Source organism: Camelus dromedarius, chromosome 2, assembly GCF_036321535.1.
Source record: "Camelus dromedarius isolate mCamDro1 chromosome 2, mCamDro1.pat, whole genome shotgun sequence".
Taxonomy (NCBI): Eukaryota; Metazoa; Chordata; class Mammalia; order Artiodactyla; family Camelidae; genus Camelus; species Camelus dromedarius.
Window position 1 is genome coordinate 35,150,877 of NC_087437.1, and position 72,089 is coordinate 35,222,965.

The 72,089-nt window shown below is 38.9% G+C and overlaps 1 protein-coding gene and 1 pseudogene across 2 annotated transcripts; both read right to left on the bottom strand.

Annotated features, from left to right (window-relative positions):
- Positions 1-9,505: 9,505 nt before the first annotated feature.
- SPTSSB (serine palmitoyltransferase small subunit B) lies at positions 9,506-37,085 on the bottom strand. Of its 2 annotated transcripts, none has more exons than XM_010976345.2 (3): positions 36,567-37,085; positions 27,576-27,668; positions 9,506-11,068 (listed from the first exon to the last, which is right to left on the bottom strand). In XM_010976345.2, exon 3 carries the CDS (start codon positions 11,034-11,036, stop codon positions 10,806-10,808), a length of 231 nt encoding a protein of 76 aa, XP_010974647.1. In that variant the 5' UTR covers positions 11,037-11,068; positions 27,576-27,668; positions 36,567-37,085; the 3' UTR covers positions 9,506-10,805. The 2 variants fall into 2 exon arrangements, with proteins under 2 accessions (XP_010974647.1, XP_010974646.1); XM_010976344.3 differs by having other exon boundaries at positions 27,572-27,668; positions 36,567-37,081.
- LOC105086019 (uncharacterized) lies at positions 37,055-37,798 on the bottom strand (annotated as a pseudogene).
- Between the last annotated feature and the right edge of the window lie 34,291 nt (positions 37,799-72,089).

Sequence of the window (72,089 nt, forward strand, 5' to 3'; positions counted from 1 at the left end):
CACAGACACTGAAGAGAGCGTTTCAAGGAAGAGAGATTTGACAATTGTTTGGATTTTGAAACAGCTTTGAGGGGATCATTTCAGTGAAGTAGAAAGGGCAGAAGTTGGAGAGTAACTAGAGAGGAAATAAAAGCATTGAGCACTCATTTGAAAAGTAGGTAATTAAAGAAAGCTACCAAATAGGAAGGTAACCAGAACGGGCACCAAGAGTGAGTGCAATAAAATCTTCTCCACTCATTCACTCCACTCAAAAATGTTGATTGGGGGTTGGGTACAGCTCAGTGGTAGAGCACATGCTTAGGATGCACAAGGTTCTTGGTTCAGTCCCCAGTACCTCCATTAAAATAACAAACAAACAAACAAACAAATCTAATTACCTCCATCCCCCCAAGAAATAATTTTTTAAAAAAGAAAAAAAATGTTTAATGTTGATTCATTTGCCAGGCACTGGGATGGGTACTTCATATACATTTTCTCTTTCAGTCCTCACAGTTTTTTGAGTGGGTATTATCTCTTCAGCAAACATTTACTGAGGTCTGCTTGGTGCCAGGTGGTATTCCAGGTGATGAGGATACCATAGTGGACAAAAATAGACACGGTTCCTTGCCCTCTTGGACCTTATTTTCCAAAGGGAGAATTGACATTACATAAATTATGTCACATTATGGAAAATTACAACAAAGAAAGTGTATTACGGGACTAGTGATCATTCAGATAGGGCTGTGCCCAGATTCACCTTTGTCCTGTGAACAAAAGTTTTGCTAAACAAATTAACGGGGGAAAGGCCATGACATCTTTATGAGAAATAGTCCATTTTGCAGAGAAGTGTGCAAACGGGTACACTGGGTTTGCTGTGACTTTTAGGGCCACTATGATTGTGGGTACTGATGTTAGATGACTTCGAGTGGAGACTTGTTCTGTTGCCCTCCTGAATTTTTTAATTCAGCAAAAGTACCTTTTCAAAGTCAAGAATGGTTCCCTAAGAGTGTGCTCCAAAAGGGATGCAGCTGGTGTTTAGCAGTGAACCTGGGAAGCTGGATCAGGCTGACCAAATGTCCCTTCCATCCCAACCTCTCAGGGGCAGCCTGGAATTTAGAACTTTCAGACCCTCCTTACTGCGGTGGGGACCATGGAGTTTCCAGGCAGCATTCCCACTCCAGCCTCTGGAGTTTCTCACTTGGTTTTGACCGCTTCTTTCTATTCTCCTAGCTCCTGATTATTTTCCTTTTTGTCCAGATCCTGATCTCAGGTTTTTTTTTTTTTTCAGGTTTAGCCAATTCCTTTTTTTCATTTTTTATTGAAGTGTAGTTAGTTTGCAATATTGTGTCAATTTCTGATGTACAGCATGTTTCAGTCATACATATACAAACATATATTTGTTTTCATATTCTTTTTCATTACAGGTTACTACAAAATATTGAATATAGTTCTCTGTGCTATACAGAAGGAACTTGCTATTTATCTATTTTATATATAGTATCAATATCTGCAAATCTAGACCTCCCAATTTATCTCTTCCCACCCTCTTTCCTCCCTGGTAACCCTAAGTTTGTTTCCTATGTCTGTGAGTCTGTTTCTGTTTTGTAAATAAGTTCATCTGTGTCTTTTCTTTTTTTTCTTAGATTCTACATATGAGTCATATCATACAGTATTTTTCTTTCTCTTTCTGGCTTACTTCACTTAGAATGGTGCTGACCTCAATTTTTAACTCCTGCTCCGTAAACTGAAATCACCTCTGACTGGTTTCTTGTTTCTGAGTTGGTTTCCGTCTCTGGAAGAGTCAGGCTCCCACCCTCCTGATAGGTCTCATCATTTTTTCATCATCTGGGGGGCAGGCAACTTCAAGTTTCCAGGATATCAGATCGACCTTTGAGCTTGGTTTGAGTGTCCTACTTTGGTAATTAACTCAGAGGCATTCTGGTGTGGCTTTGAAGAAATGAGAGCAATTGTGTCCTCCTTGCATTTCTTGTCTGAGCTTCTCAGTGCTTGCAGCTCTAATGAGTGAATGTGTCTTACAAGGCTTGTGTCTTTGTGTGTCTGTGGAAAAAAGTCACCACTAAGGTCACGTTGAAAATTATTCCTTATTACAGTAAATTTGAAAAATGTGACTGTTAAATAAAAGTCATGGTCAGCAAACCAGAAATACAAATAGGGTTCCAAAGTGGTCCCTTTTTATTCTCTCTCTGACCAACATGCTTTTCTGTTAGCCCAATCATCCCTAAACGAAGTCTCAGAGTATATAAGTGGAACCAATTTTTATTTGTCTGGAACTCACCAAAATGTAGCATCTTTTCCCTCACATCCTCATAGAGTTACTGGCTCATTGCCTTTGATTTATTGGAGAGTCTTAAGCTCTTGACTGTAAGAGGAAACTACTTCCCTCACTCTCTTGCCCTGAAATACTTTCTCCTTTCCTAGTCATATGAGTTTTATTAAATCTTTCTCTCCCTTTCTAACAACCCAAGGTATCACCTAGAAGTAACATTTTAAGCCTTTCATACATAAAGCAAGTTACCATAATTATGACAGGACTGATTTTTTTTTTTTTTTGAGTTTCAGGAAAATTTAATCTGAATCCATTCACTTTATATTTAAGTTCATGAGTCACACCCACATTATGTCCCTGGTAAAAATTCTGAGCTGCCACAGCAAAAAGCAGAAAGAGGCCACCTCCATAGGATTGTCTGTCTATGGGCCTAGGCTTGCTTTCCAACCCCAAACAGAAAGGCCTGACTCAGCACCCTCTGGGAAAGTCAGCCTTTGATTCAAAAAGATGTTGTTCAGTGACGGTTATTACATTCCCCAGCCATACCACCAGCCCCCCAGGAAATCTGAGGAAGGGACACCAGAAGGGTAAGACATTCCTTTCACCAGGAAGATGACTAGCTCCAAGCAAGAGATGGGTCATTTGGTGCCACAGGGGGAAAGATAATTTAGCCGTTGTGTTCATGGAAGACTTTCAGTGTCACTAGGGCCTGGAGCCAAATGTAATCCCCCCAGGCTGTGGGTGGGATGCAGGGTCAGCCCACAGGACAGGGTCACAGTCAGTCTGTGGCCTTGGCTAGGCACTCTGTAGTTGAGCTTGGGTCCAAACCAGTCTCCACAGTCACGATGGCCCTGTGCTGTGAGGGTAGTGTCCATGGGTGGAGGAGCCTGCAGCTCTCTCAAGGCCATGAACGTGACTTCGAAGAGGCAGTGCAAAGAAGCTGCTGTGCTCAGGCTCGGCCTGTGCTGTTGGGGGCCAAGCGGGACAAGTCGAGCTTGTCGAACTGAGACAGGCCAGGACCTGGGGCTCTTTACTGCAGAGCTTGCACCTGCACCTCAGCAAGAGTCTCCTCCAGCCACAGAAAGAAAGAAACTGTAAGAGACTAAAAGTAGCTACACCCATGCCCAGTTGGGGCAGTTTTAAACCGTAAGACACTAAAAGGCCACAAGCCCACTGCCATTCCTGAGATGCTGAGAGCAAAGGTGGGGGTACTGCATATGATCCCTGCACACAGCACCACCAAAGGGCAGGCAGACCACCTAAGCTATGGCTCCTGCCCAACCCACCCATCCACCCTTACCCTTGCCCCATTTAAGGATCCAGCCTGCCCTCCTCGGAAAGCGAACAACGGCACCTGTTCCTCGTGTTTGCTTCCTCGTGCTGCAGCCAGCATGAGTCCCAGTAAAGGCTTGCCTGAATTTCTTGTCTGGTCTCTTAACAATTTCTGTTGATTAAAGAGTCCAAGGACCGGAGTCTGTCACAGATCTCCTTGGGACTTAGGGCATTGCCCCCAAGGAGGATCAGCCCTTGTGGTACTAGTGTCCAGGCAAAGAGACCTTCTAGTGGCTGAGGACACTTTCCAGTTCCACCAGGGGTGATTCGCATTTCCTGCTGCTTCCCTCAGCAGTGGCCCAAGGTTTCTTCTCCTCCACTCCCTCTGCCAGGCACTGCGGCCGGGGACTGCACTTTCCGCTCCAGGGCTGCCATCATAACCCGAGTACTGAACTTTATTCTTGCAGGCAATTTAATGTTTTCTTTGAGTTTTAGGGAGGGATAGTCAATTCCGTTTGTAAAAGGATGTATTTTGGGGTCCAAGCAAATATAACCAATTGGTAAGGGAGAATGTTTGTATTAGAGAACAGACTGCTCTTAATTGCTGATTTTAATGTGGTTAATTGGTATTTATCCTTTAATAATTCAGTAACTCAGGCATCACTTCATGTAGGAAGCCTTCTCTGAGTTTCCCCACCCCCATCCAAATAGACTGAGTGAGCAAACCAGGATGCATGCTCATCCTGTATAAAGTTATTTCTAAATCTCAACATGTTTACCACATTGATCTCCTGTAATCACACAATCAGTATATGATATAATGAAAAAAAAATATGGTGTAGAGGATAGCTGATATGGATATTCAGAAGAAGGTATCTTTTTATCCACTGGTTAAATACATTTCCTCTGGAGCAGACTGCCTTGGTTCAAATTCCACTTCTCTCACTGACTGTAACCTTGAGCAAGTCACTTAAACAATCTGTGCCTCAGCTTTCTGCATCTGTAGAATGGGGATATTAATAGTATCTACCTAACAGGGTTGCTGTGAGGATTAAATGAGTTACATATGCAGAATGCTTACAACAGTGCCTGACACATAGTATATGCTACCTAAATATTACCAATTATTATTATGGCATGTGGTTGGTCAAGTAGAAGAAGGGGAATTTGAAATAGAGCTAAAGGGTAAGTGTGCTGGGTAAAGACAGCCATATGCCAGTATGTGGGTACACTCTTTTTTAAGGCTGTAGAGGTTAGCAGTTAAGGTGGTGTAAATAGTTGTTCTCATTTTACTTCTACTGGTCTCCATTCACTACATTGGCTTTGGAAAGTAATTCTCTGGTGTTTGGCCCAGTGGAATTTAAACTCCATTTTCCTTCTCCTGCTCTCATGACGGACACTGATATGTTGATAATGGTATTCATTCCAGTGAGCAGATGCAGCCTCAGAATGCTTCGTGACTTGCCCAAGGTGCCATATAGCTAGCCAGAGCAAGAAATAAAACTTGGGTTTTTCTATTCTCTGGTTTGTATTTGTCTTTCCATCATATATGACTGGTATTTATTTTCCTAACATATCACTTGGTTAGCTTAGTTTTTAATTACATTGGTGTAGGTTTTAGATGGTTCAATATATATATATATATATGTATATGTATATAAATATATGTGTGTGTGTGTGTATACGTATGTGGGTATATATTGTCTAAAGTTCATATATAACAGAAGTAAAACCAATGAATCATTGAAGTAGTAATCAGTAAAAGTTCATTGTGCACACACTTCAGAGACAGTTTACGAACCAAAAGCACTCAAACCAAACATGGAATGAGGCTCAGGGTACATTGTTATACAGCAATTTTTATAGTAGGAAGGCAGTGACTATTATTCATCAAGATTGGCTATGGTATTAGAATTTTCTTAAATAATAGGAAATTGGTTAGTGGCTACCCACATCAGTTTTGGGAAAAGTTTTTTAAGTTTTGCTAATGATTTTCAGAGGCATAAGTAAGAAATAACCCAGGTAAATTAGTGTTGCAAAATAAGCTAAATTAATCTTTGCTTGTATGATTAAACTGGTTCTGTCTGCTCAGGAAGTTTTCAAGGTTGGTCTCCATTTGTTTTTGATTTTAACAATATTGTGTCATATATATGTATGTGTGTATATATATAATGTTATATGTGTGTGTATGTGTGTGTACATTAAAGACCTATAGCTGCAAGTAATAAAAAACAAAAGGAAACAAGTACAATCATTCATCCAGGTGATGCCCTACAACATTATAGTGAAATTCACCAGCCTTGCTTGCTCTGCAGCAGGCTGATGGCACTATCTATCTGGCTTAACCAAATTACTGTGACATGATCTTGTACTCAAGTTGCAAATGAAAAAGCTCCACTAGGCTCATCAGCAGCAGATTGAGTATACTTAAAGCTTCATGCCTATAAGCAAAAATTGTGATATTTTGCTGCTTTTAAATGATGCATGATGAAATGATTGAGGACATCATTACGTGAAACGATATCCAGCAGGGAGTGTGATGTTCTTAACGATTTAGCACTTCGAGCTCTTCTGGGAGTGTTAAGTACCTTTACTGAAGAACTGCAGGGAAGTGGTGTTTGTTACGATTGAACTGTATCTAGAAAAGCAGTGGAGCCTTGACCATATCAATGACATGTTCAGGGAACCTGGCAAATGGGAGAGAGCAAGTGTCCAGCCGTAAGCTGGATCTGAGTGACTTAATTAACATTGCTGAAGCCCTAGTAAAGTGGTTCTCAGTCTTGCCTGAATATTAGAATCAGTCACCTGGGGAGCTTTTAAACTACCATGACTGGGGCCCCCTCCAGGGACTGTGATTTAATTTTTCTGGGTGAGGTCGGACATTGGTGGTTTTTAAAGCTCCCAGATGATTCTGATGTCTAGCCACAGATGCTCTGTTAGTTTCTGGTGTACAGCAAAGTTCTTCATACACACACACACACACACACACACACACACACACACACACACACACACACATATTCTTTTCTGTATTCTTTTTTTACTATGGTTTATTACAGGATACTGAATATAGTTCCCTGTGCTATATAGTAAGACCTTGTTGTTTATCTGTTTTATATATAGTAGTGTATGTCTGCTAATCCTGAACTCCTAATCTGTCCCTCCCCCACCCCCTTTCCCCTTTGGTAACCGTAAATTTGTTTTCTATGTCTGTGAGTCTGTTTCTGTTTCGTAAATAAGCTCATTTGTGTCATATTTTAGATTGTGATATCCTATGGTATTTGTCTTTCTCTTTCTGACTTACTTCACTTAGTACCATCAAAGCCTTTTCAAGCTCTAGAATTAGTGTTGGGCTATCTTAATCCCTAGGAACAGCCCTACTACTGATGTTTTGGTTAGTCAGCTTTGATGATGCAAAGTACCTAGAGAATAACATTCTGTTTCTTGGTGGAAAATTAGAGTCCTTTCTTCCCATCAGAAGTATAAAGACTCTTGATGAGATATAGTGAAGCTTTAAAAGCTGGAGAAAACAGTAAAAATATATAAAGTTTGTTTCCATCAACCTCTCAAAAAGAGGGCAGCCAATCAGCTCTGGAAACAACTTTCCCAAAATGAGGAGAAAATTTCCTTTAGGTGAGTTAGATGTGTTTTAAAAAAAGACTTCATGTATTTTTATATATTTAATGGAATTACCCCTTTGATCCAACCCATAAGCAAGATGTGTTGACTTTCTAGCTCCAAATATATGTCACATCAGACTGCATATCTCTGTCTCTGTTGCTGCCACCTTAGTCCAGCTCTTATCTGCATTGGGTCCCCCTACTCAGACTCATGCCCCCATCCTATCCCTTCTCACACAACAGCCAGTGTCCTCATCTTACAGTGTAAATGACATCACCCCCCTGCTTAAAGACTTGCAATGGGAGAAGTTTGAATTTTCCCCTAATGCAGTCCCCATGTTTCCTACCATCCCCAACCCTCTGTTACATTCTCTCCAGCACTCTTTTATTTCTTCCATAAGACCTTAGCACTATTTGTAAATAGTTCATTTGCTTATTTTTTTCTTGTGTCATCTTGCCTACCAGATTGTATGATTCATAGATGCAGGGATGTTTCCGTTTCTGTCTCGTTCATCTTTGTTTCCTAGTGGCAAGCTCAGTCGCTAGCACATGGTGAACTTTTTCCCCAGCATTTTTTTAAATAAAAAATTTCAAACATACAGTAAATTTAAGAGAGTTTTACAACAAATACCTGAAAACCTACACCCTAGTTTTAACTGTACTTTATTACATATCTGCACGTCTCTATTTCTCTCTCTACTCATTGACACATGGTTGGCTTTTAACAAATTTGTTGAGTGAATGGGTAAATGAAAATGTTATTTTGGTCATTACCCAGAAGTTGTTCATCCTGAGATTGGCCCAATACTGAGCTTCCTTGATACTGAGCTTCCTTGTTTCCATGTGGACACAGGGTATGGGGAACTATGCCATGTTCCCTAGGATGTGTATCTATCTCCTCAGCTCTGTTTCAGGCACTGGGCCATTTACTGGGGATTCAGAAATAAGAACAAATTTCATGCCTTCCAGGGGCACGTGCTCTACAAGTTGGAGGACCCAAGTATATTAATGATAGAAGAAGAAGGAAGTAGAAATGTGGACTAGTGATTTTTTTTTTCACACAAAACATATGAATAAAAACTGACTAGTGTTCTCTTGATGTTAAAACTGTCTGATTTCTTGGCATTTTGTATTTTTTTGTTGCACAAGTAGATAAAAGCAGTTATTGACTTGGCAAATACCAGTGAAAGAACATTTTATGATTTCTAGTTTAGGGAGAGACATATTCAAACACATTTGAACCATGAAAATCTTAGCTTTTCTTGTCTTTCGTTCTTTTTTTTTTTTTGAATGTTCTGTACCTACCATTGAAATATACAAATAATAGAAGCAAAAGAAAAGCATGTAAAAAATGTTCCTAATCTAGGCCAACTATGGTCAAGGTAGAGAGCATCTCTGCCTGGTCTAGAAATTGACAGAGCTGGCAGGACAGGTAGAGTTTATTCCCTTCTGCATGCAGATAGGTTTTTTCCAAACTATGTTTGATTATGTTTTTGGAGCCTATATTTATTATTTTGATTTCTCAGAGGAAATGCTTCCCTTTGAAGTGACATCCCGGGGCAGTGCTTTGCAATATCCTTTATTAAGTTTTACTGTGTCTATTCACATTTATCTTAATTCTTATTTTTAGAAGGAGGATTATAAGAAGGTCAATGCAGTATCTTTGTGATTGAATTCCAAGAGTACTTAGTAGGGGTCTGTGTATATAAGGGTGTTGAATCATTGTGAACTGGGAATGCATCCAAGTTCATGCTTAACTGAGACTTCTCTGTTAAATATTTAAAAGTGAAAGCAATCTTTCAAAACAGGCATATGGGCCTGGACAGCATAGAAATGGGTAAACACAGCACTATATAAACAGCAAAGGCAGTTGTTGGGACCTGGTCTTGTTCCTCCGACCTTGGCTATATCCTCAGCTCCTCACCTCTTTTACTGATGGGGTCCTGCTTCCTTACGTGTTGATGACCCCCATCCCATTAACTTTCATTTGCTCATGATGTCCTCCCATGGGCTTCAATGCGGCAAGTGTTTCAGGGCCCAGTGTGTTCCTGACCTGGATTTGTTTCCTGGCTTTGTCACTAATGGTTAAAGGATCTTGAATGAGAAATGTACCTTTTCCAAGTTCTAGGTTCCTTACCTGTAACTAAGAGACCTTAATACCAAATTCAACTTGTAAAATGTGTCCACCTTGGAGAAGACCCTTGATAATTGTTAAGGTTTACCCTACCATTTTAAGATCAGTTGCCCCATTGGATCAATAAGAAATGATAAATTAGGGGAGAAATATGGAGGTAAGCACCTGGATATTTAGTACAGTATGAGGAAAAAGCAAATATGGAGATGGATATTTTATTTATAAAATTAAACCTAATTTTATTTTGCTAAAATCAACAAATACACATTCAGATCTGGTTTATCTTCAAAACGTGTGTTCGTTTTCCAACAAACATGCAAGTTAGTTTGGCATGCCAAACATCTTTCTCTCTAGATCTCCTTGGAAATTTTTTTTTTCATCACATAAACAAAGGTGCAAATGTTGTCAAAAACTATTTACATTTTTATCCTCCAGAATTACTAACATTAATATTTATTGAGAGAAAAGAAAAACTGCAAGGCTTGGTTTTTGACATTCAAATTTGATTCAGCAGTATAATTAAAATTTTGTATTTGTTTTTAAGATAAACACTTTGAAGGAAATTTAATAAGTCTTGTTTTTGCTCTGCAAAGGAGCCACTATATCAAAGCATTTAACTGGAGCTGTAGAGTTCCTGCTGGTAGAATATTACTTCCAGCCTATTTATTAGCTTTTCTTCCTGTAGCCCAATACATGATTTTTCCCCCTATTCCGCTGAGTGAAAGCACAGAAAGGAAGCAATTTCTTGTCTCTTTCCCCCCTAGCATCATGCAAGGCAAGGCAGCATCACAAGTCACAATATCTGTGTTTACTTTGATTATATTTTGTTTCATACACTTTAAATTATTTCATATTAGAATACTTACTGGGTTATCTACAGTCAACATTGTTGATGTTAAACTGTTATAAAGCCAGACTTTTAGAGACATTTGAAGCAATTCATGAACCATGTCTGTGAGGAGATAATTGCCTTCAACCTAGACTTTTGCACTTGGGAGCAAAAAAATTCTAGGTATCAGCAGGTTATGAGAAAATAAGACTTTCGGGGGTCTATATAATTTATTCTGACATTTTTGTGTATTGTAAACAAGGATAGGATACTTTTGACAGTAGCCTATAAACAAATTTAAAAAAAATATATCCTTCACTGTAGAATCAGTATCAAGGGAGCATTTTAAATGATTCTGGTAGGTCTCTTATAAGCCTACTTTCCAGGAAAAGTTTATATGAAATTTCCTGATTAAAAACAAAATCAGAAGTCATAGATTTAAGTTGAGAGAATATGGTATGTGAGGTAAGGTCACTGTGTTATCTATGGTCTGATGCACAATGTAGCATGTACCAAAGAACCTAAAGAGACATCTGTCTCAAGTTTCAGGCAGGATATAAGAGTGCATAGAGAAGAGAGAGATTTTCAGGTCAGGCAGCAAAAGAAGCCATAGCATTCACCTAAATCAATATGTTGTAAGCAACACACACATATGCAGTGCCAGTTCACAGAATGCAAACAAGATCAATTAGAAATTGTACTGTGATAGCCACATATTTTGGAGAAAAATTCCCAAGCCAGGCGAATGTGGATTGGGATAAAAACATAGGCAGTATACACCACCATAGCAAAAATAGTTAGTAAGATGGTATTGAACATGGATTGTTCCCAGGGCTCCAAGACAGCACAGCAGCTAATGATTTGATATTGATAGTAGAGCCAGGAGAAATAGTCCTTCACACGCTTGAAATCCATGGTTGGCTCCTTCAAGCTGCAGAAAGTCTGTCCTGTTAAAAAAAAGTACCAGATTAGAAGAAACATAAAATAAGGTACCAAACACAGAATCTCCTTAGATTTTCACAACCTCAGCCTGTTAAAATTTTTCAAAGACTGTTAATGATCATTGAGTGAATTATGAATAGAAATATTGTATGGAAATAATACACAACACATTAATCATAGAAATAAAAATATTGCCACTGTTACTATACAATAATTACTACTAGAATTAATAGCAATATTATTAATAACAGTAATATGTATCTAAAGATATAGTTGCTAGTAATAACTCTAGTGAGAATAATATCTACCAATTGAGACCAAGCACATTTTATGTAGCCCTGTATATCTAGGGAGATAAATGTGAATTTTCCATTTCCTACAACATATATTCTGGAAAAAGAGTAAAGACTGGTGTGCAGAAAAGAGTCACTATAGCAAGCCAGAGGCTGCTATCTTTAGAAGGGCCCTTGGCTGGCATCTGGGAACTTGGCTTTTGGAATGTTCTCTCCATTCCCTAATGGATAAGGATGATTCACTATGCCTAGGCTGTGCAAACACTGTAATTTATGGCAAACACCTGCTTTATTTTGGGAGTCCAGAATTTTTGTAATTGCTAGGCAAAGAGTGTCCATGTGACCAGCCCCAATTAAAAACTTTGGTGCTGAGTCTGTAATGGGCTTCCCTGGGCAGAAACATTACACATGTATCACTGCACTTTCTGTTGATAAAGGATAAGCACACTTGTTGTGTCCATTCATGGGAGGGAGAGAGCATTGTTAGCCTGTAAGTGGATTTCTTCAGACTCCACCTGTGTCTTTCTTCCTTGCTGATCCTGTTGTATATCTTTCTGCTGTTAGAAACCTTAGCTTTGAGCACGAATATATGCTGAGTCCTGTGAATCTTTCTAGTGAGGCACTGGACATGTGGGTGGACTTGGGGACCTCCAAAACAAAGGGGAAGCCCAAAGTGCACCTTTGGGTAGTCATTTGGCTTTCAAGGAAAGAACTTACGAAAAACCGTATAAAAATGTTTTATTGGCCTTCGGATAGGACCACAGTTAAAACCACATGTAAAACTTCCTAGGAAGAAGGGCATCTATCATTTCTTTAAAAGATTCTTGGCATGCTTTTGCAGACTTTCATAAACATGGTGGGTGTCCTTGGATCTACAAGCTGACTTGTGCCTGTTCTGCTTACTCCTAAAAATACAACAGTGCCACATCACTGAGCCCACTTTGATGACTTTTAATATTCAAATCAAAGTTAAATTTTTTTGAAGATCATTTCTATATTCTTATTTGAAAATCTCTCTTTTCTTTTATTCTCTTTTGAGGAAAAGCAAGATGTCTTTGCTCCATAAGACCATGGACTCCTCGGCTATGGGGAGACTCTCATGATCCTAATGCCTGGCACAAAGACAGTCATCAGCAAATACTTGCTGAACAAATGAGTAAATGAATGAATGACAAGTAACCAACTTAACAAAATAATTATAGATGACTCAGTTCCCGTATAAGTGGGATAAGGTTGGCTGTTGCTGACTTTTAACAGCTTGACTTTGATAATGAGTAACTCTTTCTGATAAGGATAATTTCCACAAAAACTTAAAATGGGTTACCAGGTTGTGATTATTTGTAACAATGGCCAGGATGATCCAGATAAGTAGATAATATATACTGGAGTCGCTTTACTTTCCTATGAAAAGAAAAGTGAGCCTCCCATCTTTCCTAGAAGCCAAAATGGGGACTAAGTAATTGGATATAAATGTCTTGTCCTAGCAGGTGGACTTTGGTGAGAAATTACCTCAGTGTTCTTTTTCATTCCTAGTTGCAGAGAAAGAGTGAAGGTGAATAGGGTTAGGTCTTAGAGAAAATGAGTGGCAGAAGGAGTGGTAATTTCAGTGAATAATATTATCCAAGCAACCAAGACTTTCCACTGATAGGCCAAAGAGAGATTGGGAGGTATCACTATTTGAGCTTTTAGGCTGTCCCATTAGGCAACTGTATATTTCAAACTAAATTTAATTTTTAAAAATGTCATTCATGGATACCCACACTTGGTTCCTTTTCATTACCTAGACAGAATTTAGGGTGGCACTAGGTAACTGATCAGGAATGTGAGAGTCTATTCATCAGGCAGAAACTTCCAGACTGTGCTGGGTGAAGATGGGAGGGTGATGGCTCCGATAGATACAGACCCTCCCCCTAGGAAGCTTGGTCCAGATGGGAAGACAGGTAGCCATCGAATAATACATACAAATAAATAATTGTCAACCACCTTACTCCATAAGGGATAAGAGCAACGTAAAGGGAGCTGTAGGAAACCTAATCCAGTCTGAATATGTCTCCAAGGAAGAGATATTTCGAGATAAAATCCAAGAGATGACTGTGAGTCAAACAAATAAATTGGGTAGTCAGGTGAGGAGAAGAGCCAATACAGAGGGGTTCCCCTGTGTTTGTGCAGAGTTCAGCGGTGCGAAGGAGCCTGATAAGCGGTGGGGAATGGAGCCCAGTGACCTGGGGAGGGAGGCTGGGAGTATGAGAAGCCTGAAGAGGAGGGGATGACCAGAGTGAGGCCAAGCACTCTAGGGCCTAGTGTTTTGTCTTTATTCTACAAGGGCAGGGATCTAGGGGTTTTAACAGGGGAATGCTATCGTGGGCTTGAGAGCCTGAGCCTTTAAAGCTTGTATGGACATGCTGCCTTCTCTGCATTCTAAAGCCAAGTTGAAATGATTTAATTTTAGTTTTAAAAAAATTTACTTGTTGAAGTATAGTTGATTTACAGTATTGTGTTAGTTTCTGGTGTAGAGCATAGTGATTCAGATATAATATATATATGTATATGTACACACACACACACACACATATATATATTCTTTTTTGTCATAGGTTATTACAAGTTATTGAATATAGTTCCCTGTGCTATACAGTAGGATCTTGTTGTTGATCTATTTTATATATAGTAGTGTGTACCTGCTATGAAATAATTTTGAATACATTGTTTCAGTAAATCTGTGCCTCTGCTCTCCCATTGGCATTCCTCATTCAAAATCAACCAGGTACTGAAAAGCTGTTTAAAATATTATTAATACTCTTCACTTTTATAAATGAGATAAATGACTTATTTAGAAATATCACTGACTTTTTCTCTGTACATTTTAGCTTTTAAAAATGTCCTAATTAGAAGGAAGGGTGTAGCTCAAGTGGTAGAGAGCATGCTTAGCATACACAGGGTCCTGGGTTCAATCCCCAGTACCTCCTCTAAAAATAAATAAGTAAACTTAATTACCTACAACCCCCCCCCCCAAATTTTAAAAAATATCCTAATTAATTGCCTGGCCATTACTTTCATTTCAAAAGTTAAATTTCTTCCTTGAGCAGCCCTAGTGTTCGTTGTTTTAAGCTGTAAAAGTCAATCAATCAAGGAAGGGACAGATCTAAAGCATACCAACATATCTTACACCAAAGCTGGATACCTGGTAAGACTGTGGTCACATATTGCTAACAATTTACAGAATTAAGATTAAAAACATTTTTTTTTTCCTTGCCAGTTTCTACCGTGCCCTGGATCACTTCCCAGCCCTCTCAGTAGCCAGCTCTGATGTGTAAAAAGGCTTTTATTATCACTTCTCACTTCAGTCTCATGAAATCTGAGTGATAAAAAGCATCGATCTCCCCCTTTTCTTTGATTCTTTTCTTCCTAATTAATGAAAAGCAATCTAAAAGATTAGTTATTTATTGTTTCTTATGAAAAGGTGAGAAGAGAGTTGGTTATTATTGGCAAACCATCTGCTGCAAACTATTGTTAGAATATGTGCTATATTTAGGTTCTAGATTGGCTTAGGTAATATAATCTTACTTCCTTTTGAGTTCATTTTTAAATCTCCTATGGGACAACATGCAAGATTTAAGAAAACCACTTAAGATAATTTAAGATGAGTCATGTGGGAAGGAGAATTCATTCAATCATTAGACAAATGCATTTTGAGTACTACTATATGGTCTCTTCTGAGTAGGAATGGCTTCAGAAGCAGTCTGCTCCAAAGTGGCACTGCAGACGGGGGGAAGCTCTTCTAGGCAGCAGCAAACTGGATCATGTAACAAACATGCAGTGACAAGGGGCCAGGAATGAGCACTGAATGGGAAGAAAGGGCCTGGGAAAATGCTAAGAAGGAAGCTAGGAAAAGAGGCTGAATTTGGGAAATAGGATGACAGAAACACCATGAAATGAATTACTCACAAGGAACCTGGAACTAGATGACAACAAAATCTCAGTGTCTCAATTTTTCACAATGAAATGTGGAATTAATACGCCCTTAGAGAGCTGATGGCATATTTCAGGAAAGCTAAACAAAGAACTTAAAATGGTTACTTCATTCAAGTACACCATGAATCTCCTTGTCTTTAATTGTGTGTTTTCAGAAGATGATTTCCCTATACCAAAAGGAGGAAGGAAGTATGTTTGTTTCTTCTCTTCCTTCTTCTTTTAATTTTCCCTTTAAACTTGATGACTTTTAAAACCCTCTTAAATCTTTAATGAAGTTGTGCATTCAAAGGCAGCACTGCCTACCTGCACTGTGGGATGTCTTCAGTGGTACAGGGGCCTAGATGGGTATGACTCTAACAGCTGAGGCTGTGTGGTGACACCCCTCAGGTGAGTGGGGAGGGCAGGGAGCCCCTGTGGAACACAAAGCAGGTGAAGCTCTCTATAAGAAGTAGGGGTGGGGCACAGGCCAGCACTGGTACCTGGAGGAATGGGTTATGAGCCTGAAGAAAGGCTTTCTTTGGTCCATTGTTTTGAAAACAGGATAATGTCTTCCTCTCCAGGAGGATCTGTGCAGTATCATATTCTCAGATACCTAATGGATTTGATTTATCAGAGTTTCTCTAGTAATAATAACAAAACAAATTATATTTTCATAGGATTATCTGTAGTTTAGAGAAGGCTTTTACTGCATTTGCATAATGGGTTTGGGAATAAGGATAGGCACTGGTTCAAGTTCTGACTTCTCCACTTACTGGCTGTGTGACCTTGGCCCACTTAACTTAATTGTTCTGGGTGGGCCTCAGGTTCGTCACCTGTAAATGGAAATAATAATCCCCTCTTCTTAAGGTTGCTGTGAGGATTAGCAGAAATGCAAGCAAAGCATCAATTTAAGGGATTTGTACATGGAGGAAGTCCATAGGTAGGAAGATGGAATCTCACTGGAGAAAAACCTTTCCTCCCTCGTTTTCTTTTATTTATTGAAAATAATTATTAACCTGCTGGCAATTGCACTAAGAACTGGAGATTCCATGGTGATTGAGACAGTCATGGCTATTGCCCCCAGGATTATAATCCAGCTGAGTATATTCTACAAATACACATTTTAGACAATATTTACCACGTGTATTAGGTAGCTACAGTGGAGTCCTAGAATGTTAGTGGCTGTGTAGACTGTAGAATCCCCTATACCCAATCACTCGTTTTAAAGAAAAGGACCAAGACTATGGGACTAAAATTAAACTGACATTAAATTTGTTTGTCAAACTGAATTAAAGTGACTGGACAATTCCAGGTGGTGAATACCCTGTGTTTTGTGAATTGACACTGGATGGAAGAAACAGAAATTCCAGTGGAGGTTTTCCGTGGTCTTCAAAGACTCAGAGTTGAGCAGGACATTGGAATCAATGTGTGGGTGTCTGAAAGACCTCAGTGCCACCCTCCCTCAGGTTCTTCAGACTCTTCTCTTCTCTCACTCAAGCTTCTTCCCTGAAATCCCACAGTTCAGACTATCTTCTAGGCAAATGAACGTCTGAATGCCTATTGACTGTAAATATTACCAGGAACTGGCAAAAGCCAAGGTTCTTGTGCGTGATGTACAACAGCGTGGGTAAATGACCCAAAGCAGAGTTTTGCCAGGTTGAGGGGAGAAAGAGGGAGAAGGAAGAGATTATTAGAGAAAGATTATGAGAGTCTTGGGAACCAGAGAGAGAATGATTTCTAAAGGGAACCTAATGATTAAATGGGGACCTAATGACAGGAGAAAACAGGAAGGACTTGGAATTCCTCTAGGAAGTGATCTCATAATTGATTGGAGAGTAAGCCGCAATTTTTTACTTCTGAATTTTGGCACCAAGTTTTTTTTTTTTTTTTTTTTTCTCTCACTAGATTTGTATACAGTGGGGAAAGATAAAGTTTCATCTCCTCTCCCAGAATAAGAGAGAGAAGTCCTGGAATTGTGATCCACATTACTCAGGGGCAAGGCTTTGTTCTGGCCTGAACAGAGAGGAAAGTTTGAATAAACAGCAAAAAACAAACAAACAAACAAAAAACCCCACGTGTTTGCGTGAACCCGTGTGTAGGAGTCACGAGAGGAGAGCACTGTAGGGGGAATGTGCAGGGCAGTGACAACATTAGAGGCTGAGCTTGCTCAGGAGGCCCTTTGTTTTTGGTTTCTGTTCATGGGAACAGGAATGGTAAAAAGTCAGGCAAGTGCAACGAAAGATAGGTAGTGGGTGATTTGATACCTTGGGAATCCTGCAAAGGACCCGATTCTGCAGCCCTCCTCTGCCTAAAGAAAGTCCTCCAAATTACTGGATTTTCTAAGTAAGGGATTTCTCTTTCTAAACATTAGCTAAAAATGAATCTTCCCTTCTGAGGCGGGAAAAAAAACCCTAACACATTTTGGTCTAAATTTCCTTCTAAAATGTCAGAAGCTGGGGCTAAAGAGAAAAGTCAGCAGGACCTCCAATCGATTTGAGGTTAACTCCTTCCCAACTTGTTTTGGAATTCTACCTCAATTACTCAGCTTTTGTTGTGTTTCATCTTTGAAACCTAAAAATCTGAGAAATGGAAAAAGTGTCCTGCCTGCTGCTGCAGAGAGAGGCTGTATCTAAAAAGAGAATGTGTCTGTGCTCAGAAGTAGCTTTCTTTGGAAAGAGCTCAATATGACTTACTCAAATTCAAGCCTTCCTTTAATGAAGTAATTCATTTAAAGAAGGAGCAGAGTGATTTCCTTCCAAAGAGTGCAGTGTGGAAAAGGGTGATAAAAACGAGTAAATTCACAGAGGAGGAAACTGATAGGCGCTTCCTCAGCCCGCTCATCAAAGCCAGCATCAGCAATGATGTTGACAGTATGTTTCCAGGATATCATGTTATGAAAATGGCACTTTGCTTCTGTGGTCTTCCTCCCCCAAGCCCACAGCTTCAGTCTAATCATGAGAAAAAAACATCAGACAAATTTCAACAGAGAAGCCTCTTAGAAAATACCTGGCCTTAAAATTCGCTTAGTACTGCTTGAAACTCTCAAGGTCATCAGAAACAAGCAAAGTGTGAAAAACACTCACAGCCCAAAGGAGCCGCCTAAGGAAACAAGACAACTAAATGTAATGTGTTAGGCTGGATGGAATCCTGCAGCTGATGAAGGATTTTAGGTAAAAACTAAGTAAATCTGAGTAATGTATTGGCTTTAATGATAGTGTATCAATATTGGCTCATTAATTGTAACACATGGCATACTAATGTAAGCTGTTAATAGCAGAAACTGGGCACAGGCTACGTGGTAATTCTCTTTATTCGTGCCTCAGTTTTCTGTAAGTCTAAAAATGTTCTAAGCAATAAAGTCTGTTAGTTTTTTTTGAAGGTAAAAAAATAATTAGAAAAGTCTTGAAAAGTCCAGAGTTATCCCCATTCCAAGCTCCAGTGAACTTTGCTTATGCTGTTCTTCCCTTCTGGAAGATACTTCCTAATAACTCTGAATGTAGTTAAATAATAGCCTTCCGTAAAGGACTGGATTTCAAACATCTTCAAACCCAGCAGAGAGGAAAAGTACATTTTACCTTGTGATCCAGGGTACGCACACATACACATAGCTATGTAACTGAGATAGACATCTCTCAAAATAATATGCTGCAGTTCACGCTGATGTTTTATTTCCATTCTGTTCTATTCCATTTGATTTGATTCTATTCTGCTGTGTTCTATGTTATTCTCATCATTCATTACAAAATACCCCAATTATGAGCTACCGCATTGATTTCTTAACATGCCAATTGCAACCTGCAGTTGGAAAAACCCTCCTTTAATGCTTAACTCAAATGCTAACTTCTTCAAGAAGTCTCTGCATGGTCCAGGTTGGTAGACACTAGCCACATGTGGCAATTAAAATTTTTAGTGCTCAAGAGCCACATGTGGCTTATGGCTACCATATTGGACAGCACAAACAGAATATTTCCATCTGCAGAAAATGTTATTGGGCAGTGCTTTTGGGTCTCTCCATCTCTTGCTTGGACTAATGAAATGGCCTACAGCTTGTCTCCTTTTCACCTTATAATCTTCCATGCCTCTGCTGGAATTAACTTTCTAAAATTATGGATTTATTTTTCTGCTTGAAGCCCTTCAGTGGTGCTCCATGTCCTATGAAATGAATCATTCATTTGAGGCCCTTCACAGCTGGATTCCTCCACCTCTCCTACATCATCTCTGAACTCTCCTGCTAAATGCCATTCACTTTTTTTTTCATTTTAAAATTTATTTGTGTATTTAGTTTACAATATCATATATTAAAATGGAATTATAGTTAATATATAATATTATATGTTATAGGTATACAATATAGTAATTCATAATTTTTAAAGGTTATACTCCATTTATAGTTATTATAAAATATTGGCTCTATTCCTCATGGTACAATATATCCTTGTTGCTTATTTTATACCTGATAGTTTGTACTTCATAATCCTCTACCTCCATCTTGCTCCTCCCCCTTTCCTCTCCCCACTGGTAACCACTAGTTCCTTCTCTACATCTGTGAGTCTGTTTCTTTTCTGTTATACTCACTAGTTTGTTGTATTTTTTTAGACTCCACGTGTAAGTGATATCTTACAGTATTTGTCTTTGTCTGACTTATTTCTCTTAGCACAATGCCCTCCAAGTCCACCCATGCTGTATGCCTGCTACTCACTCTTAATCTTCCATGTTTTAGTTCATCCTCTTTTCTTTTCTAGAAATATTTTTGTTTCTCTTTTCTTTTTAAAAAAAAATATTTTATTTATTTTGTTTGTGGGGTTTTTTTTTTTTTTTTTTTGGTTTGGTTTTGAAGGGGGAGGTAAGTAGGTTTATTTATTTAGTTATTTTAGTAAAGGTACTGGGGATTGAAACCAGGACCTTGTGCATGCTAGGCATGTACTCTGCTACAATACCCTCCCTTGCCCTTTTCTGTTAGATAAAAATCCTATTTACTTTCAAGGCATAACTCCTATCTTCTCTCTTCTATGAAATATTCTCAGGAGACCACTCTTCCTAAGGAAAGTGTATTATTTTCTTTTATGGGTTACTATTGTAGCATTTATACTGTATTATAATTAGCCACGTACAGTGTTTCCCCACTAGACTATGAGAGGTTTAAATACTGGGAAGATGCCATCATCATCTCTTTGTCCCCAGTGCCTGGAATGGGATACTTATGCACCGATGAACTGGTTGGCTGGCTGACTGATTGAATTGTAAGGATGTTGAAGGCAGGGAGCAGACTTGTACTTAAATAATATCTCCATAGCACAATGTGGGGCACATTGAAGGTACTTATGAATTCTCATGGTCTATTTTCAAGCGATGAGTTTTATACAGATTGTTTTCTGAAATTTCAGTGCAATCTGCCTTTTGTAGGATACAAGGGAGTTGTACTAATTTTTTTATTATAACAAATACTTTTTCATTTTCTCATAGTATTAAAAGTTCATGAACTCTGGGGGGGGGGCATGAAAAACACTTGTGAAGTGGTTTTAAATCCCATTAAAATGGCTTTTACAGGGGTTTACTCCAGGTGAGTTGGAATTTAAGACTGGTAGGTAGAAAAGTGGTTCTAATGAAGAAGAAGAAGAAAAAAAAAAATCCCAGGATGAGAACATCTGAAGTTCTAAATTCTACTGTGGCTTTTTTCTTTTCTCTTCTCTTTATCCTTTTCCTTTCTCTTTATTTCTCTTCATTTGTTGATTCATAGTTTCATTTTACTTTGTGTCCTTGGGCAAGTTCCAAAATCTTTCTGTGTCACAGCTTCTCTGTGTAAAATGAAGATGATAATTGATAATTGCCTCTAAGTCTGTCTCAGTGATGTGATAAGAAATGTAGGAATAGTTTGTGAGCTCTTCAGAAGTAATTGTAAGTGTCATAGTAACAGTAATAGTAGTGTTTACTGTTGTTCCTTGTGGACTGGTACAACTTTAAACTGCTTGCAAGATTTTATTAAATTGTGGAGTCAGAAAGTCTTCATGGAATATTCTATAACGGTTACCTCAACAATGGTGTGCCTTGTATATTTTACAGGGAAAAAAATATCACCCCTGATTTAGGTTTGCTAATTGAATTGCCTAGTACATTAAAAAATAATAAAACAATATTTGTATATAGCCATTACCACAAACCGCTATTTGAAAGGCATTGCAATCTTTACACAAATTTTTAAACAATTGTGCTAGGTAGGGCCACCACATACCATTGTGTGGGCTGAGCGCTGTGTAACCTTATGTCATGGTTCTTATATTCGGGTCCTAATCACAAACTACTTCTTTATGTGAACACAGTTTGATTCACAAAGATACAAAGTTTGTATGATTAAAGGCAAAACCTCATATTGTGTCTGTGTAAGAATCAGACACAATAGTAGTTTATTGACTTCCCAGTTTCCATATATTTTGCTCTAAGTTTTCTGTGGGTGACTCCATTTTCTGTGTCCCACAGAAAGTTCTATTCTTTTTTTTTTTTAATTTATTGTGTAATTTCTTTTCTTTTCTTTTAAACTTTTTTTTATTGAGTTATAGTGATTTTACAATGTTATGTCAAATTCCAGTGTAGAGCACAATTTTTCAGTTATACATGAACATACATATATTCATTGTCACATTTGTTTTTTCGCTATGAGCCACCACAAGATCTTGTATATATTTCCCTGTGCTATACAGTATAATCTTGTTTATCAGAAGGTTCTATTCTTGCTTAGCATTTTCCAAGGATTTTCTTTTCATCTTAGAATACTTTCTAGTCATCCTCTGGCAAGCAATTTCTCATGCTGATACTGAGGTAAATATTGGAAATCAGGCCAGAAATGATGGATCTGAAGTCCAAGTCTTTAAAGGGAGCTAAAAAAAAAAGTCAACTTAAAAGTCTGATAAATTAAAGCCAGAGAAGAAAATCAAACAGCCATAGGGCAATTAAGGAACTTTCTTTACACATTCATTAATTAGCTGGACAATTTTATAGACTTCTCAGAGAGGAATAAACAAATAGTTGCAAGTCAAAGCATGTTTCTGCTTTTAGGCAACTAAGTTACTCTAAGTTTTATAATCTTATAACAATTTAGACAAGTTGTTGTTGGTACTGTGTTGGTTTGACTTACAGACAAGAGTAGTGTTTTTGTATCTGATCCAGACTTACTGCTTCCAACAAAAGCAGAACAATAGAAAACATGTATTTCCAGTCCAACTATCCATTGTGTAACTGTATTTTCAAAGCAGTCCTTGTTGTGTGGCATCTTATGAAAGACTCTAAAGAGATTTATGAATGAAAGACTTCTAGCTGGGAAAGAAAATTTGGAATTTCACTTTAACAGAAAATTTCACAATAATTTAGGAAACACTAAGTTCTGATTAGATCAATTGCAATGTCACATTGGCCATTAAAAAGGAGAGATATACATAGTGAAACTAGAAAAGAGCAGCAAGTACACTGCTGAGTAGATGTTATGAATAAGAAGAGAAATTTGTAACAGGAATGATATATCTTGCCTTGCTCCTGGTGTGCTTTCATTGACTCATACAGAAGCAGGGCAAGTATCCTTCTTTAGTTCTGCCCAGTTTGGAGTGGAGAGTAGGGCTTCTGGACTAAGTTTTAAACTTTAATGCCATTTCCCAGGATAAGCCTCTTTATTACTATTTTATTTTAAAAAGGAAAGAAAGAAAAGAAACCCTGTTATCCTATAAAGAAGGAAAGAGGAAAGAGTATAGCTTCCAGGTGGCTTTTTCCTTCTGAAGATTTTGTTCCCCAGGACTGCCAATTTGTTTTTAGAAGTAGAAAGTGAACAGAGCTACCACACTAACAGTGGCCTTAAAGTCATTAACAATCATTTTTAAAAAGTCATTAAATGTACACACGTGTTAAAGCGCATTATTTACAATAGCCAAAAGCAACCCAAAAATCCATTGGCAGATGAATGGGTAAACAAAATGTAGTATATACATACAATGGAATATTATTTATCTTTTAAAAATAAGGAAATTCTAATGCAGGCTACAACATAGATGAACCTTGAGGACATTGTGCCAAGTGAAATAAACCAAAAAGACAAGCGCTGTATGATTTCCCTTATCTGAGACATCTAAAGGAGTCAAGCTCATAGAAACAAAGTAGAATAGTGGCTACCAGGGATTGGAGAAAGGGAGAAATTGAGAGTTGTTTTTCAATGGGTATGAAGTTTCAGTTTTGCAAGATGAAAACATTCTGAAGACTGGTTGCACAACAATGTGAATATACTTAATATTACTGAGTGGTATGTGTAAAAATGGCTAAGATGGTAAATTTTAATGTTACGATATCTTCCTGCAATTTACAATTTTTAAATTAAATATTCATTGATAATGAATAACTCTAAAAACTAAGAAGGAACTGAATGTTTTTTAAATCTTATTTTTTTTTATTGAATTGTAGTTGATTTACAATGTTAATTTCAGGTGTACAGCAAAACAGTAAGAGGGACTAAAATTTTAAAATATACTTTAAAATAGTCTGAACAGTGTTTCTAAAGGCCTGATTTTCTCAGGAGCTAGAAGCCTGACCACACACACACACACAAAAGTCAAGCCATTGTCTCATCCCTGCCTATCATCATTATATTTGATATGTCTTCAGAAATAGAGGACTTTTTTCCCCAGGGAAAAACTTGAGCAGGGAGGGTGAGTTACTGCCATGCTGATTTCTACTTGCTGAGCACTTACTCCCAGTGTTCTGCTAAAGGAAATCTAGTTTCATAGGCAGCTGGTCAACCAAGACTCTTCCAGTAGTATTTTCTAGTACTAATTTTCTGTTTTCCTTGTAATTTTTTGAGTAGCATTGAATAGATTTGCTCATAAAATGTCTTTGCTTTTGTTTATTTTTCTGTCCTTTGTCTTCTCCTCTTCTGTCTCATTCTTCTGGTTTATTCTTATTTATTTATTTATTTATTTATTTATTTATTTATTTACTTATGGGGTGAGGTAATTAGGTTTATTTATTTATTTATAGAGGAAGTACTGGGGATTGAACTCAGGACCTCGTGTATGTTAAGCATGCACTCTACCACTTGAGAGCTCCCCCCCCCCCCTTCTGGTTTATTCTTTATTTTTTATTATACTGTCTGGAAATCTTCCAGTGAAGATTTTGGTATTTTTCTTATTTTGATGACCAGCAACACTGAAACTTTCATAGATGTGATTTTTGTATGTGTGTGACAATAGTAACATAGTCTGTTGCTTTTTTTTTTTTTCTCCTGCCCTCAGCTGACCTGCTTCTGTATCTGTTATTATTGCTTTTAGGAAAATAAGTGGAGAGCTAGGCTGACTCCAAGGGCCATGGAAATAGACACAGCATTGTTGAGGTGTTCTCTCTGCCAACCCCCAGATCATGGGACATTTCCCTACTGGGCTGGTTAACATTCTAGGTCAGCTAGTTTATTGGGGGGTGGTAGGGTGAGGTGAGGAGGGAAAGGCAGGAGTTAGAGTTATGTTAAAACATGTTGTTGCTTTCAGGCAATTAAATTAATTAAATTTTATAATCTGGTACTTAGAAGTGAATGTCTTTTTTTAAAGGTTTATTTATTTATTATTTAATTTATTAATTTTTTTTATTGAGTTATAGTCAGTTTACAGAAGTGAGTTTCTTAAATGATACACTAGAAGAAAAACATCTCAATGACAATTTAGCCAAGTGGATTTCTCATTCTTCTGCGCAGAACGGTGTAGACAAACTATGTTTGCTTCATTCAGTTTCACCTGCTCCCAAGTACATGGGTACCTGCATGAGCCTCGGGAAAAGTGGAAAAGGGCCTAGCTCCAAGCTTGTTCTTTTCAAAACAATTGTTTTGTTTCCTAAGAACTTTGTTGATTCTCAAGTAAATGTGAAGAAGGCTAATGGCACTGGGAGTATTAAGAAAAATATTTTCAACCAATAGATTTTGAAACCAATTTAACTATAGGCTTAAACTGGGTGAAAGGAAATGTTCTTTTATCTATTGGAATAAATGTGGGCTTGTTTGTCAAGAATACAAGAGGAAATCTGCCAAGTCAGAAAAATATTTGGATTTAAATTCTGTAATAGGTTGAATGATGGGCCTCCAAAAGATAGGTCCATATCCTGGAACTTGTGAATGTGACCTTATTTGGGACAAGTGTCTTTGTAGATGTAATTAAGTTACAGATCTTGGCAAGAGCTCATCCTGGATTACCCATGTCAATCCTACATCCCATGATAAGTGTCCTCAGAAGACAGACACAGAGGAGAAGGCTAGCAAAGACAGAGGCAGATTGGAATTATGTAGCCATAAGCCAAGACACCATTAGAAGCTGGAAGAGGCAAAGGAGAATTTTCCCCTAGAGCCTTTGGAGGGAGCGCAGCCCTGCTGACATCTTGATTTCAGACTTCTAGCTTCCAGAACTATCAGAGAACAATTTTCTCCTGTTTTAAGCTACCAACTTTGTGGTACTTTGTTTCAGCAGACCCAGGGAATGAATTCAGATCTCTTCCTTAAAAATACTGGACTCTTACAATGTGGAGTTCTCTCCAGAAAACAGAAACAGCATTTATTAAGTACCACTATGGGAGGCACTGACTAAATGCTAAACTTAAATGATTCCTATTTTAAAAATGAAGAAATTGAGGCCCAGAGTCTCACTGTGACCACACGGGGAGCTGGGTGTTAATCCTGCCAAGAGGCAGTGTGCTAAGTAGTCATGAGCTCTGGCTCTGGGTGCTGTCTGGATTTGGCCCTGGCTGAGTTGCTCAACCCATTTAACTCCACTTCCTCTACTGGAAAAAAAAAAAGGAATGATAATAGAACTTCATTCATACAGTTTCTGGGAAGATTAGGAGTTGGAAAGTATTTAGAATCATACATGGGAAGGCCTTCAAGGAATGGTAATTGTTATGATTATTATATACTATACTGATATATTATTGCTAAGGCTATGAATACCAGGCAAAGAAAAAAAAAAAGAATGAGATCATTTTTTAAGGCAGAATGGGTGGACTTTACCAGTTATTAAGATAGAAGCTACTTTTAGAGAGATCAGTCTTCAGAACGTTTATTCAGTTCTGGTGTTGCCATCAGAAAGGAGAGAAAAAAAAAATACATTTCCTCATTTCAAAGATGAGAACACTGAGACTCACTGTGTATTCATACCTCACCTACTGTCAGTAGCCAAGGAGGAAGGAACACTGGGATATAGTCTTAGGGTTCTCTCACTCCAAAGTGGTCTTTCTATCACACCAAATGCCTTTACAAATGCTGTGCCCAACAGGGTATTTTTTGAATTAGTAAAATCAGGCTTCATTGTCAGTAACTTTAGAGTAAGTGAAGCTTCCTGAACTCTTTTGAAATGAAGAAATTGTTGCCAACTGTTTCAGAACCATAAATCTCTTAAAACATTACAGCAAAAAGGATGGATTAAGAAACAATCATTCAGAAGATAAATCTGTTTCTTTTTGTCCACACCCTCTCCTCTTTTTAAATTTTTTCCATTTACTATAGATTTAATAAAAGTGGGTTGGTGGCTAGTGGTAATCTAGGTGTTTTTCTTTTTTTCATTCTATTTCTCTTTCTTTCTTTCTTAAAAATAAAATAAGCAGAAAGAAAACAAATGTCCCATATGAACACTGACCAGCCTTACTCTTATTAACATTTTTTAAGAAAATGTTTTTATTTTATCCTATTTCTCTCTTAATTTGTCCTCTCTGGTTAACTAAATACTTACTGAAAAATTTACTCCTGTCTTATATCAAAGGTCTTCCAGAGTAAGATGCTGCTCCATTTAAATAAAAAATGAAGGATGCCAAAACAGAAGCAACTTTAACCAGCAGACCCACAAATCAGATAGCAGCTGGTGCTATGTAATCCTGACACTGGCACTTGTACTGGGATTGGCCAGAGGTTCCTAACCAGGAGGCCAAGAACTTGGTGGGGGGGTGGGGGGAGGAGAATGAATCTGTGAACTACTTGAAATGTTTGCAAATTTTGCATAAACATTTTCAGTATACACTTCAAAGGAGACTGTCATGTCTGTAAACTAAGAACCACTGTTTTGAGGCCTTGTTACTAAAGTTAATTGCCACATTTTACTCCTTTGTATCATCTTAAATGCCATGATAATATCGAGTCTATCATAAATGTTTCTTGGTTGCTTAAGCAACAACCAGAAGCTCCCTCTTATTAAAGATGTCATCTTGTAATCAGAAAGGGGCAGATTTCTAAAAGTGAGATTCCTTGATATAATGAGAAGAATCTACCTGCCTAGGAGGGTCCAGGTCTGGGTTCTTGTCCTTGCTCCTTCGAGAAATGATTCCGTGTGCGTTACTTCTCCTCTCTGGGTTGCAGTTTCTTCATCTGTGAAATTAAGATTTCAGTTAAATCCAAAGATGCCTTCAAACTTGAGAACAACTCTATTCCATGTTAAAGATGATTAAACCTCTTAGATGGATAATCTCTCACAAAATTCTTGCATGTAGTATAAAAACAAAGCATGACAAGTTAGCCTCATTTGAAAATTTATTTTTAGAGAAGGTTGTAGTATTGAGGACATGTCATTGTCCTTAATGGACTCTGAGGACTATAAGGTGCACATTACCATCCATAGCAGGGTTGCAGGGAGGCCCCAGGTGGGACAAAGAGACAGAAGCTAAGACCCTCCCATCTCGCTTTTAGCAGAGTAGCCTGCTTTTAGTCTGCTTTATACACTGGGTTTCTGGGAAAGATTTTGTTTGTAGAAAATATTTCTTGGTTTTAACTAGTCTTTGTTGATATCCATGTGGGGGAGAAAAAAAGGAAAAAGAGATTAGCTTAATCACTGTATTTAAACCTCTATTTAAATTGTATTGAAAAAGCCCAGGAAACAGAGTCAGAAGCCTTAAGACTTATTTCCTATTTTATTTATTTATTACTCTGTCACATCAGGCAAGTCAGATAGTCTTTCTGAATCTTTGTTCTCACATGTAGAATGATAATAATATCTTTTCCACAGGGTAGTTGTAAGAATTAAATGAAATAATGTTTGTGAAAGTGTTTTGTAATTAGTGAAGCATCACAAAGATGGTGAGTGGGTCTTGAGTGGTGAGCCCCAGAGCTCTGCATTTTGTCCTCACCGTTGTAGCATTTTTGTGTATCTGATTTATGTCATAGAAAATATGCCTGATTCAATTTTCTAATGAGCCAAAGTTATGGGGTAGAGTTGTAAAAGACTTAGCAGATTACAAAGTTCCAAAAATGACTGAGGGTAAAACTTAGGAAAATACAAAGTCTTGTTCTTCAGTTCAAAAAGTCAATTGTCCAGGGGTAAGATAGGGAAAATGTGGCCCATGATCAGTTAAAACAAAACAGACTAGGGAATTATCCTTGCCTTCAAGTTCTTTTTGAGCCAATAGTGTTGGGAAATGGTTGGCAAATAAATAAGTGATCCAATTGTCTTAGTCCATTTGAACCCTTATAACAAAATACCACAGACTGCGTATAAACAACAGAAATTCATTTCTTACAGTTCTGGAGACTGGGTAGCCCAAGGTCAAGGAGCCAGCACAGCTGCATTCTGGAAAAGGCACCCTTCCTGTTCCTAGTGCCACCTTCTCACTGTGTCTTCACATGGTGGAAGGGACAAGGGATCTCTCTGGAGCCTCTTACAAGAACACTAATCTCATCATGAAGGTTCCATTCTCAAGACCTAAGCACTTCCTCCTAATACCATCTCCTTTGGGAGTTAGGAGTCAACATATGAATCTGGGGGGACACATTCAGACTGTAGCACCAATATTCTGATACATTTATAGAAGTACTGCGCCATAGATAAGGAAAGGGAGCTACAGCTCTTGGTTTGATTACCATCCTTCTTCCAGCTGTTAAAAATGGTCACTCCAGCAAGTTGAGCACATCCACAGGAAGCTAGATGGAGAAAATCTGGGAGGTTTCCAATGGGAAGTATTGAGAGCAGATCTGGGGGGAGGAATGTGGTCACGGAGGTCTTAAAAGATCTAAAAGATTTTAAATGGTGTTGCAAGATATTATGGAGGGGTAAGTTTGAAATTGTTTTTATTGTTTTCAGAGGTGAATCTCAGGAAAAACTTTAAATAATAAGAGCAATCTAAAGGGAAAGGGGTGGGCTGATTGAAGTAGTAAGAATTCCATTAGGGAAACTGTTCAAGCAGAGTCCAGACAAAACCTTCTGAGGGTTGCTATCAACCAGGAGGAAGGGTTTAATAAGAGATTTCTAAGCTTTCATCAAGTCTAAGATACTATTTCTATAATAGAATTCAGTGTCCCACTGGAGAATGATTTGCTTCATTAATTTTTTTTTTTTGTCATAATAAGAGTTTGGGTTTGGAAATTGGCAAGCTCCAGTTTGCCATTGTGTGATATTCAGGATGTTGCATAATCACTGTAAGCATCAGTTATGTCCTGAGTAACACGGAGATAGTTAATTCTGTGTTACTGTGAAGATTGCACAACACTGGTAATGGATGGTTAATGGTGCCTGGTCTTAATAATAGCTCAAGGATGGTAACTTTTATCACAATTTTTATTTGTTCCTCTTATTTTCTACATGATTCTATTTCTTTTCCTAAGAGATTCCTTTCTGGTGACTCTATTGAGCCGCCTGTCCTGACATCTCCTTCAAGACTGGGTTAGAGCTTCTTTCTACTTCCCTGTCATAGCACTTATCACACTGTAGGATGCTTGTGTTACTGTCTCTCCTCTCTAGAAAGTGGCCTGAGAAGCACGGGTGATGTGAGTGGGTAAAATGGTGATTCCTATGAGTCTGGGAGAAAAAATATTCACCCTGTAGGTTAGGGATGAGTACCATATCATCTGTTTAGTGTTGCATCAGTTTTTGTTTCCTCCTAAGGGGAGGAAACCTGTGGGACAACATTTTCGTCCTGAATTATAGCCTGATTTTCCTGCCCATCAAAACCAGAACCAGGCCAACCTGATTGATTTTTTTCTTTGTTTAAAGTTTTAGGCAATAAAATATCCTATTAAAAATTTAAGGACCAAGCTCTCCCTGTGGAGTCTCAAGGAATAAAAAGAGTTGGTAACTGAAGTACTGAGGTCAGTTACATATTCCTATCCCTAATTTTTTCTATCAGTCAAACGATTCTAAGCTACTTTTACCTAAAAATTAGTCTCCAGTGGATGAGTTAATAAAGAGGAAGCAGTTTACTATTCTTAGGAGAAGATAAAAAAACATGAGATTCCCCCATGGTTGGGGAAGAGATTAAGAGAATACTTCTTAACAGCCATAGAGGGACTCATTGAAGTTACTAGGTTTCCATAGGTCAGTCACTGGTTGGTTTTTCTTCTTATTTAGAAGATAACAGAAAACTGCATGTGAGGAGGCACTATGATAAATCTGACCAAAAGTCTTACACAAAAAAGAGGATAATTAGATTTTCAAAACAAATAAAAAAGAAAACATAACACTTTTAAGTTCAGATAAGACTTGACTTCAAATAAAATTTTTTTCCACTTTTCTTCTTTCTTCTGCATCAGTGAACATTTATTGATGTTTATTGGGCATGACATTCTATGCAAAACAAGTATGTTCCAGAAGAACAGAGATGAACTGGCACTCTGGCTGGTGGGTGTGAGAGCAGGAGAGGTATTATTGCCCCAGAAAAATTGCTTTGGGGATGCCATCTTGAGCTTTTTTCTTTCTTTCTGTTTCTAGTCCTTTAAATTTTCTTGTTCAATATCCTACTTATATTTATTCCCCAAATCTCTTTTTAATCTTCTCAGAGATCTTGACCTCAAAGTGAAAACCTTAGCTTGGAATTCCTAATGGACATCCTCTGATCTTACAATGGAGCTGAAAGAGCAGGGCTGCAATATTTGAATAGCAAACTGTCACCCAGGACGCTGCCATTCTGGATTGGTACTAATAGTGGCTATTTACTGAGCAGCTTACGTCCCAGAACTTTGCTAACCACTTAATAAGTATTACCTTATGCAATTCACGTAACAACACTATAACAGAGGCACTATTTCTATACCTATTTTACAAATGAGAAAACTGAGGCATTGGGAAATTTAAATATTGACCCAAAGTCTCACAGCTAATGCAGAGCACACACTCTTTTAACTACTCTCCCAGACTGCCTCTCTATGCAAGACCTCTGGTCACAACTTGGCAAATCATCCATCCCTCCATCCCTCCATCCATCCAATCAAATATTCAGTAAGCAGGTACTAGAGATATAAACTACGAGTAGGATTGACATACTCACGCTCCTCAGGCCACTTTCTAGAGAGGAGGAGAGACAGTTGCACAAGCATCCTACAGTGTGATAAGTGCTATGACAGGGAAGTAGAAAGAACTAACCTAGTCTCAAAGGGGGTGTCAGGACAGGCAGTTCAAAAAGTTCTTGTCCTCATTACTGTATGCATTGACTGTAGCAAAAGGCATATAATGTAATCTCTAGAAAGGAAGGTCTTTGAAGTAAGGTCTATGTTGTTCCCTCAGCACTTGGCTCATAGTGACTGCTTAATTACAATCTGTTGAATGAATGAATGAGAATTCTAATGCTCCGTAATAGCTCCACTGTAACAGGGAGGCTTTTGATTTATTTCTAACCTGAGTCTGAACATTGTTAAACGCTTCTCCTCTAAGCCTGTAATAAACATTCCCTTTTGACTTAGAGAAAATCAAATCCCCGCTCCCTTTTAAGCCATTTTCTAAAAGTTCTATTTCAGGAGAGCTGCTACACCCATTATATTTTACTAGAACAATGTGTCCTCAGGTATCTTTTAAGCCAGGTGCCCTGAGTAGAGATTCTGGGACAGTTCCGGAAAGAAGGAGCTGTCTGGTGGCTTTTCCCCTCTAGTTTCCAGTTGATCTGTGGGGTTCCATGCTCTGTGCTGGTTCTGAAGGATCTGTTCTCCCTTCACCTTTCCAGAGTGGCCTAGAATTTTTTCTTCCTCTCAACTTCTCCCATACCCTCTTTACTCTTTCAAAAGGTGTTAAGCTTGGGAAAGTGGTTCTTAATTATTGACCACATAATCCTCCAGCAGACTGCAAGAATTCAGGGCAAAGCTAGAGAGAAAGGCCAAAAGAAAACTTAAAAGCCCAGGCTAATAATGATTTCTCTTAGCAAGAATTCTTGTTGTTCTAAGGCAGTGTTTTATTTAGGTTGTAGTTCTTTAGAAAAGGTATGAAGTTATGTCTTCCTTGTGGTTGCTTGGAATGTGTTGTGGGTAATGTAATATTTTCTTTGGTGAAGCACCAGTAAATCCAAGGTAGTAAAACAATGCTGATGCAAAAGGGGAAACGAAAGCTCCCAAGGGGAGAAGTCCACCTGGAGCAGGTAATCCTTATCGCCTATCCCACACATGATCTTTACATTAGCTAATTACATACTTTTACTACCTAGTCTGATGCCACAATTTAAAATTGTACCTCTTGCCCTTCCCTGCTTAATTTTTCTCCAGAACCCTTATTTCCTACTCATACACTACATAATTCACTTAAAAAAAATATATATATATATATGTCTGGCAGCCCCTCTTGAATTTAAGCTTCTCAAGGGTAGGAATTTTTGTCTGTTTTGTTTATTACTCATCCAGGACCTAGAAGTGTCCTAGTACAGGGTAGATGCACAATAAATATGTTGAATAAAAGAATTATTGATTCTGATCAATTCAATATTAATAAATAATAACCATGATCAGATTTTTCTTCCATGTATTTAATTTATAGATAACTGGTTGGATATTTAAAACTATAGAAATCTGAGAAAATATGACAGTAGGACCTCTACAAAAGCTTCAGTGGTCAAATAAACTGCATGGAACCCATTTTCACCAGCATGGTATGCTCTTCTAAACCTAGACATGGAATGATGAGCTTGGGCTGGTAAGAATGAAAAATCTTGAGGTTTCCCAATGCAGGTAGACTTACTTGAACCCCTAAAGCTATGGGTATGTTTGGCTCAGCATACTCATAACTGTTCCTGGCAACAAGTTCAGTTGCTCACTACCCCCATGAAACTGAGAGACTCACTAATTTTGTATCCCCATTTCCGGACATCCAATTCCATGATCATCCAATTCCATGGTTCTGAGTACAGGATCTGGCAGTTTATGGGAACTTAAAATATAAAAGATGAATAGAGGAGACTATTAATTATTTGGGAGCTTCTCCTACATTTGAGATTGTTTAATCACCAGAGATGCTTCCCAGCAGTGACATGTCAGTGTGCTCTCAGCCCTACAGTGGCCACTCCAGCTCTTCCTTTCCCCCCAAGACTCCAACTTCCAGGCCAGTCTAGTGGAAGTGAAACCAGGCTAATCTGAGTGGCAGACAAGTACACTTTTGGCTGAGATTCAGGTACCCTCCCTCTCTCTCACCCATGTAGCCTCTCTCAACAACTGGCCTGAAGAATGGATAAAGGACTAGACTTACCGAAAAGCAGGAGGAATGATTAGCCTCACTGAGCTTGGAAGAGTCCAAAAGATAGGGTATTGCAAACAGATTCTCTAGTAGGACTGCAGAATGACATTTGACTTATTTCTAAACAGAGGAAAACTTGGTAGGTCTCTAAAAATATGCATATCATATAGCTGTGTAATACCTGTGCCACCCGTTCTGAACCCACATGTTCTTTTAAGACCTTGGATTATTTATTAAAGACGGCTTTATTGAGCTGTAATTCAAGTACCAGAAAATTCAGCCAAAGCACAGAATTCAATAGTTTTTAGTGTACTCACAGTTTTGCAACCATTACTAATTGATTTTAGAACATTTTTTGTCACCACCAGAAGACACCTGTACCCTTTAGCAGTAACTCCCCTTTCCTGCTCAACTCCACCCCCCTACTCCAGCCACATGCAACCACTAATCTACTTTCTGTCTCTATAAGTTTGCTTATTGTGGAGATGTTATATAAATTGAACCATACAATATATAGTTTTCCACTTAGCATAATCTGCTCATTGTTCATCCATGTTGTAGCATGATCAATACTTGATTCCTTTTTATTGATGAATATTTCATTGTCCCATTCCATATTACATTTTGTCTATCCATTCATCAGTCAATGGATACTTGGGTTATTTTTACTTTTTAGCTAGTATGAGTAATGCAGCTGTGAACCTTTGTGCACAAGTTCTTACATGGACATAGATTTTCAATTCTCTTGGATAATTCCTAGGAGTAGAATTGTATGGATTATATGGTAACTCTATGTTTAGCTTTTGGAGGAACTACCAACCTATCTTCCACAGTAACTCACTGTTTTACATTCCCACCAGCAATGTAAGATGGTTTGAATTTCTCCACCTCCCCTCCAACAATTGTTATTATCTTTCTTTTTGATTGTAGCCATTTTGGTTGGTGTGAAGTGGCTTGTGTTTTTAATCTTCATTTCCCTAATAACTAATGATAGATAACTATGTGTTGATTGGCCATTTGTACACCTTCTTTAGAGAAATGTCTAAAATCTCTTGCCCATTTTTGAATGGGTTGTCTTTTAGTTGTTGACTTTTTCCTCTTTTACCTTAAGATTGGGGGATGGTTGGAAGAAGAAAGCCTCAGATCTTTCACCTGCTCTTGCCTAGAGTAGAGCTTCTAGGCAACACAAAGCTGGGTGGAGGAGATGCTGGTGGCCTGCTTTCCCAGGAATATATCACTGCTCTATACTGGGCTCTAGGTTGAGAGAGAGCCCTGTGTTTTTGGCTCCCCTTCCCTCAGTGGAGCATCATCATACCTAGCAGGAGCTGGCGGGGAAGTGGGTTGTGGCTGAAAAACCAAATTCTTGGTGCCCTTACTGAAACTTAGTAGATTGTCTTGAACAAGTTTTGCTTCATTTCCTCAGGACAATTTCCAGAGACTAAATAGCTATTTACCTACAATTTTCAACAATAATTTTGAAGTTATTGTTGTTTTGCCAATGGAGGGAAAGGTTCACAGAGCTCCTCAACCACCATTCTGGAAGTTGAGTCCCATTTGGATAATTTTTAATGAAGATTTTGCACCTCATATAATTGGTGGTAAAATAATTTATGCTGACATAGTAGATATAGAATTACAAAGGACAGTTTTTATAAAAGTTTTTGCAAATTCACAAACAGTGGATTAAGAAACCCAATTGAAGTTGAGGACTTGTTGACTTTCAACTTCACATCTGGTCAATTTTGAGAGTACCCATGTATTTGGTTTGGCAAACCATTGTTAATTTATGGTTATTAAATAGTTGTATAGAAATATTTCGATAATGTGGGTGAGAGTACATTTCATATGTTGTTGCTGCTCTAGTAATCTATGTGCAAAGCTATCACAGACGTTGAAACTGTCATCAAATTAATGCCATTTAAAAAAGCACAGGAATAATTCAGATGAGGAAATCAAGTTATTAAAACCTCTTTAGTTTTATGCACTAATCTCAAAAGTTCACAAGCAAAAATGATCATGTATTTCTTAATTTTTGTTTAATTCAAAAGAACTAGTGGGCCACAAAGTCTTGTGGAAAAACAACTTTCCCAACGTCCCTGGTGCATTTATTTGTAGTTTTAGGGCTTAGATTTACATTTAACAATTCTTCAAAATCTTATTTGATTAAGGGTTGAGCTCATATGTTAATTGCCAACCAGTTGAATGTCACTTTAGTTGAAACAGATCTAGAATCTCTGCTCATATCTAAACCCTTCTCAGTCCACTATACCGCATCTCCACCCCGATGGCAAAGTTTACTATATGATCTTTTCTCCTTGGGTTCCTTATAAGTAATCGCTTCACTATCTTTGAGAAAATACATACTGTTTAATAACTATAAGAAAATGTTAAAATGTATTCCTTGTTGGAAATTCTTCACTTTTGAGCAGTTGACTTGTGTGTATTACTGCCTCAAGTAGCTTACCGGCAAAAGAAAGTATTGTATAAGAGCATGAAACTAGATAAAGATGAATATTTAAGAGTAAACTCAAGCACTTCCAGTGACATTTCTCTGAATAGTTATTACTGAACTACACAAAGACAAATAATTAAAGTAATGAGCAAAGTAATTTTCTTTTGGCTGGAAAAGTTTCAGTAATAAAGTTTGGCTTCTGTTGAGTGAAACATCTTACTTTCTAACATGGTTAAAGGCAAATGGAAAAACTCAGTCAATTCTTAAAAATTTTAATGCAGTTAAATAATAAACTGATACATTGCATTATGGCTCGGTATTAATTTTTCCCTGTAAAGACAGGAATTCTCTCCGTCTAAAGCTACTTTACGGCTCAGGCGGATATTTGGAAGATGCTTACCTCCCGGTTGGGTGTATTTCCCTGCGGCTTAGGTGAGCACCAGCGCTTTGGCTCCTCCCCAGTTGCGGCGAGCTTCCCACTGCGCTGGGAGCCTGGAGCCTCCCGGAGTTAGGTGTTCGGCCCCGCCCTTTGCACTATTGCTAAAACTCCAATTCTGCTAGACTTGATTCCGGTGATTAATTATTGACAAAAGGAGAACACTCCCAGGCAAACTTGTGTCCAACTGCACTGCTCCCAACGACTCCTTCCAGAAGAGAATTCCGGCTGCACCACTCCCCTCCCCCCTTGCTCTACGGTCACAACTTCCCACACCCTGCCACTCAGTCCTGGGCGATCAGGCTCGTCCTCGGAGGAATGCAGCCCAGCGACTTCCACATTTTAAATTTTGGTTTCCTGCAGCTCGTTAGCACTTCTCAGGCACCAGCCTCTCAGGAGGGGGCGCTTTCCGGGTGCAGGGGAAGCCCGGGCTCCGAGAGCAACGGAGGAGGCTAAGGCGTCGCTGTCACCTCCGGCTGCTGCAGTAAACCCCGAGTCGCGGCGGGGATGGGGAGGAGGGGATGGGGAGGCGCCCTCCCCCTGGCTCGGGCTGGGAGCCCCGACACTACGAGAGGGGCACGTACTTCGGTGGGGGGTGGGGGCGGTGAGGCGGGCAGATAAACAGGAGGCTCAAAGATGGGCGCTTTGGGGCTTTAGCCTAAGCCAACGTTAACCCGCCCAGGGAAAGCCTATGCCCAGCACCCATCGATCTGCAGACTTCGGCAAGGGGGCGAAGCCGAGCGGACGCCGAGCTCTGCGGTCTGAAACTCAGCAGCAGGCTGCGAAGTGAGCCCAGGGCTCCGGGCCCGGGCAGCAGTCGGCCCAGCAGGCGTCCCACTGCCTTCGTCTGTCAAAAAATGGAAGAAAGCAAACCCTTTTAGCTTTGGCAGTTAATTTTGGTGCCTTTGAACGTGCAAAATGCCTCTCCCCGCCCCACACCTTCCATCCAGCCACCTTCCCTCCTCCCCGTGGCCGGGAGGTTAATGGTTGAAAAGCTGAACCACCTCAGGGAAACGGAAGGATCGTGCCCGGGGAACTTGTGTGTGCTCACTCACAAGTGAAGAGAATTAATTGGGCCCGGACTGCGGCAGGAAGGCAAACTGGGGAAAGGGCTGGGAGGAGGCTCGGTGCCGACACTCGCGGCGCCGGCTGCGGAGGCTCCGGGGCAAGTGAACCCAGCGCTTGCACTCGGCGCTCAGTTATCTTTCAGAGGAGGCGCAGAATGATCGCGAAAAGCATCTTCCCTGAAAACCCGCATCCAGAACACCTTCGATCCGTTCTCTGCCGAGGACGGAGTGCTTAGATTTAACGCCGCGGCTGCTCGCTGAGAGCGCAGAGGCCCTTGAGGCTCCCGGCCCTGACATCTCCGCAGCCGAGACTCTGCCCGAGTCCCAGGGGCGTCCGGCGCGAAAGCCTCTTAATGTGTATTTGGGCAACATCTGCCAGTCAGCCCCCACCGCCTAAGGAGGAGGCACTGCACATGCTCGGCCTGATAGTGCTGAAGCGCGAATTTTAGTTGCGGCCAGGTTTCTTCTCATTTCACAGCGTGCTTCCAGCAGGTTCCAAGCTGATGGTGCCACGAAGACAGAGACTCACGTCACTGGGTGGCGGTTTCTCCAAGCAGGAGGGAGGACGTCCCCAAAGAAGGCTGAAGATGCTCTGGGCCAGGGAAGGGAACCAATAGAAACTGAGCACCTTGAAGCCTGTGTTGTGCTTCTTTTCTTTATCTTGTATCTAAACATTAGCAACCACTGCTAGTGTTTATTCATCACTGTATGTCCTTTACACTTCTTGCCTCTTGGCTTCTCCTGACAAACCTTGTCGTATTGGCAGCTCAAGTATGACCACCCCCTCTAAGAGATGAGGAAGGAGAAACCCTGAGGAGTGACTCTCCAGGCTTGCCAAGCCCGTTTTGTGGTGGGGCCAGTACTATTTACTGACTCATTTTTCATTATCTAGTTCTCTCACTAGGTTATGACATGCCTCCTCCCCTCCCCTATGATTGTACATTTGTAGAAACATAGAAACAGGTCTCTCTTCCTCCTACTAAAGGTTTGTGAAGTGGATATGAGGCCTTGCAATTATTCCATCTGGATGTGGGGAGAAACTAGTATAGCTGGGAGAAGCACCAAGACTATTAAAAATAATCTTAAATGACATATGTAATAAAACCACAAACACCTTTATGTATATCTTTGTACCCCCAGATGGAGAGTAGGTGTTTTTTCATACAAACATAGAACATTCTCAAAACTTAACTAGATCACAAAATAAAGATGAACACTTTTTTTTAGATGGACACATATTAAATGGCAGAAATCATACACACCACATTTCCCCCTCATTGGTATTGTAAAATTGGACATTTAAACATGCTTGAAATCTAGATTAAAGGAATGACAAATAGGAAACTAAAGACTCTTTAGAAACAGAAGAAAAACAAAAATCCTACATAAAATCAGGAGAGAACAGAAAAGCCATACAACATTAAATGCATTTATTGCAGAACAATGTACAAACTAAGAAACTGCAAAAGAATGATGTGAACTAATGCTAAAGATAAAAGCAAAAATTAATGAAATGGAAAAGTTAAAAAAAAAAAAAAAGCATCAAGGCGAATTGATCCATAAAGCTTCCAGCATCCTTTTAAAAGACTTTTGCTAAGCAGTAGTTGGTTAAAAAAAAAAAAAAGAATGTTCAGGTTTTGAAAGTAGAAATTATCTTAAAAATAAAGCCCTCCTATTTTATGAGAGAAAGTTTGATTAAGGATAATAATGACAGAACTCTCAATATCTGAAATATAGATTGGTCTAAAGTAGCTGTATTAGTCAGGGTTCTCTAAAAAACAGAACCAATTATCTACCTACGTACCTACCAAGAGAGATTTATTATAAGAAACGCTTACGCACGATTATGGAGGCTAAGGAGTCCCCAAATGCATGGTTGGAAACTGGAGACCCAGGAGAGCTGATGGTGTAAATTCCAGTCTAAAAGCTGGTGGGCTTAAGACTCAAGAAGAGTTGACTTTTTAGCTCAAGACTGAAAGCAAGAAAAGACCAACATGCTGCTCAAGCTGTCAGGCAGGAGGAGTTACCTCTTACTCAGGCTTTTTGTTCTATTTAGGTCTTCAGCTGATTGGATGGGGTTTCAAGAGAAGCCACAATAGGGAGGGCAGTCTGCTTTGCTGAGTCTAAGATTCATCTCATTCAGAAACACCCTCACAGACACACTCATGACAATGTCTGAACACCCCATGGCCCGGTCAAGTTGATACATAAAATTGATCATCAAAGTGGCCAAAAATTTTGATTGATCTATCCATTTTGCTTTGGATTTTGACATGACTGCATCTCTCCCAGTATAAACTTACTTTGCATATTCTTTGCTAGGCAATTTATTGCTTCTTTTAAGGCTTTTGGTTGAACAACAGTCTTCTCTGACTTCTTTTTTTATCCTTAATTACTTGGAGTAAGACTCTTCAGCTATAATGAATAGCTGTATAATGAGAAAAGGAGGACTCCAGCCCCATCATTGCCTGTTCTTCATTGAGTGAGTTGTCCCGTCTTCAACAAAACATCCTTCTCTGACTATTCTGCACTATGGAAATTCATTGTTGCTCTAGTGTCATGACATTTTCCTATGGAGAATTTGGCATTTATTGTGAAGTTATTATTTTTAATTACTGTCAAATTAAACATTTGGGCCAGGGTTGCATTAGGCATAAACTGAACAAACCCAGAGTGAAAATAAGACATAAGAAAAGAAGGCAACAAGAAGATGCAGAGGTCAAGAGTAAACAACAGGAAAAGAAGCTCATAGAAACACATGGCAACTGGGAATGAAGCCATGGTCATTTTGGGGTAGTCTGTCCCAGTCTTTAATATCTGATCTAGTGATCTGTATTTGAAATTTATGAGACAGTTTTGTGAGAGGCATCAGGGGAATTTGGTGAAGCCTCTTAGAAACCACATACTAGTCACCTAAGAAACTTTTCCCAACAGGACCAGACTTTTAAATATCAGGCAGGTCCCAACATGCCATTGCCTGTATAAGTTAAAACAGACTCTGACCACAACTAGCCACCAAAAGTTGATATTGATCTTCATCTTTTCATTTTTTTAAATGGTTGTCATTTTCTGCTAGCTATTATTTTTTTAACAGCATTATTGAAATATAATTCACATACCATTTAATTTACTCATTTATAAGGTATAGGTCAGTGGTTTTTAATGTGTTCACAGAGTTGTGCAACCATCCTCACTATCTAATTCCAGAATATTTTCATGACCCCAAGAAGGAATTTCATATTTATTAGTCACTTCTCATTTCCTTACCTTCCCCCTCCATGCCCCCAGCCCTAGGCATCCCCAGCACAACTTTCTGTCTGTAGATGTGCTTATTCTGGACATTTCATATGAATGGGGTCATATAGTGTATAGTCTTTTGTGACTGGTTTCTTTTACTTAGCATAACATTTTTAAGGTTCTTTCATATTGTACTCTGTATCAGCTATCCATTCATTTTTATTGCTGAATAGTATTCTATTGTGTGACTATACCACATTTTATTTATTCACTCATCATTTAATGGGCATTTGAGTTGTTTCTACTTTGGGGCTATTATGAATGACGCTGCTGTGAACATTTGTGTACATATCTTTGTGAAGACATGTTTTATTTCTCTTCTGTATGTACCCAGGGGTGGAAGGTCTGGGTCACAAGATAACTCTATTTAATTTTTCAAGTACTGCCAAATGATTTTCTAAGGTGGGTGCACAATCTTATGTTCCCACCAGTAATGAATGAGGGTTCCAATTTTTTCATATCCTGAGCAACACTTGTTATTGTTTGTCTTTGTGATTTTAGCCATTCTGGTGGGTGTGAAATGGTGTTGCATTGTGGTTTTGGTTTGCATTTCCCTAATGAATCATGATACTGAGCATTTTTCATAATGTATTCATTATTTGTACATCTTTGGACAAATGTGGATTGAATTTTTTGCCCATTTTAAAAATTGGGTAATTTAATTGGATCTTTTTATTGTTGAATTGTGAGAGCTCTTTAAATACTTTGGATACAAGTCCTTTGTCAGAATATGATTTGAAAACATTTTCTCCCATCTTATGAGCTGTTTTTTCACTTTCTTGATGCTGTTCTTTGAAGCATACAAGTTTTTAATAGTTTGACAAAGTCCAATTTATCTTTTCTTCTTTGATCTTTCGGCCTTTTGGTGTCATATGTAAGAAACCATGGCTAACTCAAGCTTATGAAGAGTTACTCTTCTATTTTCTTTTGAGATTTTTAGAGTTTTAGGTTTTACATTTAGGTGTATGATCCATTTTGTATTAATTTTTGTGCGTGATGTGAAGTAGGTATCCAAATTCATTCTTTTGCAGGTAGATATCAAGTTGTCCCAGCACTACTTGTTGAAAAGACTGTATTTTTCCTGTTGAATTATCTTAGCACCCTTGCCAACATTAGTTGACCACTGTTATGAACTGAATGCTTGTGTTCCCCAACATTTATACTTTGAAATCTTATCCCCAGTGTGATGGTATTTGGAATTGAGGCCTTTGGGAGGTGATTAAGCCAAGAGGGTGGAACCCTCATGAATAGGGTCCATGTAAGAAGACCCTTATAAGAGGCCAGAGAGCTAGAAAGTGCTCCTTTCACCCTATAGAACACAGGAAGAAGTCTGCAACCTGGATGAGGGCCCTTTCCACAACTCGACCACACAGACACCCTGTTCCTAGACTTCCAGCCTCCAGAACTGTGAGAAATAAATTTCTGTTGTTTATAAGCCATCTAGTTTATGATATTTCTGTTGTAGTAGCCAAAGCTGACAACCATAAATGTAAGGAATTATTTCTGGATACTCAATCCTATTCCTTTGATCAATATTTCTAGCCTTATGCTGTATCATATTGTTTTGATTACTGTAGCTTTATTGTAATAAGTTTTGAAATTGGGAAGTGTTGGTTTTCCAGTTTTGTGCTTCTCTTTTAAGATTGTTTTAACTTTTCTGGGTCCCTTGCATTTTCATGTTAGTTTTAGAATCAACTTGTCAACTTCTGTGAAAAAGGCAGCGGAAATTTCGCTAAGGATTGCTGTCCCCTTCTACAGATGAAACCTGTAGATCCGTTTGAGGAGTATGCCATCTTAATAATATTAAGGCTTCCAATCCACAAACATAGGGTGTCTTTCCATTTATTTAAATTTTCTTTAATTTTTTCAACATTGTCTGATAATTTTCAGTGCACAAGCCTTGCACTTCTGTTAAACTCTTATTCTAAACCCCCAATATGAATAAAACTTAGCAATGTCTAGGAATTATGTCTTAGTCAACCCAGCATCCTTCCTACTTGGCTTAGTGTCCTGAATTGTGGTTGGCAATCCCCGTGCTTATTGAAGTAAATTGAGAAGACATCATTTATATTTATAGAAAGTTCACAATATCATTTTTTAAAATTATAGCAACCCATTAAGAAGACAGAAAAAGTATCAACCCCATTGAATAAGAAAGTTAACTGGTAATGTATTAAGGTCAAGAAAGTTAATTGGCATGGCTATAGATACTCTGTCCCTGTCAGATATCAAACTAGATCAAAATTCCTCATTTCCCCCTAGTATTGTATTAATTCTGAAAGCTTTTAAGCCAAGAAACACATTGAGAAGATCAGGGGAAAATGGGGGAGGGCACTAAGTGATTTTTATTGAATTACATTAAAAATGTATATTGTCATATCATCTAGCTTCTTTAGGGCTAAAATAAGGGTTTCACTCTGGGGATGTATTTCTTTCTTGAACTTTTAAATTAGCAAAGTGTTTGCAAAAAAAGCTTATAGTTATCTCCATGCCACATTTCAGTGACCCATGGATGTGAGAATACAAGAATCTTGACTTAAAAATGAAAGTTAATTGGACAGAATCAAATGACCACTAAAAGAAAGAAAGAAAGAAAGAAAGAAAGAAAGAAAGAAAGAAAGAAAGAAAGAAAGAAAGAAAGAAAGGGAGGGAGGAAGGAAGGAAGGAAGGGAAGAAAGGGAAGGAAGGGAAGAAAGGGAAGGAAGGGAAGGAAGGGAAGGAAGGGAAGGAAGGAAAAGAGACAGAGAGAGAGAAAAAGAAAGAGAATTAAAGTCTGACTACCAGAGATGGAGTTAAAGATGTAGCAAAACTTGGAGACTCTCTCTTCTACTTGTGTTTTATGAGTTGACATTTCCTAGAATGGTCTCTAATTCAGGCTTTAGAACTGAGTGTCCTGTTAAGCACTTGGTTGAGCATCTGATAGAAAAGCTTGTGATGAAATGAAACAGGTGTTAAATTACTGTGAGTGAAAGGAGAGCAGGGTACGGGTATCTAGCATTTATTGGGAATGCTTACCAACTAGGAAGACACTGTCAAGGTCAGACAACCAAAAGGACCAAGAGAAGACTAGGCTAGACTTGGCCACCTGCTACTGATTACACAACTCTCATTAGAAAGGGGAAAGGAGGCCCACTAAGAGCTTCTTGATGATGAAAATAGGAGGTGCATTAAGAGAAATGCCTGTTATCCAGAGTATCAGACGCTGTGGCCTAAAAGAAACTACTGTGATTGATTGATGCTTTTCAAGTCTGAAGTGGATGGAAAATGATGGCTGCCTGGACCCCCTGATGAAGAAATTTTAATTATAAATGATTAAAAAAGAAATAATTTTATACTCCAGGAAGTGTTCCCTGAAGAAGACAGGTAAAAATAATAGGCTATTTTTCTCTGTAGGAAAATGTAAGTAGAGGGATGGGAGTTCTGAAATGGGAATTAAACACAAGAGAACTTGCTGATGAAGACGAGTGTTGAATTGCTCTTAACGGCATACATGTTATCTATCAATTGTTTAAGAGTCAAACCACTGATTATAAACATTTAATCAAGGCCATGAAATAGACCCTCAGCGTACGTGAATGTAACATTTTTAGTTCTACTATATTCAGATCATTCTACTGGCCTATGAAATTTATAATTTTGCTGAGCCACAAGCTTGATTTCTGAATTTGAGGTTGGAATGAAAGAGCAAGTTGCTTAATTAGGAAGTGATCTATCCAGTAAATAAGAGGTAATCTTTAAAAAGTTCTTGTTTTGTTTTGTTTTCATTTTTGTTTGTTTGTTTTCCTTTTTTTACTTACATTATCTTTATTGAGAAATAATTCACATACCATAAAAGTCATGCCTTCAAAGTTACATTTCAGTGTTTCTAGTGTATTAGCAGAGTTGTCCAACAGTAACCATTCACCCCAGAAATGTCTCTAAGCATTTACTACTTTTGGACTTTTGACGTAAATGGAATCACACATTATGTAGTCTTTTGTGATTGGCTTCTTTTTCTTATCATAATGTTTTTAAGATTCATTCCTCCTGTAGCTTGCATTAGTATTTCATTCCCTTCTTTTGCTGAATAATATTCCATTGAATGGAACTACCCCATTTTGCTTACCCATTCATTAGTCGATGAACATTTTGGGTTGTTTTCACTCTTTGGCTATTATGAATAATGCTGCTTTGAACATTTGCATGAAAGTTTTGTATGGATATTTGTTTTCATTTCTCTTGAGGAGATATTTAGTAAAATTGTTGGGTAATGTGGTAACTCTATGTTTAGCATTTTGAGAAACTGTTAAACTATTTTCCAAAGAGATTGCATCACTCTGTATTTTCATCAGCAATATGAGTATTCTGATATCATCTCCATTGTTTTTATTTTTAATTTGCCAGTAGCCCTGGTGAAAATAGGCAGGAAGTAACATAAATATTTGAAGTAGAATATGTGAATTACTTGAGTTTTATTTCATGTTAATCTTATCTTTCATTAACATAGATAATTGTATTTAGTTGGAGGGGATAGAATGATTCCACCTTCCTATTTAGGCATTTCTTAGAGATGACAACTAGTAGGAAGGGGAAGACTTTTGTCATGAAGCTGCATTTCCATAGTGAGTATCAAAGTTTAGTTCAGGAGAGAATTAAAGAAAATTGCACGAGTTTATTTTGTCCTCTTAGTTTCAAGAAAGCTCACTGTTTCTTAAAAAGAAAAGAATCAGATTATTTTTGTTGCTGAAGAAAGTTAAGATACAATTTTAAGTAACAGGTTATCTAGGAATTTTCCTCAAACTGTTGTGTGAGAATGATCAATTCCAGGTCATCAGGGTGAAAGTTATTTTTACTGCAGTGGCAGTTTGGATGTCACACAGTTTTGCAGAGGGTATACTCAAAAGTCTCTTTGAGAGCTTTGGAAACTGCAAACCTAAATTTAAATCCTTCTAAAAACTAAGGACATTACAGGTCCCAGAGTGGGACTCATTGAAGTTAGCAAGAAAGGACCTGGTTTTGGGAAACAAAGACCAGAACTGTGAATTTGGACCCATGGTAGCGCCTAATGGTGGCTCTGAAGCTGCAAGGAATCCTGGAGCACAGATTTGTGTTCTTTGATGTCTATAAGCAGGACAAGTCTTTTCATTCAGCAGTATATCAGCATTTGTGTCCTCCATTTGAGGCATCTGGCACTGAGGCCGTCTCTAAGTTTAGAAGCTGCAGAGACGAGAGGATACTATCCTTTCCCCGTTTGCCCCACTCTCCGCAGGCATTTGAGGGATAGACAAATGAATAAATGTGAAACCCTCCTTCTGAATCAATAATGGTAAAGGAAGGAGCAATTAAGAGGTAGATCAATAGCTGAAACGAAATGAGAATAGCTGAAACGAATTTCTCTTTACCTTGGAAAAATGTCTTACATTAAGACAAACTGTTTTTTCCTTTTCTGCTTTGGGTTTTTATCATTTACACTGAAACAAGGTAGGAGTTTGAGTCACTGTATCTCAGTTATACTACATTTTCTTTGCTCTAAATCTTCTATAGTGGGATTTTTCTTTCATAGTATCTTATTTTTGATTTTTTGAATTCAATGATTGGCTTTACAAGTGGTCAGGCATTCCTAGGTATAGACCGTCTTGCAGTGTGTACTCCTCCGAGTCTGCAAAAATCATGCTTTTCCTGATTCAAAGATTTAAATAAATGGATCAGAAGCCTTAATATTAAGATGGCATACTACCCAAATGTCTGTACAGATTCAATCTGTAGAAAGGGATAGCAATCCTTAGCGAAATTTTAGCTGCCTTTTTCACAGACATTGACAAGCTGATTCTAAAAGTCATATGAAGATACAAGGGACCCAGAAAAGTCAAAACAATCTTTTAAAAAGCACAAAATTGGAAAACCAACACTTCCTCATTTCAAAACTTATTACAATAAAGCTACAGATAATTTAAAAATGATCTTCTATGGAGACATAGAACAAAGTTTTCTGATCTTGGTAGATTTCAAGACAATTTCAAAGCCTTGAATTTTTAAACAAGACTGAAGCTCATTTAAAAAAGCTGAGACATTCTTAAGGGAGAATGATAAAATTTCCCAACCAAGGACTATAAGATTGAAGACTTCAGTTCGGTATTATGGCCACCAGAGAAGAGAAGGAGGAAGAGAGAGGGAAAATGAAGATGGGGAGAGATGCAAGCAGACTGTTCTCCCCTAAAATGAAGAGAAGGATAAAAAAAAAGGCTCATCTAGGGAGAGACAGGAGAGAATGAGAGATGGGAGGGAGGATTTAGCAGAAATGTGCTCAAGTGTTACTGTGCTTTTTAACCATCCTAATAAACAATACAGTATGAGGGAAGGTTTCTTTTTCCTGTACCTCTTGTGAAGGATGGGATGACCATTCTACCCACCCTCCCTGCATCCTTTTAAAATATCACTTGCTGCCCTTTTGGTTGACTTTTTTTTTTTTTTTTGTCCATGAGAAAGTGACTAATCTTTGAAGAAATGTCTGTCCTCTCTAGCTATCTCAAATAGTATTCATAACTTGACTGGGAAATATTTTTCCTATTCTTATCTAATAAAGTTTTTGTTTATTTTCTCCAATTCTGGTCGCTTAACACCTATGCAAGGCATGTGTTAGGTATTAGAAATATACTTTTCAACTTAGCTGTTGGATCATTTAATTTAAATTTAACACAAAAGCTGCTTGGTTGGCTCACTGCTGGTTTCAGGAGATATCTGGTTATCTAGATTACCTGGCTATTGGAGAGTTAGTCCTATTGATATGCTGAGTAAGATGATGCTTGTAAGAGTCTTTCTCATTGTCTTGCACATGGCAGGTGCTCAGTGGTTATTTGTTTTCTTCCTTAATAGTGAAGTTGAAATGGAAGTGTTGTTAAATGGCAAAATTACAATCTAAAATGAAATGAGTTAACTAAGGCTCTGAGTTTCTTTCTGAGTAAATTTCATGTTCATATACACAGATAGCCTAGTTAGGATCCAACTAAAATTAAATATTCAAAAAATTTCGCAACACTAATTTAATTTAATGTTTCATATTTGCATCCATGGCTTACCACACTTTATATTTTCTCTATTTTTAAATGTCCCTTAGGTATCAATAGCAAGTGTTTTAGGTATAAAATACAGTTCCTTCTGATCTGAAGACCAACCTGTGTCTTTGCAGTCTTGTGGGATCCTCCATAATAGAACAAATCATTTCAGGTTATTCTGGAAAGTTACAAAATGTTATTACAGCTATGAAGACCTATGATGATCTCATTCACTTGCTAATTTATCCAATTAATATTTATTGAGCACTTATGTATGGCTGTACCCACTCTGGCATTCCAAAGTGACGAACACAGGCTACCTTCCTCCCTTAACAGAGTTTTTTTTTTTTTTTTTTTTTTTTCTTGTGATGGTAAATTAGTTGAGCAATTCTGACTCCCTTCCAAGCCTGTCTTAGGTACCATAGTTTTGAAGGATTTATTTTAAACAACAGTCATGCCATTGAAGGGAGCCAGGTGAAGCTGCTCTGAAAGAGAGACGTCTTGAAGATCTCTGTCTTCCTCTTTTTGAAGACTGTCATACTTACATCTCCTAAAAAGACTGTAGGCGAGATTCTTAAAACATAGGCTGATAAGAAGTTAAACCAAAAGATTTCCAAGGCGTCTTTCATACTTAGGATTTGGTGAATTGGTGATAAACCAAGGAAGAGGGATCTCTCCAAAATGATCCCAGAAAAACACAGAAGTCCCCCTAAAAAAGTGCCACTTAATTCTATGTAAGTGTACTGAGCTCTAAGGAGCAGGCAGCTATGGGTTCTGTCTATCACACTATTGGCCCTCGTTCATCCTTTACCATTTTGAGCAAAGAAAATCTGGAGACTAACGGAAAAGCATTATGGATCATTTATTGATCTCTGCTTCTCACTGTGAACTGAAGCTAGAGACTTGTTAAGCTAAATGAGCTCAACTGAGACTCCAGCTGTCAACATTTATGCAGAACCTGCACGTTTACCTCTGGGTCTGCAGCGGTTTTCTTCTGACCAGGCATAAACATTGCACATGGACAGTTTTGACCTGGGTAGTTATTTAAAAACTTAAGTATGACCTTTTTTTTTTTTAAAGTGAATATATCAACTTGTGTTATTTGCATTTCAGAAATAAATACGTTTAGAATGTATTATTACAAAGTGTTTTTCTACTTCACATTTGGTAACATTTCCTCATGATCAGTAAGTATAATTGTAACTTCCTGCTTTGCTGAGTGGGCAGTGTTAATTTCACTTCAGTGTCCTCTGTGGTTGTAGGGATGAATGTTATAGGGCAGTGGTTTTCAAAGTGTGGTCTTGAGACCAAGAGCATTAGCCTCGCCTAGGGACTTGTTAGAAATTCCCCCTGCTCCCGGTGGTTCTGATGCATACTCAAATTTGAGATCCCTGTAGTAGGAAGATGAGCCTTAGATCAGTAATTTTATTATTCTGAGATTCCGACACATCCTTTGGAGGCATTGGGGTGAATCACTGGGCTAGATGAGTGAAACTTTCTTGGAGATGGTCAGTTATGTTGGAGTCATGTCCTGACCCTGTGACCTTTTTAGGATACTGGTTAATCAATATTTGTAAAGTTCTGTTGTCTTTGCATTTACTACAGATGTACTGATAGCTCCAACCACTACTACGAGTTAGACAGAAATAGGAGAAGATGAACGTTGTTTTACAATCTTGGGCAAGCTTCTGGTTGCAGACCTTTCCTAGAAAAGTAAAATGTTCTACTCTTTTCTGAAATAAAGGCTTTAGTCTTACTGTACAATGCCTTGCACTTGGGATTTCTCAAAGGGAAGCCACCCATTGACAGGCATTGAGAAAAGACATTGCAGTGGTTGGGGTGCTCATGCGGACTTTGAAGCTAGGCTACCTGGGTACAAATGCTGGCTTGGCTACTTCTCTGTGTGTGACCTTAGGAAAGTTCCTTTACTACTCTTGGTCAGTTTCTTCGTTTGTAAATCAGGCTGATAATCATGTCTACCTTTTACTAAGTTTGAAGCATGTAATGAGTTAATACATGTTGAATTCCTGACACTTGATAAATACTCAATAAATGTTAGATATTACTATTATGACTATTGTGTATGTATATGACATATTGTGTAGTTGTATGACTACAGCTGTGAAGATAACTTATTAGAACAATAAGTGAGACTGGGAAATATATATAATCTGTCAGATAGAGACAAACTAAAGAGTGAGACACACACAGGTTTGATTTCTTTGCGTGCATCTTATGGCAAGTAATTTAGCCACTCCTGAGCCTCGATTTTCTTATCTGTAAGATGGAGATAGTGCTTTCTGCTTTACAGGGCAGTTGGGAGCAGAAACAAGAACGTTTTGGAAGAGGCTGGTATACTCAATACAAAATGGTATCATTCTTTTTATTGCTGCTTGCTTTTTTCAAACTGAATTTTAAATAGCAACTTCCCTTTCCTATGGAAATCCAGGGAGTCTGATTTAGACGAAATGTGTATATGCTGTGGAATGTCCCATATGCCACTTTGCTATTAGAATATGACTCATTATTTCTAAACTTAGTGTTGCTTTATTTGTATGCTATTTGCTTTTCTCAGAAATCCCTATGTTCAGATCAATCATAAACTTTAGATAATAAAGGAAAGTAACCTCAATTTAGTGCTTTTTTTAAGCCACCACAAGTCACTAAAATAAGGTGTCTGACCAAGCAGTGACATAAAAAGGAGTAATATTTTGGTAAGCAACTGTGGCATTTTACATTTGTACAAAGCTCTTCTTTTACAAGGGTTTTTAAATTTTATTATCCTTTCTATTGAGGTATAGTTTACATATGGTGAAAGGTATAGCTCTTAAGTGTGCATTCAATCATTCTTGACAAATGTGTAGACTTCTGTCAAGGTATAGAGCATTTCCATCACCCTAGAAAGTTTCCCCATGCCCCTTCTCAGTCAGCTCCTCATGTAACCACTATCCTATTTCCTATCACTGTTGGTTAGCTTTTCTTGCTAGAAAACTTCATATAAATTGAATGATGCAGTCTTTTATGTCTGTCTTTTTTCCCCTTAGTATAATGTTTTTGAGAGTTGTCTCAGTTGTTGCACATATAGTTTGTTCTTTTTGGTTGCTAAATACCATTCTATTGTATGAATGCGTCTCAGTCTGTTTGTCCCCTTTCCTGTTGAGGAACACCTAGGCTGCTTCCATTAGTTCTTTTCATCATCAATGTAATGATATAAAAGAAGCAGAAGGTTCTATTATCTCCATTTTCCAGACTTGAAAGCTGGGGCTCAGAGAAATGAGACAATGGAAGGTCCCACTGCTGGCAAATGATGAATTCGAGAGGAGAATCTGGTCTGCTAGTTTCAGAGCCTCTGTTTTCCTTCCATTCGTACGAGGCCACTTTGTTTCTGGCCTTTACCAGGAGTTCTGCCCTCTCTGACTCCAGGGTTCTATTGAACTCTGCCTTCTCTTTGATTGAGAAAGACCCAAAACAGCAAAATTCAGGAATTCAGCCCTACTCTGAGGTAGCTTTTGGTAAAGCCTTGGTTTCTCAGGTGGAGTGAATGAATTTCTGAAGCTGGCCCAAGGGTGAACCAGAGCGGGGATCTGGGTGACACTGGGTTAGATCATATATCTTTAGATCTGTTCAGATATTCCGAAGATGCTGTAGGAGAGAAGCTTTGTCTTCCAGAGTGCAAAGGGAAACAGGATGGACATGGAGGACAGGCTTCTGTTACATCCCATCTCAGCCACACATGAGCTGTGGGAGCTCAGGCAACTCCCTCTGGAAGATTTCTCCATCTGAGTCTGTTTCTCCCTCTGGAAAGTGGTAGTTTAATTCTTCCCTCCTGGATTCCAGTGAGGAAGTTCCTGACACCGACCTGCTCGTTCTGTGCTGTGTTAAGAGTGGGCTTCAGGGAGCATGACAATGTGCTGTTGACCTGCTATGGGATTTCCACTGTGTGGAAAACTAGCCCTCCCCTTTGTCTCTGAAGACACTAATTCATAATTTTTAGAGTGTGAATAGAGACAAGAGAGTTCATTTGTCAATGGAGTCCTCACAAAAATAAAGCAAGGGAGGGGCCCCGAGGGACTCGTTTGCCTTGAGAGCTGGGGAAGTGAATACAGCTAAATGTGTCCTGTGAAGACACTCTTTTCTCATCCCTTCTCAAGAAGGATGCAGCCTCTTCAGGAGGATACCCCTTGTTCAGGATGCTGATTGGGCTGTCCCAGTAAAGAAGGCCTGTAGGAAAAACAAAAGGAGAAAGCATTTTACTACCAGGCTCCCATCACCCATTCCTGCCCTGTTAGGGATTTAGTAATGTCTCTGGGCCTCAGTCTTTCCATCTGTGACGCTTAAATAGCACTCTGACACACACCTCAGGATGGATGTGAAATTGGATGAGTTCAGTTTTCTAATAATTTACAGGGATATAAAGGTTTTGGTTAAAAGATAGTATTTACATACTGAATACTATGTAGTTTGAGGTCAAGTGTGCCGTCTAAGAAAACCTCACAATCTCTGAGAAGATTTGATATGTGATGACTTAATAGTAGGACACATTGAACTGCGGTCAAAGCAAAAATTGGGAGGACTCTTACAAGAACCTAGGGTTAGATGATTCCCTTGGTTACTAAGAGTTTTGGAAGGAAATGTCAAACGGTTCATGACATTATTGAACTTGTCTTCAACCGAGATTGAAAAAAGCTGATTGCAAGTGTCTCACCGAGCACTCACTGCTCTGCACACCAGCCTTGCTTCCTAGCATTTACCCTAATGTTTCCCAGGTTCCCAAGGAAAGGACACACTTCTGCAGGCTCTGCATGTGCTTAGAGGGGGGAAAACAATCCAAGTAGTCTAGAAGTCAGAGCACTTGCGAAGTTTTTATGCAGGAAACTGAATGCTAGGCTTCCTTTATGGCTTTCCATAATTGGCATTTAAACACAGTCATTCTGCTGACTCAGCTTTATAATGGAACAGATCCCTTATGTGTAGGAGGAAGAAGGAATGAATATGCCTCAAATGTGGGGTGGCTCTTTACGTGAAGAACATTTGAGAGGAAAGAGATGACCATTAGACAAAGTTGAAATAAGTTACAAGGGCTAAGAGTAGGGTAGCGAAAAAGACATCCCATGCAGTGGAGGTTTATGTGACAATTGTTTGGTTTGGGCTTTTTGCTGGAAAACATTTTCTTTCAGAGTTTACATTATTTAATGTGTTACTTTCAAGTGTTTTGCATAATTTCCAGATTTATTTATATATCTGTCTCCCTTCTAGGCATAAAGAAAAAGACACTGAATTTCAGATGATGACTGGACATCCAATTTTAGCCACTTCTTTAAAAGGTAACATTTATTGAGTGCTTTTTTATGTGCCAGGCACTGAAATAATTACTTTTATATATATTGTTTTATTTGACTCTCATAATGATCATATAAGAAAAGTATTATAATAATAATAATGTAGTAATAGTGTAATTATTATTATTACATTATTATTATGTCAGAGATGAGGAAACCAAGGCAAGAAGTTGTCAAGTTTAGGCAATTATAAGTAGCAGATGTCAAAGACAGAGCATTTGACTATGGCTTTATACTTTATTGAACTTTACCCTGTATTGAATTTCTTGATGGTGAAAGTCCCATCTCATCCCTCTTGGTACCTTGGTACCTCAAGCACTCAGTTCCATGTCTTTAATACAATGTTTGTTGAATGATTTACAGAACCCAAACATCTTTAAAGGGAATTTTGCAAAACTACTTGTATCCTCAGATCTTTTCCCCACCATGAACATAATCAAGAGGTGGAGATATTCAGGGAAAATTTGGAATCCCATTTGGAAAGATTAGCTTTGAGATGCCAATTAGACACCCAAATGTGGATGTTGGTTAAATAATAATATTTATGGGGCCAGAGCATAAGGGAGAAGTCAGAGCTGGAGACAAAAATATCATTATCTTCAGTGAATAGATGGCACTGAAAATCACGGGCCTGGATGAGATCTTTGATGGGCTGGGGTTTGGGGTGGAAGAGAAGAGAACTGAAGACTCAGCCCTGGGCTTCCATAATTAGCAGCTGGGCATAGAAGAAGACAAAGTGAGTTGGAACAGACGAACGAGGAGTGAGGAACCATGGATGCTAAGAGAAGAAAGTGCTTTGGGAAGATGAATGTGGACAGCTATGTCCACATGCAGTTGGATGAGGACAAAGAACTGACCACTGGGTTTGGTGTGGTTGAAGGTCCTTGATGAGCGTTGTTTCATGGACACCGTGGGGACGAAAGATGATTAGAGTAGTGGGAGAGAGAATGGAAAGCAAGGATTAGTCAATCCTTTAGCATTTTGCTGTAAAGAGGAGATAAGGGATGGGGTGAAGCTGGATGAGGATATAAGGTCAAGGGAGAGATTTTTTTTTTTTAAATAGGTGATATTAAGGTATATTTTATGCTCAAGGGAATGATCTAGTAGTAGGGGAGAAACTGAAGATGCAGGAGAGAATCACTGGAGTGATGTCCTTGAGGAGGCAAAGAGCGGAGGGGACCAGGGCTCCAATAGAGGAGTGGAGCTTCTCCCATATTCCAGGAGCAAAGGCAGAATATATGATGCTGATGATAACATTCCTCCTTTACGTTCAAATTATTAAACTCTCAAGAGCTGATGGGGTTTGCTTATGCCAACTGATACAAGTTTATTCTTTTGAATAAATATATACACAAAAAATATTCAGTCAGAAGCTGATGTGAGCATAAAGTAAAATTTAATAGTCAAAGGTGATTTCATTATCAGACCCGCTTTTAATATGGAACTTTAAACTGCTTGCTATTTTCTACAGCTGTTATCTCAGATTAAAGGAAGAAATTTGCCCTAAAAGTAAGTGCAGCAAGAACTTTACTAAAATGGTAAAATGTGAAAGTTTTCAAATCAAGAAATGTGTCTTCTGATTTTGCTTAAAGAATTTAAGTATTCGTGGAAGCAAGAGGCATAATGGTATCTATAATCAACTGTTGTAACTTCTGTGTACTGAGAACCTCTCCTATTCCTGGCACTTTTCAAACATTCTTGCTGATCTTTACAACACAGCAAACAAAGTGGTTTTATTGTGGCTTGACAAGTGAGAGAACTGCTAGTGAGGTTCTGGAAGGTTTAATGATTTGCTCAAGGTCACCCAGCAGGTAAAGTGAGATTTAAATTAAAGCTCATTCGACATTCAGACTTGCTTTCCCTCATACATTGCCTTGATATAGTAAATGTTTTGATATAAGTAATATCCCTGTTTCACATGGGAAAAACATTTGGCTCAAAATACTCCTCTATTTTTCTTCTGGTCTAGTGCATAAATATGGCTAAAAGGAAGGAAGGAGGAAAACCTGGGTAAAACTAGAGAGGATGGTCTCATGAACTCTTGTATCCCGTGTTCTACCTTCAATAGATTGACTCCTGGCCAATCTTGTTTTATCTCTATCCAATCTGGTTTTCTCTCGCTTGACACTAGATTATTTTGAAGCAAATCCCAGACATCATATCATGTCATCCATTAGTCTACTTCTAAAAGATAAAGATTATTTTTAAAATGTGACTTCAACGGTATTACTATATGTAAAAAATTAACAATAATTCCTTAGATTTGCTGAATAGCCAGTCAGTCTTCCAGACACCCCAACTGTGTCATGAGTGATGTTATATTCAGCTTGCTCCATTCCAAGCAGGGGCTTTACAGTCTAGCTGGTTGAATGGTTTCTGAAGTTTCTGTTTCTACAGCCTCCTTTTTCCCTCCCCTGGCAATTTGTTTGTTATTTGTCCTGTCCAGTTTCCACATTCTGGATTTTTGCTGATTGTATCACGGGGCTTTGGTTTAACATGTTTTTCTGACTTGATGTTTCTTGGAAATTGATGACTGCTTGATCAGATTCAGCAGTTTGAAAGTAGGTCGTATACCATATATCTCAATATTTTAAAGGTCTAGACAAAACTAGTTTAAAGTTATAAACTAAGTCAGCTGGCCATTCCCACCCATCGTCCCTTTCCTGGAGCTGAAGGAGCCTCATGTTCCCGGGAGTCATCTCACCCTAGAAGTACCTGAGTAATTGCCAGGATCCGCTGGGGAAGAGCAGGGTGGAGTCAGGGGTTGGGGCTGGGGCTCCTGGATGAGACTCAGAAGGTCAAAGTCCCCTGGGAGCCGAGGGAGCAGGTCGCCCTTCCCCATACCTTGCTTCTCTAACTCAGGATTTCCAGGCAGTTGAAACACCTCTCCAAATGATGCCTCTGAGTGGAGGGGTGGGAGGGAGCACAGTGGTCTGGGGAGACCAATCGGCTGAGACCCTCCTTCTGTCAGTGCTCTGCTCTTCCCCCGTGTGGGCCCTGCTGGCTGTTGCTCTCTTCCGTCTCTCCTCCGCTGCTTCTGCCCAGGGGATGGAGGCCTTCTTGGCCCTGGACCTCATGAAGAGGGTCTTTCTAAGCTGGGTGACTCTTCATCTGTTGCCTGCTGAAGACACATTGCTGTTGCACCCAAGCTGGGCCAGCCACAGAATGTCCCAGAGATCAGTTGTAAGAGCTGCCCAACTCTGGGAAAATCATATGCCCACTTTACTTAAACGCCACAGAGGACAGATTTGAATACGTTTATGTTTTTGAATCCATCATTTTTGGCATCAAAAAGTCATACAGTTTGAACCAGATTTTCTCATTTCAGTTGAGGAGATACAAAGCCACTCTTACATCTTAGATTTTTCTATGGTCACTATGGAGATGGCTTCCTTTGTGTTAAGTTTTACATAGACATTTTAGAGAGACAAAGAATTTGGGCGACTGGGTTCCTTAAAGATCTTTCATAGTGAGGGAAACCAAAAGCAGACATTAGGGACAAACCTTGAATGTGAGCTGCTGATGTTTTAATTGGGACATGCCACTGGTTTGTGGACGGTGACAGGGGCTGGCTATGCTTTGCAGATAATGATGTCCGTCTTCACAACTGTTCTCACTGCATATTTCCCATCGTCAGCACTGACGCAGCATTCTGTTCATAGCTTGCCCTTGATTTCAAAGAGTTATTGAGTCTATAACTGGTAGCATCGGCTCAGAATTATAAAGCACATATAAACTCCACTGAAAGTAAATATAGGGAAAAAGGAAGGGAATTTAAAAAATGTACTGATGCCCAGCAAGTCTGAGTTTTGGGTCTCACGGGTTGTTGTCTTCATCCTAAGGCATATGAGCCATTAGGCTGGCCTGGATGTGTCCATCAGGGTTCCGAAGTTTTCCCAGGAGAACATTTCAAGATTCAATATCTTTACCTTCCTCTCCCTTCTCCCCCCATCTCTTTCACATACTCCAGAACAGCCCAGCAGTAAATTTATGTTTAGTCCCTGTTTAAAATGAAAATCTTGCACAAAATTTAAGTGTTTTAGTATAAACTATTTCATATCAACAAGTTACCCCAAATCTTCAAGTAAAACATATGCTCCAGAATAATGTGCCCTGCTACCTGAGACTCTGAATACTACGGGCCAGCCTCCTAATGGTGCGTAAAATTCCATCTGAGAAATAGTGGAGAAGGACATTTCTTTTAAAAGCGGTGAAGGACCATTGCCTCTGATTCCCTATCATGTCTGAAATCCCATTTGAAATGATGGCCCTTAAGCTGTGTGTTCTCCTTGACAATGCAGCTAAAAAGGGGAACATAATAAATTATTCACATCTTATTATGCCCTCGCAATGGCTAGTGGTCGCTCAAAGAGAACATGCATTTAAATAATAATAGTGGCATAATAATTGCTTATAGGAGAAATCATGAATGAAAATTGAGTGGCAGTTCTATGTTTTAGAGATTGAGGAAACCAAAATAATTACCTGTAGGTCATGGAACTGGTTACTGAACTCCTAGGGAGTCTGGTCCTCATTTAATTATTTTTGACTACTTAATGCCCAGCATATAGGAAACACTAAATAAATGCTTGTCAAATGAACAACTGGGGAAAGGAGGATTCACATCTGAGGCCACTGTGATTTCTGTTTGGGAGAACCAGAGGTTCTCAGTAACTTAGAGACAGATTTACATTAATTCAAAGAGGATTTCTGCTCAGGGTCCCACTCCTCTCCCTGGAACCAGGGGCTCAGATTTCACCTTTACTGCATTTATCTATTCTGTGTCCTGTCCTGTGGCTTCTTCCTTTGCAAAGCCTTCCTATTAGTTTTTCCTGCTTTTCTCTGGCTCAGGCCTCAATGCCTTCCCTGCTGGAGAATGATACTAGCCTTCCAGCTAGGTCTCTCTGCTTTCAGACACATCTCCCTCCAAATATTCCGGTAGGCTGTCTGTAGGGTAGTATTACTAACTCACACATCATTCATGCTACCCATGGCCTGAAAGCTTTTATTGACGGCCTGTGCCCCATCAAGTCCAGCTGAACTTCTTTCATGGGCATTGAAAACCTTCCTGCTCTCACCTGACCTACCTTTTGGGGCTTATCTACAAGGGCACTGACATAAAACCTACATTCTTGACAATCTAGTTGTTTTACAACATTTCCTCATGCCTGAGGATGAGATATGAGAACATTTTGTTCAAGTGGGAGGTTACCTTTGACACTTGATGGTTATCAGCTCGAGGATGGGGGATGTGTCTTATACACCTTTGAATTTATTCCCCAACTTAGCAAATACCCCTGTGGAGAAGCCCACCAGAGGTGCTAATTTCAGCTTCTCCATGGGTCCTATGACAGGAATAGTACAGCAGATGGGACTTGGATGCAGAGGGCTGTCCCTGATGCTGGGGCCGGGGTGAGGAGATGGGAAAAGGGGAGCAAAAGACTGAAAGTTTTGGGCAAGATTGGGATAGCTGGTGCAGAAGATGTGGTTTATCTGTTAAAACTTCCTAGAAGCATTTGCTCACTGTGGGCCATCCTGGCATTCTCTGGTGTGGTGAAATATCAGGCTTGCAGAATGGCAGGTGATGAGAAAGAAACATTCTGCGAAGGGTTCCAACTAATGTCATAGAGAGGACCCAGGTGGGTGGAGACCCCAGTGAAAACTAGCACGCAGGCCCCCAGGCTGAAAGCTGGGATGCAGGAACCAAGCTGACGGCCAACTTTCCACACAAAGATTGCAGGAAGCGAGGGCCTCATCTCAAAGCAAAAACTGGTCTGAAAATTTTGGTACACATTAAGATACCCCAGTGTTTGAGGAAATCTGGCCATTGTTTTCGTGTGTGTGTGTGTGTGTAGGTAGAAGGCTGTGGGTGGTGCTAAGACACACCAAAGAGCCTCGTGAAAGGGCCTGATTTTTTCTTTTTCTTTTTTCAATTGAAATCTAGTCAGTTACAATACGTCAGTTTCTGGTGTACAGCGTAATGTTTCAATCATACTTAAAGATACATATATTCGTTTTCATATTCTTTTTCATTATAGGTTACTACAAGATATTGACTCTAGTTCCCTGTGTGATACAGATGATATTTTTTAATCTATTTTATATATAGTAGTTAATATTTGCAAATCTCGAACTTCCAATTTATCCCTTCCCACCCCTTTCCCTTATACCCTAGTAACCATAAGTATGTTTATTATGTCTGTGGTCTGTTAACTGCAGAGATAAAACCTGGGTTTAGGACAGCTCTGATTTCAACTATTCTCTTAACTCTTCCCAAAATAGCATTCATATTCATTCTACTCTTTGCCTTTATATCTCGTGGTGAAAGCATAGCTCTTTTCTATCATAACACCACAGCCAGGGAACTTCCTTAAATACAAAGAGAACACTTTCTCTTTGCCTCATTGCTTCTTGAGAACTCTTTTTTGCGCTTGGCCAGAGGGTCAGCCCTCAGAATCAAATCCAAAGTGAAGCTCGGCAGAGGAAGGTGGGACCTACAGGCAGAGAATTCTTTTGTTTCTGGCCGTGGATTTTTCAGCACAAGAGTAAGGACCCTTAAAGTTGTACAGTAGATCAAAGGTCAGGAGATGTCAAAGGTTATCACCAGGAATAGAATATTTTCCAGCTCCAAAAATTCTTCTCAAAGCAAATATGTACATTTGATACCTGCAAGTTTTGAATGTGCAAACATTGACTCAGGAGATGGATGAACCCATGCTCTCTCTGTTTTTTTTCTCAAGGGTTGGGCCTATTATGACTCTGACTAAGGGTTATACATTTTTTCCTTGCCACCTGATGTATTTTCTAGCATGGGGTGCTTTCTCAAGAAAATATAACATCTATGGGAAATGTTAAACAGGTTTTTATCTTCCAGGGGCCCCCCTTTGACAATTCAGGTAATGGTTTAGGCTAAATAACCTGGTCTCACTCCATCAGTTCTTTAGTGACCTCAGCTGATGACTCCCACCAGGTCACCAGTAGATTTGATGGGAATTCCCAAGTTGTTTGACTCATTATTTTGAGACTGGTGGAAAAACACATAAGCAAAGAACCTTGAATGATGGAATTCCAAAAAGTTTTCAGAATTAGTTTTGGAGATAAATGTAAACTAAACTGTAAAGCAGTATACTTACATAAAATCACAAACTGTAAGGCAGTATACAAAGTAGCTGTTCTTAAGTACGATGTGCCAAGCAAGGTATTCATGGTTGAATCATTAACATCGACCAAGATTGTCAGAGAGTACCATGATTCAACACCACCTCAAGTTTCTACCTTTGAGGTGAAGAGCAGACCAATAAATCATTAGGCAACCTATCTGACACCTCAATTTCATGAAAGTCTATAAGGTCATCTTCAAAAAGTTGATTACAGGGGGAGGGTAGAGCTCAGTGGTAGAATGCATGCTTAGTGTGCATGAGATCCTGAGTTCAATCCCCAGTACCTCCATTAAAAAATAATAGTAAATAAAGAAAACCTAATTACCCCCCAAAAAGATTTTTATAATTTTTTAAAATTAAAAAAATTTATATATATATATTTATTGAAGGATAGTCAGTTTAAAATGCTGTGTCAATGTCTGGTGTAGAGCACAATACTTCAGTCATAAAGTAACATACATATATTCGTTTTCATAATCTTTTTCATCATAAGTTACTACAAGAGATTGAATAGTTTCTTGTGCTATACAGTATAAACTTGTTGTTCATCTATTTTACATATAGTAGTTAGTATCTGCAAATTTCAAACTCCCAATTTATCCCTTCCCACCCCCTTCCCCACCCCCCAACCATAAGTTTGTTTTCTATGTCTGTAAGTCTGTTTCTGTTTTGTAAATAAGTTTGTTTGTATTTTTTTCTTTAGATTCCACATATAAGTGATATCTTACGGTATTTTTCTTTCTTTTTCTGGCGTACTTCACTTAGAATGACAATCTCCAGGTCCATCCATGTTGCTGCAAATTGTATTATTTTATTCTTTTTTATGGCTGAGTAGTATTCCATTGTAGAAATATACCACAACTTCTTTATCCATTCATCTGTTGATGGACATTTAGGTTGTTTCTATGTCTTGGCTATTGTAAATAGTGCTGCTGTGAACATTGGGGTGCATGTATCTCTTTGAATTTAAAAAAAAGTTAATTACATCAAGAGGCATTTTTAGGTGCATAAATTTAATCTGTGATGTATCCAGTCATTGGCCCTAGGAATGGATATAGGCTATTGAGACCCACTGGAAGCTCCCCCACCCCAATCCCTGATGGTGCTTGCCCTCTCAGGCACCAATGGTTCTGAGCAATGTCTCCATGTGGCCCCTAATCCCTGCCAGGGGAAACCTGCATTTGAGGAAGGGTTTTCCCTGAGGCCTTGATCTCCTTTATATCAGCGTTTGGGGGACTCTTGTTCTAGGCTATCTCCTGCTTTATGCTTCTGGGCATATTGCTGTCTTGAGGATCTTGGATGCAAACAAACAGGTGAAACAACCGTCCACATTCTTAATCACATCTTACATGTGCAGGCACAGTGCTTCACCGGGAATGGGCACGTGCCCTCTGTAAGCAGTACAGGTGGTATTAGCCCCATTTTACAAACATGAGCAAGGGACTTGCCCAGGGTGTAACTTCAGTTCTTAATACGTCTTAATTCTTCTGATATGTAGCTCCGATTACCACTGGGAAGGTTTCACAGAACTTGGAATTCCTGGCAATAATTCTTAAAATTAATTCTTGGAATATTATTTTTGGAGTAAGCTGTGACTCTGGAAATTTTTTAGCTTAAAGAGGTTTTTTGGAAATAATGTCTCATCTATGTGATGGCCCCATGTTGCCCCCTTATGGAACTTTTGATATTTGCAAAATTCTTTACTGAATTAGTCTTTATTAGACTGAGAGAAATAAAACACGATTTACAAGCGTTAGTTTCTCTCAGGGTAGCGTGTTATCTTACCACGTTCATATATTAAATCAACCATTACCGAAATTTTGCCAGATTTAAGGAAAATGTGATAATAGGAAAATCTACAGAAAATTTTGTGAAAATTTCTAACTATATGTCTTAGCCTCTTTCCCCACATCCTCAGGACTAATCATTTAGTATACATCTTTAAAAAAAATTCTTTTCAAATTTATTGTTTTAAATTTGTGTTGTTTTTAATTTTTTAAGATTTTCAGAGGGATGGAATTAGGCTTGTTTGTTTATTTATTTATTTGATGGAGGTACCGGGGACTGAACCCAGGACCTTGGGCATGCTAAACCCGTACTCTACCACTGAACTATACCCTCCCCACTGTACACATCTTTTTTAAATGTATCTAACAAAATGGGATGGTGGTCTTAATATTTTATGAAATGTGGGGATAAGACAGCTTATTTTAAGTTTCATATTTGTGAAATGTTTGGAAATTTGGTTAAGTTTTTTTCTAAAGGTGAGTTTGAATGCCAGCTCTGCCCCTTGTTGACTGCATAACTTCTTATCATGACTCTTAATTTCCCTGAGCCTCAGTGTCTTTCTCTGTAAAATGGGGAGAATGGCACCATTTGTGAAGCATTTGAAACAATTCCTGGTGCAGAGTTTCCATGCAGGAGTAAAAGTAGTAGCAGTGGTTGGAGTAGTGGTAACCCCTGGGTCCTAGTCTCCTCAATTATTACACGGGGAGATTGTCATGCAGGAGTTCCGAGGTCCTCTCCAGTTCTTATAGCTCTGATCCTAGGGATGCAGGGTAAATGAGGAAGGAGGAAACACTGAGACCTGTGTTTTCCTTTCCTCCCATCTGGGAAGGCCCTTCCCTCTCCACCATGCCTGGGAGGAGCAGGAATTTCAGTTAATTGGCCAGGAAGGGTTCCTGCTGTGGCTGCTGTTTCTGAGCACTGAAGGGAGTTAGGTGCAATGGGGGTGACTTCTGAAACTAGACCCCCACCTGGCGGGTCAAACCACTCTGTCCCTAGGACCATGCTCTCCCTAGGACCATGCTTTCCTCCTTTTCCATTGAGGAAAGACCTGGCAGGTAAGTGGGAGTGGAGGGTAGGCAGTGACAGCGGTTGCGGGGAGGTTGGTAGGACACTCATTGGTGTCTATGAGGGAGTGGAGAGAGGCACACCGAAGAGACTGATGATGGAAGTTCTGCCTGTTGTCCCCAGGTCTCAACTTCACCATTGTTGAAAATAAACAGAGCCAGATGCGAGGTAAAGCAGTGAAAACAGACTTGATTCTGTAGCTACTGAGAGGTGGGGAAAGAGCTGAGCTCCATTCTGATTTGTGTAGAGTCAACTGGGCATTTTAAAGGGAAAGTAGGGAGGGGCAAGAGTGGGGTATCAGAAGACTGGTAAGAAGTGGAGCCGTCAGTGCCTGACGTTGGGATTCTATCCTCCTGCAGACAGTGGGGAACAGAGGCCCTATTATCTGATGGTGACATTTCAAAGGTATGGCTCTGGGATCTTGAGAAAGACACTCCTGTGCTGTAGGAGACCCGCATGCATCTCACAGGGACAGAGGGAGGCATCTCGATGGAAAGCTCTTTTAAGAAAACACTCTAAGAAAGGGAGGTTGGGGCCTATTCTCAGGTGTTGGCTAGGAAAATAGTAATTTTTCCTAGCCTCATCTGTTTTCTCAGGCAGACATCTTCATGGGGGGGGGGTGGTGGTGGCTGGGGTCTCCCAGGGACTAGCCTCATGCTAGAGTTTGCTTTCTCATCGTGCAGAGGTTGGAGTGTAATTCTTACCACGAGGCCTTCTCTGACCAATAGAAGCCCTCGCGGGTCTCCATCTGCGGCTTTGGGGACCTTTGGAAACCAGAGCCTTAGAAGTTCGTCTACTCACTCCACAAGGATGAGTTGGGAGCCTTCTGCATGCTGGGCGTGGTTCAAGAGTTAGGAGTCTTCGGATTGTTTCTTTCTCTGGTTGTTTTAGTTGGGTTAGTTTTACCTTAACTAAATAGCTTCATTGAGATTAGAGACACTCTCTCATTCTTGTCTCCCACATGGTATATAATTCAGTAGAGCCCAATAAATAGTCAACTGAAATTATTAAATATAATTGAGCCACACAGAATAAATCAAGAAGATAAAGAAAAATGCTTTGAAACAGAAGTTGAGTAGTTTGACTGTTAAGTGGAGAAGAAAAAGAAAATGACAATGTTGAAAGGATAAAAGAAATTACTGTACTACCCTTTTTGACATGAAGAAGAAACTGAAATTCACTCTGAAGGCCAAACTAACTTCCCTTATATTTCTGAAATACTCTAAAAGATATTTGCTATTTGCTTCCTTAATTACAAGGAAGGAATGAATCTCTGAGATACATTGTGTAGGTGACATTGAAAGTACATTCGTGTGTGTGATTTAACATTGCTGAAATTAGTAAAAATTTCTCCTAGTTTAACATTTATCTAAACCCTAAGAATAGGTACAGAGAAATTTATTCCTTCTAGATGCTAAGAATATTCTCAGATCTTGCCAGCTCTGCAGCAAACAGAGTGGGTGGTTCTTGGATGGCAGGTTTCTCTGGAGGGAGGCCAGGCTGCAGTTGGCTGTGTTGTAATGTTTTCATCCGAGGTATTGGCATGAAGGCTTCCGCCACTGTTTCTAAAGGAAGGTCATGGTTGTGTAAGGGTCAGGGCTGGCACAGAACTGAGAGAGATGGGGCTACTTTTACAAAGATGCATGCATTGTATCCAGTGCCCTTGTAGCCTCAACATGTCTTCTATTTCAGTGGTCTCAGCTGGGGTGCTTTTGCTTCCCATGGGACATCGAGCCATATCTGGAGACATTTTTGATAGTCATAATTGGGGGACTTGCTATTGGCATCTACTAGGTAGAGGACAGGGATGCTGCTGTACACCCTACAATACACAGGACAGCCCCTCACAACAAAGAATCATCCACCCCCAGATGTCCAGAGTGCCAGGATGGAGAAACCCCATTCTATATTGTAAGACAAGGAAACCAGTTTCTTGCTTAACTGTGTCAGCTAACATCTTACTACTCCAAGTGTGGTCCCCAGATGACATCAGAATCACTTGGAAGTTTGTGAGAAAGACAGACTCTCAGGATCTACTCCAGACACACTGGATTAGAATCTGCACTTTCATCAGATCCCCAGGTGGTTTCTATGCATGTTTAGTTTTTTAAAATTATTTTTTATTGAAGTGTAGTTGATTTACAATGTTAGTTTCAGGTGTACAGCAAAGTGATTCAGTGAGATATATATATATATATATATATATATATATATATATATATATATATATATATATATATATATATATATATAATTTTAATTTCTTTTCCATTACAACTCATTACAAGAAATTGAATACAGTTCCCTGTGCTAAAAACTAAGTCCTTGTTGTTTATCTATTTTATATATAGTAGTGTGATATGCATGCTTAATTTTGAGAAGCATGACTAACATTCTGAGAAGCACAGAGCACAAGGCAGTGTGGTAGGTGCTTCAGGGTAACCAGGTCAAGAAGAGACCGAGTCCTGGCTCTGTCCAGGTAATATCTTTAAATGTACAAAAACTTACTTCTCCATCTATTTTTGTTTTTCATTTTCCTTTAAGTATCATTCATTTCTTTGCTCCTTTTATCCTTTCTTCCTTCTTTTTCTAGTTACTCTGCTTCACTGAAGATGCATCCATTTGTCTTTATCCCATGTGTGTATACTGCCTTTTCTAGGTCTTTAATTTTGAGCCTCTTGATGCAAAGGAAAAAAAAGGGGGGGAGACACTTATCTCTTTAATTAAAGAAAATTGGCCTAGAGGGGAGAAATGAGTAGAATCTGGAAGGACAGCCATACTTTCTGAAAACTGATATAACACAATTAAATTCAACCTTCCTGCACTGAGCCTTTGGTGGTAAGATATTAAAAAGGAAAGCAGTAAAGCTTATCCAGTACTAATTTAATCAGAAGCCAGTGCAATCAGTCTCTTTGATATACCTTTTGTCAACACAACTTTAGGTTTTGAATAGACAACCTAAAACTCTGGAAATTTATAGTGACTTATCAGCAAAATTTCTGCTGAACCTAGGAATAACAATAGGTCTGATGGAAAAATAAAATTTAGTCTGCATACCATGCAGCATACCATAACATTATGGAGGTTTTTAGATAGATTATTTAGAAATTCTCTCTCTCCTTTAAGCTTTTGCCTCTGTCAAGTTCACCATCAATTAGCTCCATGTTTCTCTCCAGGAAGTATGAGCTAAAAATTTAAACCATTAAAGCAAACTTCAATTAGACAAACATTTTCTAAGCACTTAGTGTTTGCAAGAACTGGAATAAGAATTATGAAAGATTAAAAAGTTAGGATTAACAATCTCTGCCCTAGTTTATAATCTGGTGTGTGTGTGTGTGTGTGTGTGTGTGTGTGTATGTGCGTGACGGGGTGGATAAGTATATGCAGAAGTTTGTTCACAGTAAGTATATTAATACACAAATCAACCAAAAGCTGGAGGAGTCTATAGAGAAATATGCGTGCTTAGTGTTTCTGTTATTAAAAAGTGGATTTTAAAATTAAAAAAATGAAAACAATGACTGAAGATGTTCCAGCTCCTTAAGCGCTGTTGTTTTCTCAGTGACATTTTATATCCTGGTTAGCAATTGTGTTAAGTTTCAGGGAAGTTTAACTAAGGAGCTTAAGTAGATCTGATATTCTCAGAAAATTACTGCTCCTATTTATGCCTGTCCCCTCCCCCCATTTTTTCATAGCTATATTTTTAAACATTTCTCCATAACTCTCCCCCCTCCCTTAAAACTACAATTGTACTAAAGCAGAGACTTATTCTTTTGATTGGGAACCTAAGTCATACATGGAAGATAATGAAAATATTATGTAAATATTGAAGAGAACCTACTAAAAACAATCTGTAATGGACTTTTTCATCAATTTAATTGAATAAAATTCATCTTGCTTAGGAGTGACTTTTTAAAAATAATGCCTGTAATAGTCACTGTGCAATTTTTTTCACTTGGCATCTAGTTCAGACTTTAATAATGGGGCTCTAGAAGTGATCAGCTTTTCTCTGGGTACTAATCAATATTGAAAAGAGCATATACAATCTGAAATTACAAGAAATGAGAAAGTTAGTCTTTCCTCCCATACCCCACGACCTTGCAAATGACTCTTTGTGCCAAAAATTACATCAGTATTTGGACTGAATTCCTAAAGTAAATCAAATGATGTTGAATCATACTAAAGCTTCATTCCATTAGGCAATCACGCGGGAAGGTTAATTTTCAAAATAAAGTTAGAGAAAACTGGTTGTAGATGGTAAGTTTCATAGGGCGGTGCTTATCTTTTGAAACTGGCAGGTGTGTCCTCACCATGTAGTATTGATCATTAATCTTAATTTTACTAAGATCACTAGTAATTATGGGTGTGCATTCATCACCGTATAAAACAAGTCTACTTTGTTAATAAGCTGGCCTTGGTTTTTCCAAAAATACTTTTATTTGCCCCGAATGTCATGAGTCATATTTCTCTGCAAATGGAATCCTGTGTTTGCTTCTTCACACATGACTTTCCTGCAGTCATTCTCTCCCATATTCTCATAGCTGCTTTGGACTTGACGTCAAATCTTTGAGAACTGGTTAGGTGGGTATTTTGTTTAATGAGATAATGAAAATTTCTCTTTGGAACAAAGGTGAACTGGCAAGTTAGGAAGCTAAAAGCTAGTGAAGAAACTCTTGAATTCAAAAATTCTGCTTCTGAGAAAATAGATGTCAAGGAGTCATATTTTGTAAAATATTGAACAGATGGATTTTGTTTTGTCTTTCACCCTTAAGCTGATATTCCACCAGGTGTATCCTGGTCAGAACAGAAGATAAAGAGGAGAGCCCATCCTCGTGCTAGGAAGGATGTACCAGAGGCAGAGGGAGCACCTGGTGACAAAGTGTCTGTGTGACCCAAAGTGCTGAGTGTGGAGACATTTTAGGTAGAGTGAGGGCAGAGGTGGAAGAAAACTAGCTTTTGGCCCATTTCTTCTTTTTTATTTTATTTATTTATTTTTGCAGGGGGGAGGGAGGTAATTAGGTTTATCTCTTTATTTACTTTAAGATGAGGTCCTGGGGATTGAACCCAAGACCTTGTGCATGCTAAAGTATGCACTCTACCACTTGAGCTATACCCTCCCCACAATCTTTCCTTGAGACAAGGAGCTGTCACAGAGTGATTCTTCCCATTACCGTGTGGGCAGCTACAGGGACAGGTCATGGAGTGAGGGCCTGGTTCTCCAGACTATCCCTTTCTAGAATTTTCTATGAATGCTATAGAGAACTGTCTGGATTACTGAAGGCCCCAGTGGTGAACTTAATGGGAGGGTGTTGAAGTGGTAGGGGCAAAGGGACACCTAGCAAGGTAGGGTGGCCCCCCTGGGCTGGAGGTAGAATGGAAGTTGAAGGTCAGACCTCGTCAGACCCAGCTGAGAAAGACCTGACAGTTCCTCTGGCCCAGTAGACGCCAGATGGGGCTCCCCTGACCAGGAACAGGAGATGGAAGGCAGGGATGGTGAGTAGGTGTCTGGGTCCCCACCAGCATTCGCGAGCTGCCATCTTGAAGAAGAGCAGGGGAGGGGGAGGGAGTTTAATATACTCAGGCTTCTGAGTTACCCAAAGACGCTATTTATGTAATGGTGTTTACCAGTTGAATTACATTTGTGTTTTTCTCTCTTAGAGGGGTGGGGGCCTACAAGTAATGTCAACAACTACAGAACGTAAATCAGCAGTGGGATTTCTGGGCACAACCAGGTGCAGGATGGTGGACTTTACACGGCTGCCATCCAGTCTGGGCTCCCAATCCTGGGGCCTATTCATGTAATTTACATAACTCGAATATTTACAGAGCTTCAAGAATTTTTAATTGTGAAATTATACAGTAAATTTAGGGTAGTAGACAAGACCTTGATAATGGTATGATTGCAGTGTTTGAGCTTTTTGCTATGAGGAGGTCTGCTCTGTGACCTTGGGGAGTGCAGCCCCCTGTGGTGAGAAGGGAGGCTAGGGGGTTCGGTGTTTCCTACATGAGCCTTGAGAAGATGAGCTGGAGAAGGCTGCATGGGCATTGTCTTCTTTTTTTTTTAATTGAAATATAGTTGGTTTTCAATATTGTGTTAATTTCTGGTATACAGCACAGTGGTTCAGTTACACACACACACACACACACACACACATATATATATATATTCCTTTTCATATTCTGGCATCTCGTTCTTCTGCAATGCTCTTGTTGTCCACCTCCAGGTTGACTCTCCTCTCTCCTTTCATATTCAGTGGGTCCTTTATCCCTGGTTGGAACAGCCAGATGGGCAGGTTGGGCCCAGGGACCCCAGACCCCAAGGACCTCTCAGATGAACTTTCTACCACTCAGATAACTGTAGCCACCCCAGATGAGAGCATGAAGCCACTTCCCACGAGGAGGGTACATTTCTTCCCTAATGCCTGCCCCAAGAGTCAAAGCAATAGGGTGATCAAAGTCTGACCAAGCAGTTTTGTTTTGTTCACTTTAGTTTATTCCTCAGTGCTGCACTGGAGAGGAACGTTCCTTGTTTTTTAGGAAACTATCCCTTCTCCCTCCTTTTAAGTGATTTTGACTAATCTGATCTTCACTGTCAAGTATGAGAATGAACGTACACACCTCCATTGGGAAATTTCAAGTTATATTAATCTTGTAGGAGATTATTCATGAATTTGTGCTACTCAGATGCCACACCCTTCTATTTTCCCATGAAAGACACATGATGTGGAGTGGGTGGTTTGTAGGCCCAAAGTAACCCATTTTATTAACTAAATGTTGCTAATTCAACAGATTCAAAAAAGAGATTTAGATAGAAAGAAAAATGCTCCTTTGAAAACCCATGGTGGGAGGAATCACTGATGCTGGCCCGGATGGCAGTGGAAATGGATATATTTTTAATATGCCTTTTTAACAATACATGTGTGGATGAAGATAATAGAATACATAGAAACAATACAAGTTCTTGAGACTGTGATCTTCAGTTAGTGTGAAGGAGCTATGAAGATGGTGGAGGAAATTCCTTCAGGCACAGTTAGACAGAAAGGCTCATTTTGCGTGTAAGTAATTCCTCCCCATAGAATCATCTGTCCTTCAGCAAAAACTCAAGAACAGACTTCTTTCATAATTTGAGGCAACAAGGAGTGGATAAAATTTTGAGGAAGTTAATCAATTCATAATATGTTGTCAATAAAGAAATGAGATGTAGGAAAGTTTGTTCCATTGTGTAAATTTTTTTTCTTGTAGTTGATGTGGAAATTTTAAAAAAATGAAGTATAGTTGACGTACAATATTATATAAATTACAGGTGTACAATATAATGATACACAACTTTTGAAGGTTAATTCCATTTATAGTTATTATAAAATATTGGCTATATTTTCAATGTTGTATGCTCTATCCTTGTAGGTTAGTTTATGCCTAATAGCTTGTACCTGTTAATCCATGCCCCTATGTTGCCCCTCTCCCTTCTGTCTCCCCATTGGTAACCAGTAATTTGTTCTCTATATCTGTGATTCTTCTGCTTTTTTGTTATATTCTTTACTAGTGTGTTGTATTTTTTAGAATCCACATGAGTGATATCATACAGTATTTGTCTTTCTCTGTCTGATTTATTTCACTTAGCATAATGTCCTCCAAGTCCATCTATGTTGCTACAAATGGCAAGATTTTATTCTTTTTTATGGCCGAGTAATATTCCATTGTATATACATACCACAATACATACCACATCTTCTTTATCTGTTCATCTGTTGATAGACACTTAGATTGCTTCCATATCTTGGCAATTATAAATAATGCTGCTATAAACATTGGGGTGAATGTATCTTTTCAAATTAGTGGTTTTTTCCCCCCAATATATACCCAGGAGTGGAATTAAGTCATATGGTACTTCCATTTTTAGTTTTTTGAGAAACTTCCATACTGTTTTGCTCAGTGGAAATTACATTCCCACCAATAGTATGTGAGGGTTCCCTTTTCTCTCACTGTGAAATAATTTTTATGTGCTAACTCAGTGCTTAGCACATAGTATTTACTGAACAAATAATTGAATTATGTTCATAGCATACAAGAAAGTAAGTTTCCTAAAACCAACACTCAACAGCCACGTGATCCCAGGGCTACCCAACTGACCCCAATTCCGCTGTATCCACTATGGCATGCCACCTCCCCTGATTAAGCAAGGATGTACATTGGATGTATGAGTGGCCCTCTGTATCTGTTGGTTCTGCATCCTCAGGTTCTACATCCATTGATTCAACCAACAGCAGATTGAAAATATTGGGAAAAAATTTTCAGAAAGTTCCAAAAAGCAAAACTTGAATTTTCTGTGAGCCAGCAACTATTTACATAGCATTTATGTTGTATTAGGTATTATAAGTAGTCTAGAGATGACTTAAAGTATATGGGAGGATGTGTAAAGTATACAGGAGAGTATATGCAAATTTAGCACTATTTTATATAATGAACTTGAGCATCTGTGGATTTTGGTGTCAGCAGGGGTCCCCCCCATAGATGCCAAGGGACAACTGTATTATGGTTTGGTGTGTGTTGCCAAGAGTGAAAATGTCTAGGGGTAGAGTTGCCAAATGAAATACAGGATATCCAGTTAAATTCCAATTTCAGATAAACATCAAGCATTTTTTCAGTATAAGGGTGTCTTAAATATTATCATGTGGTTCCTGCCAGCTCCGGCGCTTCATTCTTTCTTTTCTGTCTTCATTCTCATTAGTTCCTTCACTCAGCA

Coding starts and splice junctions, on each gene's coding strand:
- SPTSSB (XM_010976345.2), bottom strand. CDS start 11,036: ATGGATTTCAAGCGTGTGAAGGACTATTTCTCCTGGCTCTACTATCAA.